At 29.0% G+C, this 63,047-nt stretch overlaps 4 protein-coding genes across 5 annotated transcripts; 3 read left to right on the top strand and 1 right to left on the bottom strand.

Annotated features, from left to right (window-relative positions):
* Nucleotides 1-2,894: 2,894 nt before the first annotated feature.
* On the top strand, nucleotides 2,895-19,925 carry LOC132922833 (glucose dehydrogenase [FAD, quinone]-like). The gene is made up of 7 exons (XM_060986555.1): nucleotides 2,895-3,053; nucleotides 6,777-7,224; nucleotides 7,995-8,250; nucleotides 10,770-10,927; nucleotides 11,963-12,513; nucleotides 12,778-13,043; nucleotides 16,514-19,925. Exons 2-7 carry the CDS (start codon nucleotides 6,841-6,843, stop codon nucleotides 16,900-16,902), a joined length of 2,004 nt encoding a protein of 667 aa, XP_060842538.1. The 5' UTR covers nucleotides 2,895-3,053; nucleotides 6,777-6,840; the 3' UTR covers nucleotides 16,903-19,925.
* Nucleotides 19,926-21,890: 1,965 nt separating this feature from the next.
* Nucleotides 21,891-24,882, bottom strand: LOC132919141 (uncharacterized; the record flags this gene model as incomplete). Its single annotated transcript, XM_060980486.1, is given in 4 exon segments — nucleotides 21,891-22,012; nucleotides 22,015-22,072; nucleotides 22,616-22,712; nucleotides 24,851-24,882. Coding segments are annotated over 4 exon segments (309 nt in total), but the record flags the coding sequence as incomplete, so codon positions are not given.
* A 5,479-nt stretch (nucleotides 24,883-30,361) lies between these two features.
* Nucleotides 30,362-42,313, top strand: LOC132920982 (glucose dehydrogenase [FAD, quinone]). Of its 2 annotated transcripts, XM_060983759.1 has the most exons (7): nucleotides 30,362-30,728; nucleotides 30,763-30,810; nucleotides 35,019-35,710; nucleotides 37,302-37,634; nucleotides 38,434-38,605; nucleotides 39,972-40,498; nucleotides 41,419-42,313. In XM_060983759.1, the coding sequence occupies exons 3-7, from the start codon at nucleotides 35,068-35,070 to the stop codon at nucleotides 41,658-41,660; spliced, it is 1,917 nt and encodes a 638-aa protein (XP_060839742.1). In that variant the 5' UTR covers nucleotides 30,362-30,728; nucleotides 30,763-30,810; nucleotides 35,019-35,067; the 3' UTR covers nucleotides 41,661-42,313. The 2 variants fall into 2 exon arrangements, with proteins under 2 accessions (XP_060839742.1, XP_060839743.1); XM_060983760.1 differs by having other exon boundaries at nucleotides 30,362-30,810.
* Nucleotides 42,314-46,431: 4,118 nt separating this feature from the next.
* On the top strand, nucleotides 46,432-55,280 carry LOC132921704 (glucose dehydrogenase [FAD, quinone]). The gene is made up of 2 exons (XM_060984873.1): nucleotides 46,432-47,193; nucleotides 53,104-55,280. The coding sequence occupies exons 1-2, from the start codon at nucleotides 47,056-47,058 to the stop codon at nucleotides 54,820-54,822; spliced, it is 1,857 nt and encodes a 618-aa protein (XP_060840856.1). The 5' UTR covers nucleotides 46,432-47,055; the 3' UTR covers nucleotides 54,823-55,280.
* Nucleotides 55,281-63,047: the final 7,767 nt, after the last annotated feature.

Raw genomic sequence — 63,047 nt, 5'->3', positions numbered from 1 at the left:
TTTATTTCTAATTGGCTCAGTCCCGAAATGAATACAAACAGTATCAGAATAGTAATCAAATCCATATTAATTAATAAACAATAAATTGTGTTTTTTTTTCATTAATCAACTTGATACCATAAAATTTAATACTGTGAAAAATTCAATTTTTATTCTGCATACATACCTATTATAAGAGTTGACATTTAAAAAATACGAAAATAATAAGTTTATCATTACTATTATTTTTATGAAAGATACGAGCTCAAACTAGATTTATTTAATCTCTATTTATTAATAGCCAATATTTGCACATATTGTATTTGAAGATATATGTATATTTATACATACTATAGATATTAATATTATATTTAGATCAGTATTCAGTAATAGTAATCAGGTATAGTTGTTATTTTGGTTAAAGATTACGTAGTGATTTCTGTTAAAATTTCTTCTGAAGGTCACATATCATAATTCGTTTTGGATAATCCTTCAAGGGATTTTTTCCTTTCTGTCAAGGCTATCTACCACCTACGTAACTTACCAGTCGGCAGTCTGTGTGTGGCTCACCACAATAACCGTTCAACTATATCGACACTTACTATCGATATTTACTGAAGCAAAACTCCTAGGTCAAGTCTGAGTTAAGTGCAACTATTTGATTTTATTTATTTAGATGAGTGTGGTTAATACAAACACACATAGTATATATATATTTATACATGATAAGTTATATAAGTAAAAGAAAATAATTTCTAAATATTTTTTTTTTTTTGAAATCTTCTAATTTTATCAAATTATGAATTATTGATTTTTTAATTTAAAACAAAACATTCAATTAAATTGATTTATTAAAACGGATTTTAATAAAATATTAATAGTACCTATAATAAATACATGTAATTACAATAATTATAAAATATATATTTCTAATATTTTTAGAGATTAGTGTTAAAATTATCTTTATTCGACATATTATTAATCTATACATTTTAATGTTTTAAACTTAATTTATTATAAAATAAACAAACGAATTTAAAATATTATGTTGCTAAATATTTTTTGATGCAATATAAAATATTATGCAATAATTTTTTTTGTATTACTATTTGTGATATTTACCAAATATTTTACAGACAATAGTTTGGTTTACTTTTTGTCCATTTAGTAATACACTTTGAAAAAGAATAAAAAAAAAATTCAAAAATACCTCATTGATTCGTGACTGTTAAATATACAGTGGACACCTAAAGAATTAAAATATAAAATAAATAAGAGCAACATTAAATACATATTATAAGGACTTCTATCATTTATACAATTTGATAATATAGAATTTCATATAATATTGAGTGAGTAATAAAAATTATAATCACGCATTTAATGAACTTAAAAAATATTTTTAACTTATTTTTACGCAAATGAGTATTACTAACATAATATAAATAACCATATGTCATATTGTTATTAAAACATCATTATTTGTGCCAATAAATAATAATACATACAAATAATATAACTATAATTTTGTATAAATAACTGCATTTAATAACATCTTAAAAAGGTATTTTTATAGTGTTACAATAAATATATAATGTTTCCAGTCTTGTAAAAGATTAAAATTGTATTTAAAATACATTTAAAATACTTTTAAGAAAACATATTTAAGAACAAATACAAATACTTGCCATGTATTTAAATTCTTTTCAAATACTTCTTTTTTTTTTTTTTACTTTTCTACTAGTTAGCTTGCCAAATTAATGTTGTAATAACTAATTTAAAATTGTCATGTTAAATTAAACTAGGTATTATTAGAACTTTTAGTACCACTTAGGTACTTAATTGTATACTAAAAATATGAAAATAAATAAAACTTGTTACATTATGGCAATTCTTTAATATTAGGTAGTAGGTACCTAATTAATAATTGAACAGTTGTTAATGAAATATAAATAAGAGGATATAAAAAGCAATTAAAAAAAAATCATTCCCAAAAAATTTTGTTGCATTTAAGTATATTTATATTTTGTAATAGTCACATTCACAAATGAACGAGACATCAGCAATAGGGGACAGGGGTTCTCAACATGTAGGAATGAAAAATATAAATAAAATAGACAAATAGTATGTAAAATAATTTTCAAAAAAAAATAAAATATGTGATGACTGATGAATAATTCGTTTATCAAAAGTATTTGATTTTAAACACAAATACGTCCAAGACAGTATTTAAATACATGAACTCAAATACTGCCATTATCTATGGTTTTTAGTTTGTATAATTCAAAATAAACTTCGTTAAATTGTTTTCTTGATTCATAACATTCATTTTTAGATTTCACATCTTTAAAGTTAAAATCAACTTCTTAGTATTCGGTGAGTGTAAACATGTTGATATATCGTTACTATTGGTAAAATAAATTATACTTGCATTTTATAATATTATAGGTAATACATTATGTATTTAATAAACATTAAACAAAATCTATCAAATTGTGTACCAATATATTAATATTTTTAAACTATGATAAGTTAAAAAATCATTATACCTACTTATATATATATATATATATTAATTTATTATAAAATGTATCTATTATACAATACATATACATGAATTAATAAATTTACATTTTAAAAATTATGCAGCAAAAAATAATGTTGTTTTTCAGGTAAGAAATTTAGAATTTTTTGTTATATCTCTATATATGATAGTTTAATGTTGGTTAAGAAATATTGTGATATACAATTTACTTTTGGTTCAATACTAGAGCACGTAACTATGTGGCTATGAATCATAGCCATACTCAATTATCGTTTGTTGGTTTTATCGTGAATGTTGTTGACACTTGGAGGGAAAAAAATATCACGCTTGGTTCAGCAATACCAAAACGATCAATCTATATCGAGCGGATCACGAGGAATGTTTAATTTTTAATTTTGTAGTTTTTCGTTCATTGCATTTTTAAAAATAATTCTTTTGCTTAGTTTATGTCACGTGTAAAAATTAAATTAGTCTAAGTATTTTAGTGAAACATGTCAATACTATCAACAATAAAAGTCTAATTATTAAGGTAATAATTAAATTTATTATAACATGTCTTTCAGTAGAGTTCAAAACACTTTATTGTTTAGGTCATAATCATACTTAAAATGTTTATATTATTTAAATGGAATAATTATATTTTTACGACTCTTTTGAAAATATACAAAAATGTCTATGGTAAAGGGATGGATTTAGATTTTTTGATATTTAGACCCAGAGTTTTTAGATTTTAAGTGAAATAAGAGAGATTAAATACAATGTATGCTTTTAAATGCGATTAATAATAAATTGGTTTTGAAACAATGTTTTATTAAAAAACAATATTTTGTTTGTTATCACGTTTGAAGAAGAAAAAATGCTTTCGACAATATTTATATATAAATAAATTTGTGTTTTTAAAAAAAAATTTATTTTTATAATATATTGTATGTACAAAATGTAATTTTTAATATATTTAGACTTTTCTTAATTTACTGTTTATAAATATTTTTGAGTTTTTTTTTGATAAATAATGATAAAAAATTTCCTTGATCAAAATCTTGAAAATGTAATATACGAAACGTTTCTTTTAAATTGTACTTATGGCAATTTAAAAATATCTGATATAAGTATAGTATATGCATAGATTTTTTTATGTATTTGATATAACAACTTTGGTGAAATTGAATACTAAAAGAGAAAAATAAAATTTTCGCTAATGATTTCTGTTATTTTGTGGTCAATCAAAAAATGTTTATCGTGGTGACTAAACTGTTCCGAATCGTTTATTATTATTTTCTATCCACAAAGAAAAAATGTCGAGATTAATTTTAAGCTATTTAATTTGCGAAACTATAAAAACGTTCTGTAGTAGGGTGATATTGAGTTATAAGTTATTATAGGTATTGCAATATTATATAATTTACACTAAGATATAAATGATAATTTTATCAAAATGAGTTCAACTATTTATTAAGTTCAACAAACGGTTTTTCTAATGGAAAAATAAATTGTTTATAGTTATTTATATAAATATATCATAAAATATTCTTAATTCTATAGGCTTATATACTAAGCCTCCGCTCAGAATCTCTTTTTTTGTATACAATAATGATTCATAAATCATAATATTAAATTTAAATTTTACAAATCTATTACACTGACTTTATCAATCATAAAGCACGCTCAAAACTTTAAAATAGAGTAAGTTTCCCGGTTTTATTTGATATAGTTAGACTTTTCTTTAAAAATTTAGAATTCCTCTTACACAGTAATACATTTTAAATAGTTTTAAAATATTAACTAAATTTTATTCTATGGACACTTATTTTTACTTATTTATATCCTATATTATCTATATTGTATAAATGTTGTTATTTTTAGGAAATAAATTTAAAAATGATATACTTGAATGAATTAGGTATTTATTAGTTTTTACTTATATATTATAATCTTTTAAATTTAATGTAGATTATTTAGGGCTAATGTGCTAACGAGATAATTTTAATTTTAAATAAACGGTTATAATTTATAAGTTTAAACCGTTAATCGTTAATCGTTATAGAATATAGTTGATTTTTACTATTGATTATACTATAAAGAGTTGCATAAAAAATCCCTAACTATTTAAAATTTGAATATCTAATTTTGTCTAATTAAGTCTTTAAACTCGTTTTCATGATCCCTACTAAAACAACTACTATAACTGTCTATAACATATAAAATAATGAAATAGTTATAAATGTCATGTCTAAATATAAAAAATAAATAAATCAATTGTAAATATTTATTTGGAAAAAAAATATATGCACCTATTATTGAAAAAGTAGGCTACGAAGAAATTAAACTGCTGTAAAATGTGCAATTGAACGTAAAAACGTTGCAGAAATACTGTTAAACGTTGTATTCTGTGTAAACCCTAAGTATTTATGTATAGGTATAATGAATTGTGCAACGAGGAAAATATGTAGAAATTGAATTTGACACGGGTGGCCATTAGATGAATATTGGTCGAAAAGAATACGATCACCATTGGTTTTTTGATGGTTTTTGACGATACATTGTTTGGAGTTTAAACAATAAAATGTGATCGATTGTTTTGGTATAAAATTGTATGTACGTAAAAACGGTAATGGAATATATTATATACATATATATATATATATATTTATATTGAAGTATTCTAATATTTTACAACAAACGATATATCTCATTTAAGTCAGTCGTAAAAATTTAAAGTTTAAGTAATTATGTATCATCTGTGCGGAATGTACGATTTCTAATTTTTAAATACTTACACAGTTATACATCTTAAATACGTTTTAGGTTTATCATTGTTATTACTATTTTAGATTTTCAGCCGAGGTTTTACTGATTTTGATTTTATTATGATGTTTTTTTGTCTATCATCTCTTTTCGAATGAATAAAATACTGCATGATTTGGTTGAATTTCAAAAATGAATAATCACAGGTACTTGAAATTATACCAAATATTGAAATATTGCATTTTCTATGAACGGTTTGATTTTTAAAAAATGTATTTTGAATTTTTTTAAGTTATTTATTGACATTATCAAGTTTTTTCCTCTACAAATATCGATGATCGATGAATGTTTTCGTTCGGTCAAAAACCTTGAAAATGCAATACATTTCACACCTTGTTATAATAGCTATTTTTTTTTATTAATTTTTTTTTTTAGCTTTCAGTAAAATACTATTTAGCTTAATATCTATTTAAACATTTTGAAATTATATATGCACGTTTTTTTTTTATTTGAGTATTTTTGTTCAAATATGAACAAAATTAAATACAAATAAACGAATAAAAATTATTTTAGTTATTTTTTTTGTACTTCAAAAATATTATTTGTGGAGACTTGAAAATGTTACGTATATTATTAGATTTTATACTCACTATAATATCAATATACACCTAAATGAATATTTGTTCCTTTAACCAGCTCTATATACCAGAACTTACTGGACCATATTTACTAAGAGTTATATAAATTGTTTCTTTGAGATTGTAATGATGTCTGTAGCTTATTTTTTCAACCCCTATATGTGGTTCACACGTACTTTTAAATTAGACTGAGAAAAACAGAATATTATATTATTGTTGATTTTAATGGTTATCGGTAGTTGCAGATCATATCATTATTATTACTAGAAATATGGTATAAAAAAATAAAAAAATATAGGACAATAAATATTATGTTATAGCAAAATATTATTAATTGGAAAAATAAGGTTAGGAAACAAATTTTAGAAGCAAACAATATATCTTCAATCATAATAAAAAAACCATATGCAGATTACGGACTGAACACATACAAAGTAATTTAAATAACAAGTAAATAATTATTTTACACCTCATGTGTAAAATAAGTTAAATCAAATAGCTGTAAAAATTTATTTCAAAACTGTACATAAGCGAAAGTGAGTAATATAGTTAGTATATCATCAAATATATTTAGTAATATTTGCTGACAGATCATCTTCGGTCAAAATCATTTTTCATGTGCAATGATTTATCGTTGAAGTCAAATCTAACACATAAATTACCAGTGACTTACTCGACGGGGTACACACTCAACATCTATTATAACTATACTGCAGAGAGATTACCTACTTCCCTCCGTTTTGTTTTTGTTTGATGAGTAACTCGATTGCGCTATTCTATGTATACTCAAACGCTACAAAAATGTTTAAATATAATATTGGAATTCGTACACATACATATTATGTTATATTTGTATTTGTTTCATATAGTGAATTTCATCGTCACATCATTCGTCCGTTATTGCTGACAGACTCGACAAAACTACTGAAAACCATGACGAAACACTACCCCACGCCGTTTACACCTAAAGACTCGTCGGAAATGTGTATGCAGACCAGAAAGCCACTTTCGGCCTGTCATACAGAGAACTTCGTATTTCTACGGTTTCTTATGCATCTCTTTGGATACACCGTTGACGGGCCACCGAAGCCGAATAATAAAAATGTACTAATTGAATCATCCGCCACGACGGACACACAGGCCGAATTGAATTTCTTGGATGGTTATCAACATCTGTTCGATGAAATGTTTATGTCCGTGTTCCAGAATAAGAGGCGAAAAAGAGCGGTGGGCGAACAGTACGATTTCGTGATTGTCGGTGCCGGGTCAGCGGGCTGCGTTGTCGCCAACAGGTTGTCGGAGATTAAAGACTGGAAGGTATCTATATTTTATGTTATGCTACATTAAGTTGTTACAGGAACTAACCCACAATGATTTCGAAGGAACGTGAATTTCATACTTTACTTAAACCTTACCTATTTTGTAAATATTGGTACCTACTTGGTAGGTATCTAAATATTATAATATTATATATTTGTATTATAAAATATCACTAGAACCACAATCAATCACATTGTTCAAACTACCCCTAAAATGTTGGATGACTGTAAAGGTATTTCATAATTTTTCCTGAAAAGTGATTGAATAATGATGAAATGACGAAGAGCAGGGGGGCGTTCTCCTCATTTATTGCCTATTACAATTATAAAATACATTTTTTTTACCATTTAAAGTTTATATCTGTTAATCATGAAGTACTATTACTGAATAGCTCCTTCACTCAAGCCAACCTTGACCTTTATATATCCTTCCATCTATTGTGCTTATTGTAAATATATTTTATACAAATTGTACAAATAAAAAATAAATATGACAAAAAAATGAAAAATATCTTTTATTATAGACTTGTGAATTACTTTTATATTTTGCACGTCTAATCGGTACGGCTGCACACGTAAAAGTGACTTTTATATTTTTTTAACATAGGTGAATTTAATATTAGTTTAAGTATAACATTAAAAACAACATGATACGATATAATAATGACTTCAAAAATATTTAATATTCTTAGTGAATAATATTATAGTTAAATAATAATAATAATATGACATTAATTAATAACTAGTATTGTTTTTACATTTCGATAGGTATTACTACTTGAAGCCGGTATTGAGGAACCAGAATTTTCTTCTGTGCCAGGTCTTGCGCCTTTACAATTGGGAAGCAAGATTGATTGGAATTATACAACACAGCCTGATGAACACATGTGTAGGTCTAGACCAGGAGGTATGTGTGATTGGGCTAGGGGTAAAGTAATGGGCGGGTCAAGCACGATCAACTATATGATTTATACTCGAGGAAATATGGAAGATTATAATGAATGGGAACGTATGGGCAATGACGGTACGTACATTATCAGATAAATATATAAATATAACACCATATACATTCCACATGTACAATTTCACTGGTTTGAAATTAATACGTAACATCTTATTTTCTTTTTTCTTTTCTATTAATATATTTAATATAAACATATGCCATCAGCATTTATATTTATATATATATTTTATAATAAACTCACATAAGTATATTATATAGATAGATAATATTATAACAGTATTACGAAACATTGGTATTAATTATGTATTGTGTAGTTATGTTTTATTTAGTTGGATTTAACATAACGTATTGTAAATAATATAACATTTTACACTATTCTAAAACATTTTTATTAAGATAAATAGTTAATAATCACTTTTTGATGGTAATAACACAATATGGGTTTTAGTTGGTATATCTAAAATACGGAGTATCATTTATCAGTAAGCCATCATATAATTTTACGTATTTAATAAGGTGTATGATAATATGTTATTTATACTGTAATTTATGTTTATATGTTTTTTTTACCATAAACACGATCTTTAAATTATTATGGAACCTGTCATCAGAGTATAATGGTGATGAATGATGATATACACCCACGTTTCTACATAATGTTTATATATGTATACACTATAATGTTTGCGTTCATGAGTTATATAGCTTATTGTTAAAAAAATTGTTATTTTGTGGTTTGTGTTTAACCAACCTGCGTGAGAATAATAATAATACCTAATAAAAAAAAAAAAATCATACTCGTACAATTTTTTGATAATTCGATATTACGAGTATGTACATATTATGTTCAAATCCGTTTGATCGTCATATCTCAGGGCGTGTCAAAAGAAAGTATCATCAAAATTACGTCATTCTTATGGGAATAAGATGCTCCGTGTGTATTTATTTTATACCTATTGATGGCCGTGAACAGTTGATTGCTTCTTTTAACTTGATTCTCAGACGGCTATGTTATATATGGCGGTAATTTATATATTTTGAAGATTTATTGTTTCTTGTATGGTATTGATAATGAACATATTATTTATAATTACTATTCAATATATTATAGTTACCTATCTACATAATAAATTGTTTTATAAAAATATAAAATGAGTTTCTTAGGTACTAACAGCTGACCTGATACAAACTACTGGAACGATTTCAATAAAAGTTAAATATATCAATAGATTCTTCAAGACTTTGAAGTTGTTATACACTTCTTTTTCAACCTATATACTCTATACGATTGTCCAAACACGAATTTAATTTTGGTTCACAAAAATCGAATAATTTTTGTTCATGCAAATTGGTTAAAGAAAAAAAATAATAAAAACTTTTTTTTTTAATGAAAGAAAATAATCCATGTGTTTGTTATTCAAAAGTATAATAGCAAGGCGATGCTCTTATGTTTGTAGTTTATAGACTCCGAAACAAATTTTGATGAAAGTTACAGACATTTCTTTTAGAGATATCAGTAAAGTTTAGAAAGTGGTTTGAACTACGTTTATTAATATACCAAATGCTTTATCCAATCTGTCTCAGATTATAAATTAGTTTATAACGTGTGATTACATCGATGCTGATTTGCTCGTGAATCAAGGTACACTAAAACCGGCATATTACTGATATTGCCATATTTTATGTTTTTTCATTTTATCTCGGAAGAATTCAGGTTATACAGCTAAATATATATAAATATATTAACATGTATAAGTATAATAGATTTATACTAATATATTTTTACCGGTAATAATAGCGGGTAAGCTACTAACTGGTTCATAATTTATAATCTGAAATCTCCCCGGAAACGTAAAAATCAGTTAAATATTTTTTTATTCTGATATATACTTTGAATTTTATACATGATAGCTGTTATTCGTAGCTTCTAATCTAATACACTCTTACGATCCGTCTGGGGTCTAAAATAATATGTACATGTATAAAATTTGGTAAAACTTGGTCAAAAACTGTGAATTTGTATATTATTCGTCATTTAGATGACCAAACATGTATTATAATCTATTTTTATAATTGCTTCTGTTTTGCTAAAATCTTTCTAGTATTTTTTTAGTTTATAAACTTCAAAACACTTAACGACTAATTAGCTGTTACATAATTTTTCATTTAAATAGAATAGCTTTAATAGTTTAAACGATAAAATATATTAAAACACAGATAATTATATCTAATCATGATAAATATTTTATTATTTGTGTTTGATGAAATTGCTATTTATAAAAAAAAAAAATCAATTTTTGTGGACCAAAATACAATTGATTAATGAGCCACTCTATAGCTACATAGACTGTATATTATATAGGTTGTAAAATGAAGCTGAAAATATTCTTTATAAAGTTTTTATTAAAAAATATTCCAGTAGTTTTTGAGTATATAGAGGTCACAAAAAAAAAAGAAAGAAAAATAGAAACTTTTATTTTTATATGTATGTATAGATACAACATATCAGAAACTAATAAATATATCTTTAATTTTTTCGTAACAAAAATTTATATATTATACAAATATTTTTTTTTCAGGATGGGGATATGATGAAGTTCTACACTATTTTAAAAAATCCGAGGATAATGAAGATCCAGAAGTTTATAAAAAAAACCCAAAATTTCATGGTAAAGGTGGATATCTTACGGTGGAATGGTTTCCATATGTAGACCCTACAGCGGTATCTTTAATTAAGGTATAAAAGCTTTAACGTACATTAAATATTAGGTATAAAAAAAAGGGGGAAAGTAGGTAATTGTTCTGCTGTAAAGTAGGTGTCAAGTACCTATGCATCGTCATTGAGCAAGTCATTTCAATATATACATTAAATTTGAATTAAATGATGAGTCATTGTATTCGAAAAACTAAGTATATTTTCTGATATATTTATTTTAATAATGTTAGTAATTTATTTTACTATTAGTAATATGTAGTTTGAATTTATGTTTGCAGAAAATATTGCATTTATTATATTATTATTTAATTGTTTTAGTAGTATTTTCATATTTATATCATAATATTATTCTTATTAATTTTTGAGTCAAATGGGATTTACCATAGACCATTGTAAATAAATTCGTGATATAAATAGGCAATAACATAAAATAAGATAAAATATTTTGAAAATATCACTGTATAGTGTATACCAATATAATAATATACATTAAAGTTTAAATTTCCCCACACATAATATTTTTAAATTACAACAAAACAACTAAAACATTTTATTCTTCTTTTAAATATTTAATTTCATCTAAATTTAAACTTTAAATGTTTATACCAAAAATTATGTTTAAATATTAATTTTAGATTTTTTAGTTTTAGTATGAATAATTAATGTGTTATGAGAAACCTTATATTAAATTTTCAATCTTTTTGATCCAGCGACAATTTTTTTTATTAATAGACAAAAATCCAAAAAATAAAATTTAAATTGTTAAATGACTATAAATAATTTAAAAACAGTCGAAATATTTTTAAAATTATATGGTACGTAGAAAAAATATTAATTTAAATATTTGAATAACATTTCAAAATATCTACGATATCACATAGAATATAATATTATATATTTTTAAATCATTTATAATATTAATTAAATAATTAAATAAATTACCAGTAATTTTTAATTTTATTAAGTAATTAATTTTACAAGTAATATTACAAGAAATAAAATATATCTTCAACATTTAAATTAATTATTTTATTGTAATTTATATTATCGTTTTAGGCATGGCAAGAGAAAGGTTTGCCTTATGTAGATGTAAATGCCGAAAATCAAATAGGTGTAACTCATTTACAATCGACGGCTAGGCACGGCGAACGAATGAGCACCAATAAAGCGTTCATAAGACCGATTAGGAAAAAACGGAAAAACCTAACTGTTCTAACAGACGCACACGTCACTAGGGTATTGATCGAAAAGAAACGTGCTATTGGGGTGGAGTTTTTGTATAAGAATAAAATGAGAACAGTATTCGCGAAAAAAGAAGTGATTCTGAGTGCCGGCAGTCTAAACTCACCAAAAATACTAATGCTTTCCGGGATCGGACCCAAAAGACACTTGGAGAAGATGAACATTAAAGTGGTGAAGAATTTGCCTGTCGGTAAGAATCTACAGGATCATGTCACGAGCGACGGTATTGTAATACGTGTAAAAAAAACCGCCACTGACAAACCACTCGAGGAGAAAAAGGAAGACGCTATTTTGTATAAAAAAAAACGAAAAGGTCCTTTGGCGGCCACTGGCCCATTACAATGTGGTGTATTCCTTCAGACAAAGTACGCTGGTTATTGTAAATTATTATTATACAAAAATACTGTTTTACACTGTCGTTATACGGCGCACTTGAACGCAACACATTATTCGTTTGTGGTTGACATTTTATATTGTTGCATATTAATACAATTATGAATAATACTAATTATATTAATATGATTTTTTTTATTTATTATTAATTATTTTTATTATCTTTTAATATTCCCATAAACGCTTTTAAGAAACACAATCATGTACTAACATACATTCGACAATATTGCTTACAGATATGAAGATACACCGGATCTCCCGGACATAAATTATGCATTTGATAATAGTAACGAGAAAGATTGGATTCTCGACCCCGCAAATGCCACAAAATTCGCTATGTCTCCTGTTTCTTATTACGAAGCGATTAATGTAAGACCGATATTGTTGAAGCCAAAAAGTAGAGGGTATATATTACTCAACCATACTCATCCAATATGGGGTCAACCACTGATTTATCCACGTTTCTTTACTAAAGGGAACGATCTCGAAATACTTGTTGAAGGTAATATAAGTAATAAAACACATCTATTATATACGTAGCTATAATATAAATTAAAATCATCTGCAGATAAACATTTTCCATATTAAATATTATTATCATAAATTATTCACTGATACATTTTAAAAATAAAACCATTAGTCATATTATATTATAATATTATATAACAGTTAGCATGGTTTTTTTCGAATATTCGTTTTCTTATGATATAACAGTATCAAACAACAAACTAGAATTAAGTATTTATTAATTATAATTTAATAGTTAATGGGAACATACACATTATTTTAACCCATTTTACAGTAATAAAGGTATATATTAAATATAATTCTTATGTTATATTTATTTTTAATGACTTTAAGTATACAACATGACGTATTACATTCATTCGTAATACTGTTAAATTATTGATTAGAATAAATAGTTTCATTATATAATAATTTATGAACTGTGATATTTTTGTTCACACTATAATATCTTGTTAGTGCAGTTCAAATTATAATATTAATATAATTCAAATGCAATATTAATCGCTACTATACTACAATAATAGTTTTAATATTTAAATAATAATATTATTGATTGGTCTAAGTCTCAGCTTAATTGCATTGGTATAATACGTCATATAAGCATACAATTTGAGTTTTTTTTCTTTATATCATTATATCTAAAATCATTCTATCATTTACGAGTTAAAATGTCAATATTTTGTTTAATATTATTTATATGTATAAATAAATGTTAAATGAGTTTTTACTAATGATTAATCTCAGAAACTATCTATATTGGACTTCAATAAAGGTTTTATTAATAGATTTATTGAGACTCGCGGGGTGTTTAGCTTAAGCTTCTTTTTCAACCCTCATACTTTACAAGTTGGCTCAAACATGAATTTCGGTTAGGGTCACGAAAACCGAATATAATTGTTAATTTATACTTAACATTGCTATTGGTTACAGAAAAAAAAATTAAAAATAATATTCGGACTAGCCGATATACCATGTGCTTGTACGAATTTGATTTTAAATAAAATAAAACAACTTTAATTTATTGTTTGTTACTCATAATTATAAAATAAAATAACTTTATATTCATATTATTTATTGTTCATAGCTCTTAAACTCAAAAAACTATCCAATCGATTATGACGAAAGTTTTTGCGATTGTTTTTAGAAATATCGGGAAAATGTAAAGAGTAGTTTATAATACGTTTCAAAATTAACTTTTTAATTAACCAATTAACTTAGCCCATCTCGGTTAAATTAGTTCATTAAACGAGGTACATCGATACCGATTTGTCGCGAATTAAGGTAAATTAAAACCAATATATTATATCGATAATATCGATTCGATGTAGCGTTGTATTTTATGTCTAAATTTTTTCTTGACGTAGTCAGATTATGCAGCTAGTACCTATTGCATACAATTATATCAAATATTATTTTGATACCGTAGAAATGAAACTAAGTTTATCAGAAATAACATAAAATAAAAATGAAAACAAAAATGTTGATAATTGTTACCATAATCGATTTTCGCAATCACATAGGTACTTACCTTAAAATATAAAATGTGGCAACTACGATTAAAACAATATCTAGTTCAAGTTAAGATTGCTTTCTTCTTAACCCAGTTTTTCAAAACGTATACCTTTTAACTACTTAATGAAGTCGTTGATGTAAATGTAAAATTTCAAATATAACGCTGTTATTTATTTACATACGCTGTATAATATTATCATAGACGGTGCTTAATCGAAACATTTGCAAAACCGAACATTCACCGAAATAATTACTCATTAGTAATTACGTAACGTTTTAGGTCACCGTCATAGTGTTTTTATACTATGTAATAGTAACCATTTTGTCAAGTAATGTTCATCCTCTTAAACTGTGATTCGTACTAACTTAATGACTGGTTTTCTAGTGCTAAAATCAGGTTAATAGTATCCAGTTGACTATTTTACAATGTACATATCCACACGTGAATGTGCGTGTGTGTAATATTATAATAAAATTCTTTAATTTCAAAAAGGCATTGTCATCTCCCATCAAAACATTATGAATTATAATAAATTACCACAGTCCACCATGTAATTGCGTGTTAATAAATAATGTCTCGTTACACAAGTACACAATGTAGGTAATAGGTACATAAAATTAATATTATTGATGTTATTTTTAATATCTTATCGTTATGAATAGTGTTAATGTATGATTAGGAATTGACCCTGCCGGTAAATTTGAGAAAATGCATTTAAATAGTTAAATTATATCGCTACATGTTATAAACACAGTATAACTCTCATTTTTTTTTTTATGTAAAAATTTCATATTTGGGCTTCAGAACACTTTATTTCCATAATATTAATTTTAGAAATTTTAAAATATTAAATCTTATAAAACATTGAGTTTGAGTACCTAAAATACTTAACAGATGACTTTTTGCTGATTGGTTCTAATTCCGGGTATAAAATACCGCATCCATATAAATTCAATATAGGTTAGGTATAGTTATATATAGAGTTCTCGGAGAGGAAGTTGGCAAATTTTTTTGTTTTTAGATATATTTTATTTTTTAAATTTTAATTAATTTTATTTTCACACTGTCAACAAATAAAACACCTAAAAAAATATCTTATATCAAAAATAAGGTAAAATAAATAGTAAACAATATTTGAATAATACATAATATCTATTATAATAAGCTTATTGAATACTTTTTTATATTTTTGTTTAAGATATCTGATTTTTGATCGGATATTTTCCCCATTGGTAAAACTTTATTTTAAAATCATAATTATTAAATATTACTTATATATTACGAACAACATGTGAAATTTTTCTAGGAATTAGGTTTTTTTATCACTGCCACACTCTATAGTGTATATTTCAATAGCACCAAGACAATCACACATAATTACGATTTATGTAAAAAAAAAACCATTATATTAGATTCATCTAATAAGAAATATAGTAATACACAAAGTAAAAAATGTTCGATAATTGTATATCATAGTTTTCATTAGTAAAATATATTATATCATATGCATGGAAGAGATATCATGTCCATGAGCGTAACTAAAATTTAGTGGTTACAGAGGCTAGAGTCTTGCGCAATATCAAAATGAATAATATTAAAATATGTGTATACAAAGTAGCTTATTACAGCATTATTAAATAAAAATAGCATATATTTAAAATCGTTGATAGGAGATAAGATTTTATTAAGAAAGACATTAGAAGTACCGTTTGAAGGGTTTATAATATCCTCAATGGCCTAAAAATAGGTTTGCTGATGATGTTGTTTGGACGTATTACCTTAACAAACAAACAGAAAGCATACCCTCTATTATATATATATATTTGCGGTGTATTAATATAGTTATTACCTATATTAATTATTAATATTTTATTTTATGTATATCATGTCATCGTCTGCGCATAGTTTTTAATATTAAATAATATGTGTAGGTATGAAAATCGGAGCGAACTTGGTGAACACGGAGTCAATGCGTAAAGCAGGTGCCATGTTAGTCGACGTGCCGGCAAAGGCTTGCAAGAAATATAAGTTCGGCTCGGACGAGTACTGGGCGTGTGTGGCCACCGAGTACACGGCCACCATATACCATCCGGTTGGCACGTGCAAAATGGGACCGGAACAAGACGATGACGCCGTCGTCGACCCGGAACTGCGCGTGCACGGGGTCGCAGGTCTCAGGGTGGTAGACGCTTCCATCATGCCCACTATCGTCCGGGGAAACACAAATGCGCCGACCATAATGATTGCGGAAAAGGCGTCGGACATGATCAAGGATAAATGGCATCAGCATCACGACAACGGAGCTGTAGTCGACGAATAACGAGATGCGTGGTATCTTATTATTATAATAATATCTTATATGGCATTATTGTCTTCGACGGCGAGCCTCATGGCTGTCGACTCCAAAAAGTAGTCATTTTCTATTTTGGATTACTTTTGAGAGGACGATACCCGTGCATGTGTTGACTCTGGTTTACAAACGTTTGTGGAATTGCAAATTTCCGTTCATCAGAATTGGTTGTGCGTAATTAGCTTAAAATATCGAAAGAACTAAAAACGAACATTCGTTCTTATATTAAAACTAACATTTCCGATGAACAAACATGTGCTACGCTATACGTTTGTAAGACCGAGACAACACGTACATGGTTGACGTTATATAGTTAAGAGGACTCCGCACACCCGCCACTTAAAAGGGTTTGATATAGGCAGTTTTTATGCAATTTGAGAAGAATTAAAATATTCTGTTTAATCTTAAATATATTTAGATACTAATTAAAAGTATTTTAAAAGTGGTCCCATGTCAGTTTTAACAACGGCTGTTGATTATTGCGTAATAATATTGTATTATAAAGAAAAACGGTTTCGCACAGGACAAGCTTACGAGTAAGTACATTATTTACAGTAGATATAACCGAATTTTCATACTACTTAGTGTTTTTATTTTATTGATACCAAAACACGATAATTTTTAATAAACATAAAGAAACACTAATTAATCTGTACGAATAAATGAGTACTATTGTTTTTAAGCTAGCCAAAAAAAAAAAAAAAATATTAATAATAACGATTCGACATATTATGTAAATGTCTTCTGTATGTTAAGTAAAAATTTGATTAGACTAATGTAAATACGGACTTTAGATATTAGTCTGTTCCGTGCAAAACCATGTTCATAGGTAAATTACAAGTGATGTGGCATCTTCTTAAGAGTGATCTCTGTCTGACCATTCTGCAAGATTTATCTATCACACAAGCACATTAACGGGAAGGGATATCGATAGGATTTTTTGTTTTTGGTAAAAATTGCATAAATAGGACGACAAATAAATAAAACAAAATACAGAGAAGATGTAACTATATTTAAATGTCTGAAAATACTCATATATTATATTATAGTTTTGGGACTTATGTTGTACAGTGCACTAAATTAAATTTAAGTATGGTAATTATAAAGTTTAGTGAAAATATTTGATAATTAATACGGGTAATAAGTAAAAACGTATGCACTAAATCCGTGTTTTTATATTATCATAGTTTTTATGTTTAAATTGTTTTATTATACATTTATACGTAAAATAATTTATTACTGAATACAATTTAAAACTAACAATACGAAGTTTCTGTAAAAGATTTAAAGATAAAAATGTGCATTTTATCAACATGCAGTTGTTAGTTGAATAATATGATACTATTATTAGGTATACAAGTTACGTAGTTTTTCTTTTTAATTTCATCGTGACCGTAATAATAAGTAGGTATTGCAATATATTATACATGATTCGTGATGAAGCAGAAATCGTTTAATTTAATGCAAACTGCAGAAAATAATAGAAACAGGTCAAAACAGCATGTATTTATTTATACTTTACTGGCTAGTTCGGTTTAAATTAAAAAATAATATAGTAATATGAAAATATTATAGAAATTCATTAGAAATATAGAAAATTCAAAGTCTTAGTAAACTGTACGGAAATACGTATTATGTATACGAGTAATATAATAAATGTTAGATTGATTATAAAATGAAAAAAAAACATAAGGGTTGTTAAAATAATTCGACTATAATATTTTTTATAGTTTATGTAAATTAAATCATGACACGTATTGACTACATTAAAAAAATCTACCCTCTAACTTATTAACATTTAAAGAAATAGTTTTGGCATTAGCTTGCATATTCGGCAGTTGTTTCTAGTATTTCGTAACTAACTTAACCTGCATTTCTTATACTAAATAAATATAAATATTAATAAATACAATATTATAAAATTTTAATTTAAATATTGTATATTTTAAATCAATAAACCGAAATACGTTGATTGCATTTACGCGCTACATTATTTTTAAAACCAATCCAGGTTATGTTAAATTAGGTTACCAATCTGTTAAAATTATTTTTTATTCGTCCTATATCTTCTAAAGTAGGTACTATCTAGTCATTTTAATATTCAACAGACGTATGTTTAACATGATAGCATTATACTTTAAATACCAATTAGAGTCTTACATAATAAAAATACTAGGTATGTCAGTATGTGTTTTATTTATATTATTAATTAAAAATAAGCAATATAGTTATTTCTCATAGCTTTTTCCCCCAATTTTATTTTTCTATTAAATATATGAATATATGATAATTTAATTGAACAGGCAATGAGTATTGAGTATCTTCTAAAGTGCATTTGATGTTTTACAATATATTTTCAATGTGTAATTACAATTCTATATTATATTATGCTAACATAATAAGATTATGGTCATGAATTCGGGATATTAGTATAACCTAAAGAATACAAAATTTAAATTTTTAATTTACAAATATATTTTATCTATTACTCATTAATTATACATCAATATAAATTTAACTTGAACATATACAATTTTCTACTTTTACATTATACAACATTGTGCAAACATAAAATGGCTAAAACCGGATCCTCGTAATAAGGTGCCTAAATATTATGATATTATACATTTTATATAACTATAAGTGTACACGTTATTAGATACCAATTTAATTATTTTAAATTTTAATCTTTTATTTGTATTCATATTATCGTATTCAGTAACCATATTAATATTAATACATATTTTAATTTTTTAATTTTTAATTTGGATTATTTACAATTCTACCTCAGAAAAAAATCATAAAATAGAGTTATTTGTATTACTAGTACGTACCTATGTCTGAAATAGAAAATAGGTAATCTATGTGGTGATAATAATTTAAACTTAGAAAAATATAATTAGTTTAATAATATTGATGAAACAAAATAATATCTATCATTTTAAAATCAGCAGAATACGTCATATTTAATAATAATAAATGTATTATACATTTGCATACTAGTGCATATGTTTTTTTTTTACCAAATTACATTATATAGGAACTAAAAAAAGGTACTTTTATGTACCCATTACTAAGGTAAAAACTTAAATATTTACTCAGTTTTGTTTTGTATAATGTTGATAATTTTGTAAGACATGCATATTGCAATTATACTATAGTAATAAGTAATTTATAATAATATTCTTATAGATCTTTACAATTTTAAACGTAAAATGTATATACAAGTAAGAAGTATTGACTATATAATATAAAATTATATTTATTTTTTATACGTACTTAACTAATTGTGTAATATAGTTTTATATTTTAACTATTTACATTTTAGTACATTAGTTAGTAATTATTTTAATCTAAAGAAATAATAATTATTGCTCAATATATTATAGTACAACAAAACTACTTATGATTTATATTAACATTCTATATTTTAGCTATGATATTTTAAATTTAAATAAAATAAATAATATTATCAACTAATAATTTTTATGACTTATTAGTAGATTATTGCTTATATATTGTATCTCAATAGTGAAATAATTAAAACATCAATGTAAACTTAAATTAAAAGCTCATCATTACAATTAGGTTAGGTATGTATATATTAATTTGTTGATATAAGTTTTTAAGTACATATATTATTATATATTATGTAGGTATGAATTATTTTTGAAAATTATTGATATAATATACAACAATTATTTTAAAATCGTAAATTATAATTATTATAGATAATAAGTTGTTATTAATATTTATTTTGTTTAGTATATACCTATTATGTAAACATATTACATACTTTAATTTAAACTTAAAAAAATAGTATTAATTATAATATATTTGCTGTATTTTTATTCAAAATCGAATAATATTGATTACATGTACCTACTGGCTACTACAGATAAATAAATAAATTTTATGTTTATGTATCATGGTTTCATACTCTCGTCGTGTCTATATTACGAGTAATGGGAGGATTTGGCCATTTTTTTGGATATGAAAGTTAAATGGTATATTTAATTTTTTCTAATGAGTTGCATATTGTTGGCCTTGATTACCTAGGTACATACTTTGTACGTAACGTTTAAGCATATAAAGATAGAGATATATTCTGTATTTAACAACATTTGAAAAATAATAATAATTCATAAACAACTTCAAAATTTGTGGTATGACTTCTTCTTAACTTTAAACTATTTTCAACTGTTTGGATATTAAATTAGTTGTTATTGTTTTTGCTAAAATACATAATAAATAGTTAAATATCTTTTAAAACCATTATCGAGGTTCTTTTATTTTATGTTATATAAATTAAAACTAAAAATAATTCAACAATATTAATAGTCCTGTGAAATTAGTTTCATTTACTATTTGTGGTGTAAAATAATGAATTTTGTTTCATATTTAGGTAGATCTTAACATAGAAGGTATCATAGTAACCAGTTCTTAATGTGTGTGAACAACAATACTGAATACTATAACAATGATAAGAGAACTACTAGTGCAAGTTAAGTACAAAATAGCAACCGTTGATTATTAATTATTTTATAAATAATTGTTACTACCTATGTAGATAGTCGATTATAATTTTGAATATTTCTGACTGGAGATAAATGTATGATTTTCTCCATGGCAGTAAGCAGACACATTTTTGAAAATGATTAGAATACAAACAAAGTGAATAATGAATTATACCATTGTAAAAAATCAACGTACCGATTTTGTTTTTGTTTTTATATAATTTACGAACACTGATATAACTGAGTAATAAATACCAATCGTCTGAAATCAAAAAAAAAAAAAAAATAATAATAATAAATAGCTAAGTCATAAAGTTTATTAAACTTTACACGCAATACTCAAGTTATTATTTTTGTACAGTAATTCTTAAACAATTTTATAAAAATGATGCAATTATGTTTTTTTATGAATAATTATAATATATGACTTTTAATTTATAATTACAACATAACTATAGTACATACTTTATAAAACATTTCTAGGTTGACAATTCTCGTTCTTGTATATTGCATTTTTTTCTGGTGAGCATTATTTAGTTGCATTGTTAATAAAATCAATTTTTACATTTCATATCCATTTCAGTTCAGTTACTACTATACAATGCGAATAGTATAGAGTCTTTCTAAAAAACATATACATATTAAATTTATAAAGTAAAAAAATATTCATTTAATATTAAATACGAATTATCGATTATTGTAATTCATATGGAATACTACTTTCAATTTTTATTTTGGCTTTTGTAAGTAAAATATATTACTCTATGTGTTATTAATTATTAAATAATTTCTATATTTTTATTTCACTTTTAAAATTTTTACATTTAAAATTACTTTTTGATGCAAGATATCAATTAGTCAATTAGATAACACAACAGAAACATTTCAATGATACAGATAATTAATGATAATATAGATTTTACTAAAGAAACTCCAGTAGTTATCTCGAATTTTGTTTCAGCAACACTGGAACAAATTCACAATAATTATATATACATTTAACTTCAGCTACTGCCTATAAGGCTATAAATACAATATGTGTATAACATACTGTACATTAGTGAATAAAATAAATATTGTGTACAAATTAAGTAGGTCAACGCTATGTTAAATAGTTTATTTTTTATTTATTGTTATCAGATGTAAGTATCCAATAATGTTTGTACCGCTAATATAAACCAAAGTATTATGATGGAACTGGATACTACCCAAAATTGTAGTAAAATTGGTTTTTGGAATATTGTTGAAAATTCTTCATATTTCCTATAAATATACAATTATTGGATTGAAGGATAAAAATAATAAATTGTAAATTTTTATATTTAAATAATAGAAAACAAAAATAACTCTTACTTCATAACTTTTTGATGGTTTATTATAGTTGTTATTAAATCGTCGTAAAAAGCTAAATGATGTTCATTTGTATGTAATTTATTATTCATGTTATCAATGAATTCTAAAAAAAAAAAATATCGATATTCTTTTAAAGATATAAGATATATAAAAATAATTAACTGCAGTCTACAATAGAAATAGTTTAAAATTACATTCAAGGTATTAGTCAAAATTAATCATAATAACCGATTGTCGTTATAATTATAATGATATCAAAAATAACGATGGAAAGTACGAGAATTATCAAACAAAATAATTCGATGGTGTAAAATATATTAAAATATGTGTTATATGTTTCTTCCGAGCAAAGAAAATACAAATTTTTAATGTTCAGGTGATATTTGCTGGATGAGCCATTATAATTTTTTATCACTAAAAAAGTGTTATTAAATGCCTTTGGATACGTTCCCCAGCAAATCAGAAAGAAGAAAACCAATACAGTAAATATGTACGTTACCCACATGAAACGATTTCGCCACAAATATAAAATACATCTGTACTGACAGCCGTATTTTATGAAGTTGAATTGCGTGATTGATAAGCAATTCCATATGTCTTTCGAGTAGTGGACAATGATATATATCTTGTAGTTACCGAAGAGTATGTTTATCGCGATTGTGAAATTAAACAAGGCCTCGACCATGTTGTTCACCCAAAAATATAAGCCTCTTATGTACATTATTATCGATATGAGACATTAGTATAACATCAAAAATATAAAAATACTGTTGTAAATAGCGTAGCGACCCTTAATTTTTTACCGGCCTAAATTTTGATAAAACCAAAGAGAAATTGCTAACAACTCGTTGGCAATTAGTTTATTATCATCGCTATTCTCCATAATTTTCAATTGTTAAGTATATCCGTTGGTTGTCTACAAACATACCGATATCGCATAAATTGAATATACATTAATTACATAACATAATAAAATAAACAAACCTTTTCAGAAAATTAGGTTAAAATATGATGTTATATTATGTTATCTTAAACACAATTTTCAGAAGTTGATTTATATTTTTCACTATTGCCTCGTTTTTCTAATGAATATTACATTTATATAATTAGTAAAATAAATACTAAATATTTAATTTTTATCATAAAAATATCGTCTCATAAAAAGAACGAAATTTGATAAAGAAATTGAGTTTTTCACCTTTATACGATTGTGGCTATAAGAATGGGAGACCGACTTATGAAATAACCTTTAAACGTAATTTTTCAAACTAAAGAAATTCAATTTATTTTATTTTTGATTGACCGAGAATATAAAGTAAATTTTTGAAGGGCGTTTAACATCAGTTTATAAATAATTCAGTAAGCAACATATACAAATCTTTTAATTTTTTATTTATATTCAGTATCTGCCTACTGCAGTATTTTTCTTGGAATTTCAAGTGCACTATGCAATTATTGAATTTATGTATTGATATACATGGAACACGAATAATAATTTATATTCTATTTATACATAATTTACTTAGGACGAACTAATATTACAAGGTACGTGACATAAAGGAATTTATAAAATATTTAGGTATTTGCCCAGTATAATATGGATTATTATGCGTAATAAACTATAACGGTCAGAAAAAAATATTGTAATAATATGCCTGATATTGTCTATAGTTTATACCAGTGGTTCTTAACGGGGGCGGTACCGCCCCTTTAGGGGAATTTTGGTCTCTCTGGGGGTAATAGTTTTGAAGGGGGCGGTAAGCTTTTTCAAACGAAACAAAGGAATCGATTGGACATTTGCAACAAAGTTGATCTACGTTTAGCTTTGACCAATATCGAACCAGACATCGCCACATTAGCAGCTACTCATCAGGCTCAGGGCAGTCAATGATAGGTGTAATTTTTATATTTTATAATTTTTTTTTATTCACAATTAAGTAAATCTTTTTGTATAGTAAAGTAAAATTGTTTTGTTAAGTGGTGTAAAATATAACCATTACTATCTAAAAATAAGAGTTTTTACTTTAATTAATAATGTTGTAATATACTGATGAATAAATAAATATATATTTATAAATATTTATAAGAAGAAAATTTGATTTTGCATGAGAGGGGAGGCGTTAGCAGTTAGTTATTACGATAAAGGAGGCGCTGAACTAATAAAGGTTAAGAACCACTGGTCTATTCTCTATAATATAAGTGATAGTTATAAACGAACAATTTGAAACGAATAGGATGAAATTATTTTAAAATTTAACTAATTTGTACCATTATGATATTGAAGGGTAAATATTATAATTATTAATTTGTATTTTAATGTTCCAAAAGAATGAAATTATATTATATTTTTAAATATTATGTATTGTACTAATTTTGAATATTAAATATTTTCAACATTGTTTTAGATGTTTTATTTTTATTTTTTACTAAGAACTTGAGTTGCGTTTGGAGGTCTTCTGTGGTAATTAATAGTGATATATACCTACCCACCTATTTTGTATTATAGGTACAGACTTGTTATCCATTGCGTCTATGTTTTACGAGTTATGTTGTAGTAGAATATATTATAAAAATAAATAATGTTCACTACCTATACGGATAGTCGATTATAATTTTGAAATTTTGAATAGTGTTAAAAACATTTGTGTATATAGTTAGTAGATACCATATAGGAAAGTATACAACGTAGAATATTACAGTTTTATCATGTCAATTACCTCGATTCTTTCTTGTATTTAATGTACCTATATTAATTCCATAAAAATATTTAATTATTTATCGTACATTGAAATGGTAGTTAAGAATAATAAGTTAAATAATATCAATATTAATCTTTAAAAAGCCTAAATAACCTTCATGTACAATTATTTTACTAATTAGATACAAAAGAAAGCAGATTCACGGATCATTTGTATAAACTGCAGGAGTTCTAAATTTATCAAAGATAATTGACTCTTACACTATTGGTCACGCAATTATGGCAGTACCTACTTATAAGGATATTCTTTTCAACATCTTTTGTTTTAAAAATAATAACGAGTTATTATTCTCATAACTATTTATGTTTTGTAACATCTATTTTATTTTGATTTACTAAAAATTACATAATATAATACACATATATATATATAGTTGACAATAGTGCATAGGTAATAATAAACTAGACAAATTGTACATTTTTAACTAAGCTTAATGAAGTTTCAACATTAAAATTAAAAATGGTGTTTGCGATAAATGAAAGATTTTATCTCATGTTTTAATTTATTAAATATAACATGTTATTATGTTACTAATGTTACTATAACTATACTTAGGTACTTAGTAAAAATGAAAGTTATTAATAATATCAATAATAATAATATCTTTACTCACTTGGTCCACAAACTATACGTCCTACACCTTATTTTAAGTATTAAGGATATTATATCTTTTAAAATAAATAAAATATAAGCATAAAATAAATCAATTGTGTTGTGAATAAGTAGATTTAAATGTTATGGAGCGTAGGCAAATAAATAAATAAATAAATGCTATTCTAGAAAATATTTTTAATTTGACTACTTTTTCAATTAAGTTTAGTGTATATTCTCACCAGGTATTTTCTTCTAAGTCGGTTCGTATGTAAATAATTATAGTTTATAGTTTGTACCATTATATTATGGTGCGAATTGGTACCTACTATTCAAAATATAGTTATAAATTTAATCAAAAGATTATAAAAAAATGTATGAATTTTTTTATTTTTAAGTAACCAAGTAATATTTAATTTATCCATTATTAATTTATAATTATAATTTAAATTATAATATTATGTGTATGATATTTTTAAAAATGAACAAAAAATATTAGCAAAAATATGCACGCAAGCTTTATTAAAATAGAAAAACATCCTAAATATTAAAATATGCAAGACAAATATTTTGTAACAATGAAAAAATAAGAATGGACATAATATTTAATCTGTAGTAAAGGTAAAATAATGTATGAAACATTCAAAGATTGTAACCTATTCTTTATAATTATTACGTTGGTGTACAATAATATTATATTTGCCTGTCATGTGTCAGAATATCAAAACTCAGACTTCTCCAACGTCCGATCAACTCTTGATATCTTAATAAGAGCAAACATACTCAAGAAAATATAAAATACCTGCTAATTTTAAAATAATGTAATCTGATGTATTGTAGTCTGTAAATGAGTAATTCACCTATAGTAATAAATGTTGGTAAACTACAAATTGTATTATTTTATGAGTTCAATATTGTGTCGTCCAATGAATTTTGACTCTATCGACTTTACTTAAATAATACGGTAATAATAATATACATATTTTATTTTTTTAACTTTTATTTTAGAATATAAAATCTGTAAGTAATTATTTTTTACAATAAGCATATGTGATATATTATACATTTTGTTTTGGCTTGATACACATATAATAATAGTATAGTTAGGTATATATATATGTATATAGTTAGTTATATACTTAGTTCTCTAAGATTACTAAAATTGTTATTGGTTATAAATGTATATATTATACATATTATAACATTCTCGATGCTAACTGAAACTATTACTATAGCTATTAACGCCTATATGAATTATATAAATGGAATATAGTGAAATCTTTAGCAATATAATATATAGATTGTCTAGATTTATTTAGAATCATTGATTCAAGAATTTTTTAGGGTTATAATGGTTTGAACTGAGAAGTGATAGCTACGAGCTAATGTTTTATATTTTATAATGGGATTTCAATTGAAATTTTAGTGTTTATTGATTATAATTACTAGTATTTTATGAGGTATAATATTATTAATATTTAAATTTAACCACATGTCTAAAAAGTGTTACGAAGCATTGCGTATATCGCATGATGATATAACATATATATAAATACAAAAACGATATTTTTACTTATAATATCAATTATATAATAATATAAAAACCATTGAGAAAATAAATAAAATTTAATTTGTATGTTTTAGTACAGTTTTATTTTTCTTGGTAGTTTATTGATCCGTAAGAAAAATGAAAATGAAATTGTAATTTCGATTTGAACGTTTAACCGTTTTTATTTTATATACCTGCAGTCTGCATAAAAGTTACCAATTATAACGCTATATCATATTGAACTTTCTAATGTAATCCTATCGGTTTGGTTTGTTAACATCATGAATTATTATTATTATTGTCTGCTTTTTTATAATTATTTTTAGTTTTTTTACACATTATCATACCATTATAGGTTAAAGATGAATTTGTATGGTAGTTACGGTATAAAATAAAATTATACGACAAGACATAATATAATAACGAGTCGATAAATAGAAAAATGTGATGTATTAACAATTTAAAACATAGAGCGTACCTGATTATTTCAGTAAAATGATCAAATGCAGAAATTTAATTCATATAATAATATTAAAGTTGGGCACTTAGTCTTGAAGGTAAACAATGAATTATTTGTATTCGATCGGTTTTATAATGACGTTGAATCGCGGTGTAATAATAATTATAATATATATACGTACACGAAGTCGATTAAAATTGCATCATCGATCGTCACGAAGGACCGGAAATTCGACGCTTAAAGTCATTTGGATTTTTGAAATATCGTTGTACCGATGTAGTACTCTATGTATATTTCTTATATGTATATGACACATATTAGGTATAATCATATATAAAATATCTGAAACGTGTCGTGCTCGGTCGTGTTATCGAAGAGAATTGACGTATTTCAGCCCTCGCCTTACAAAGACAAGCTAATTACTTATTGTTTTACAGTATTAAATATCGAACCATTATACCGTATTATACGTGAGGCCAGAGGCTTAATGATTTTTGTTTTTTGTTTAATAAGACTATGTCGTTTCGATTATTCCTATCGTATAATAGTGTTTGTAAAATCACACGAACCATATTGTCTTGCAGCATTTTGGCCAATGTTCATATTACATAATACGAGTATTGTTATCGCCCATTTGTTTTTAGGGTCTAGAATGGTTGTTTTGCAAGTAGAGTTAATGAAATGTTTGTCAGAGGCTTGGGCGTTGAGTTAGATTAGATGATAATTAAATAAAAAGTGACTAAAATCTTCAAAAAAACAATTAATTAGTGTTTAAAATGAAATAATAATTTTTATATACTGTTACAATAATTATTTAAATGAGTGAACTATTTAAATTTTCAACACAAATATTAATTTAATCATAACAAGTCAAATTTAATAAAATTATAAGTAAAAATATAAATTTTTTTTTTTTTATTAGAATTTCTTTAACTCATCATAATATATTGTATGCAAATAAACAAAAAAACTGCATATTAAATGTGATTTATTTGCTTAATTTTTTTAAAATATACTTATTTAATACGTACAAAACGCATTGGCCATTATGATTTAAAAACGATAACATTTTTACAAGTAGCATGTATATACATAAATAACACGTTGCTCAAAATATGTACCTAAACCGCAAATTATTTTGAGCATGTTTTGGCTAGTATAAGAAAAGAATATTTTCGTATAATTATAGGTCTAAAGCGTTTACATTTTTTTTAACGATTATTTTCTTCACAAATATTTCTTCACCGAGGTATTACAGCACACTTTGTGTAACCGAAATGTCCATACCCATTTTAGTGCTGCATAACACGAAATATTCAATATTCATGTGATTAAATGACTAAAAATCTCGTTCCTCAAATATCTTAACGCGCCCGCGGCAATTAATCCTCCTGCAGCAGCCCGCCCATAGAAGCTACGCCATCGGCCGCGTTATCAAACAACCGCACACACGTATCATGTGCCTAATTAATTTACAGACAATATATTATTATGTTTATAGTATTTCGATTTGCCGTCGATTCGCCGCGCTCAGTTAAAAAAGGCGCATTATAATAGTGTTTGTGCACTTCGTCGCAGTCGTCTGTTTACAATTGCAAACGGTCTCGTTGGATAACAACGCACAAGCGCAAATTAATAACACTATACGAGTATAATGACGTGCACAAGGACTGCATAGGTACCGCCGAGTCCATTGTCTGCGAAACACAATCATTCGCAACACATCAACACACAACAATATTATTATTATGATTTGAGAGTAATAGCGACGATTTATTAAGATGCATTATAAGTGCCTATATAACACGGCACATTCTATCTCGATTTTCGGTAATTACTGATATACATAATACCTAATATATAGTCACAGGAGACCAATTATTAAGGTTTATACTTTCGGTTTTTATTTCTTTCAATTCTGTAATATTATAATAATAACGTTAGGTATATATTCTGCCGATTAAATCCAAACACATATATTATGTAGTCGCGTAATAATAATAATAATAATAATAATAAATACATCATCGATGCGTAATGTGCGTACGCACCTATAACAATATTATGACGACGTGGTCGTTGGTCGCGCGCGGTGGTTACTTTCACTACTCGACCGGGCCGGGAGTGGGGAGGGGATCTACGGCGCTGCGACAGCCAAAGGGAAGAGGAAATGATCGCGGACGGACACCGCATCGCCTCGGCCGACCGATAAACGCACGTTCAAACGTCGGCGTGCGTCCACTGAAAAACGGTCAGCCGGTGTTCTTGGCGGCTCTTGTTCGGTGCCCCACGGATCTGTGTTCGGTCGCGTTGTTTTTGGTTTTTAAAATTTTTCAAATCAGTTTGCCGCGTTTTCGATCTCGGACGAGCACACACCACCGCGAGGTAATCTGTGTCGTCGGTTTTCAGCAGTTTTGCAAATTTTTTCCTCGTCCGGTTACTGCTCTGCAGCTGCAGTGCGTCTCACCGTCGTCGGTAAATAATACAAAATCGTCGCAATAATAATATAACAAACCGACCGACGTGACATTTACGAAGTGTACGACAATATAATACATATATACATACATATATATATATATATATATATATATATATATATATATTAGGTAGCTGTTCGCCACCACCGCAACAGGACGTCCGCAGCAGGTAAATCATCAGTATAACATATGTTATAATTTATTATATTATTATGTGTGTACATCTCAATTCACATACGATACACTCGCTTACACACACACACACACACACACACACACACACACACATATACATAAAATATAATATGTGAATCGTGAGTACATAAAGATATCGGACTACGTCTCTATTGTACACCGGTACGCCTATATGATTTTTATTTACGACCGATTGCACGTAGTTGTACGTGTATGTCGGCCCGTCTCTGAGAGATCTATCGATCGATTTATCTTACCCATCTCGTGCGTTTCGAATGCGACGATTTGATTCACCACGCCGGGATGGTCGTCGAGAAAATAATGTTATGTGGTGCGGACCACCGATACTGCCGCCACCACCACCACCACCACCTGCACTGGCACATACGCGTAGTAGGTATATAGCCGCCTATAGGCTATAATATTATAACATAATAATATTGTGATACTGTATATATAATAACTATATACCTTCCGGTCGTAGTGTTGCTATGATATACACTGTACGGGTTTAATGCAGCGTTATGGACGATATAAGATACATACCTATAATATTATAGGTGTATCGTATTGAAATGTAAGAACGAAAGTGGAATATTAACGACCGCAACCGGTTTACATGGTGCTGCACGTGTTCGTGCGATATCACAGTAATTTCAAAAACGCAGGTTTTGGCGTCATCGGAATTACTGACTTCCGGTTACCATCGCAGTTTTCTTCTTTTAGATAAGGTGTTTTCGATAGTTCTGCTAAAACGTGTACTAAAGTTGCGCAATCGCATTATTCTCGTGCATTGAACACACACTGTTTGCGAATACGCATTCAGTCGTCTCGCAATAACGACGAAAAATGTCATTTAGACACGTCATTTCATTTGATCCGGTAAAACAAGAATTATTATAAAATACATATTTTTCGTTTCGATAACTAATTATTATCATTGTTTAAAACAATATCGCGTGTACGCCACCGAGACAGCGCAACAAGACGGCCGCAAAAAAACATCGCGGTGTAGCAATAGCTACAGTTATGTCGTCAGTTTGTACATATGTATCTAAACGCTGTACCCGGTAAAGACAAAATACCAAGTTGTATAAGGCTTTCACCAATAATAATCGGGTTATCATTAAATATTTGCCGTTCGTACGTAACTCCAGTCGTGTGGTATTGTCACGTACGCCAATGTATTGACTTTAATGGAGCCAACCGTTTGAACTTGTGACCATGAAATGTACCTATATACAACATCACCGCAAGAACTTCATTTTACATTACTCATCGAGTTCAAAATTATTCGCTCTTATCGAACGTAAGACATGCAAGTTAAACTGTTTTCGCTTTTTCCGATATATGCACTCAATGTACACTCATTTCAGTACACGGTGTAATAATTTTACATTAGCAATTAATATAATAACAGTAAAAAAAAAAAAAATTAAATACTTATCTCTCTACTAAGACAGTGTCTGGTCCGTAATTATACTTTGTGATAATGACTACGATAAATTAATGAGATTATTATGTCACATTTTTTTAGTTAATTGAAAAGTGTTATGTATGCTTTGTGCTTTGGGGAAATGAGAGAGTGGCCTTGGCCTTACTTAAGGAGAGGGGATGTTTATGTCATGAAATGACACCATTTTGTGTCCACGCTCATTGCAAAATAGTGTAAAAATAAAATAGTCACGTGCGTGTGGTTAATTATTTTTTTCATTATTATTTAACAAATAATAACATTTTTAAAATGTTCTAAAAAATTATTCCAGTTATGCCTCTCGGACTTGTATTCATATGTACAATTAAAAATAATAGGTTCCAGCATTTACTTAATTGTTGTTGTGAAATAAATCTGAATGACACTGAGTCGTAGGTATAATTTATTACAAAAACTTTAATTTAAACAAAACATTTATTCGTTATTTTACACAAGCTTTCTAACGCATAAATGAAAATATAATAGTTTACGTAAAGTTAATATTGATAAAAAAAAAAAAAAAATTACTTAAATAAACATAACTACCTTTCTTGGGCTTAGAATGTATGATTACGCGTACCTAGGCATATATTATACAAACCATATTATAAATGACTGGTTATAGCTCATAATAATTACAAACTGATAGGTGGATACCTATGGTATTATGGTAAAAGGTTGTATATGTTACACCATTATTAAACACGTCAAACATAATGAAAACGCGATGATTTTCGTTGAATAAATACATCTGTCATTCATGAGCAGCGAGCTCGCACATAATATATTAATATAATATATATATTAACAAAAAAAAAAAAATATATAAAAATTCCATTTGATAGTGCGTCGCCGATTGATTTCATGACTGTCACTGTTCGTATCATTATATATATATCATATGTATAAGTTAAATATCAATTGTAAATTATTATCATTAAATTTTAGTAAATATTAATAAAAAATAAAACTGAAAGTATTGACCATGAACTCTAAATAAGCTACCACTTTAAGTAAATATTGTTGCACGAATCGTGTCATTCAGTAAATTTCTCTTTCACTATATTATAATGCATCTATATAAAAGTGTTGATAATTAATTACTTATCGTTTCAAAGCTTTTCAATAGCCAATTTGATTTGTCTCTGGGCGCAGTCATATCGTCCAATATTATGAAAATTCAATCATGCCCTGAATAGTTATAATCGTTATTAATAATATTCACTTGCCGAGAGCTATGCTTCCGATAGCAGGATAATCAAGAAATCCGAATAATCAACCTGTTATTTTTTTTTAACACAACCAAAACGTACTGTAAAAAACCAGACTCCACTTAAAATTATTCCGATCGCATCACGCACCGGAACTACACTATAGAATCTTCTTGTTGGATTCCTACATTCCAACACTTTTATTTTTTATTTTTATTATTTTTTTTTTTGATAATCTAGGCCCACATATCGTTACATCAATGATGTAGAAATATTTTCCTGTATAATATGTATATGTGTGTATACATGACGTGTAATAAAGAAAATACCACATTTGGGTACCACTGCCAAGTGAATTTTCAATCCTCATTCGTTCGTCGATCACTGTAGTTTACATACGTGTTACAACTAGACAAGGCTAAATATATCACGTGTTTTCAATAGTTCCAAGTTCTTACTGGTTCTTAGTTCTTTCTTAGTTTCTTACATAGTTTGTACATAAAGTTAATAAATAAATGTTTTAAATTTGATTGATGTGAAACGAATAATACAAATTTTAATATTAGCATTAATTTAATAAAAAGAATAGTGATATCAACGTAATAAATATCTTGTTTCAATAATTTTTACTTTCAAAAATATAATATAGAAATTAAATTAAATTATTCTTTATTTCTGTTTATTAACGTTATATAATTTTGCTTAAAAACATAATTCATTTATTACAATTAATAAACATTTCAAGATAATAAAAAGATAACAATGAAGTTTAACTCAAGCCCCATAAATTGTTCACTCTGCTTTCTGATCCGGAACATAATTTACACACTCTAAAGTTGAAATAAATATAAAGAGAAGATTTAGATTAAATCTCACTTTAGCTTATTACGTAATAAAAAAAAAAAAACATTTTCTGGGATCTCAAAACATTCCTATTTCTATGTAGGTATCGTATTTGAACATAAATAATGGATTTTAAAAACGTCTCCCAACTGAATTGTTAAATATAAATTAAAGACAATTAGCTTTATAAGTATTCCACTAAAATGTTCTATAGAAAGTAATTATACTTAAGTATATTTTAACTCATATTTTTCAAAATGTAATTATGTACGCGAAAATAAAATCAATAAATATTAACGTTGCATATTTTTAAAGTAATTATGACGAATTAAATATATTTAATATAATTAATTAACAGTTCATAGTTATGAAAACAATTACCCTTTTCGACGAGAAATTGGTTTTAACTGTTAACAATAAAGCTACTTTTACTTTCTACGTAATATCACAACGTATCAATCTACCACAGTAACATGACATTAAAATATAGAATAATTCGAAGTATTTACTGCGCACAAAGTATGAGTAGGTATACAATAATACTTACCTACTCTGTACTTTTTGCTATTTTCAAGTAATCTTCGATGTACTAGCAAGCTTATAGATAAACAATAATATTTCCAATTTTAAATTCATAAAATTTTCTGTTCGCAGGTTTACTTCTCATATTGGTTACGAATAGAATGTGACGTCTAGTCTCAAAATGGTGCACGCAGGCACAGTGCTCATAAGTGCCATAAAGTTCGCAACCAAAGTGGCCGGAGGTGGAAAGCTACTGTTTTTGCCTACGTTCTTGGCCGCTTTAGCCTACTACAATTATGACCTGTACGACCCGGAAAACCGTTTGGTGAACGAGAAAAACCTGAGATCTGAGTATGATTTCATAGTCGTGGGCGGAGGATCGGCGGGCGCTGTGGTCGCCAACCGTCTGTCCGCGAACCCGGAATGGAACGTACTACTGCTGGAGGCTGGCGGACACGAGTCCGAAATCACAGACGTGCCAGCCATATCGTTGTACTTACACGGCAGCAAGTATGACTGGAAGTATAAGACGCAGCCGGACAGTTCGGCGTGCCAGGCGATGAAGGGCAATCGGTGCTGTTGGACCCGAGGTAAGGTGATCGGCGGCTCCAGCGTGTTGAACACCATGTTGTACGTGCGGGGCAACAAGCGAGACTACGACAACTGGGAGAGGATGGGCAACCCCGGCTGGGGGTTCGAGGACGTGCTTCCGTACTTCAAAAAGTCGCAGGACCAACGGAATCCGTACTTGGCAAAAAACACCAGATACCACGCCACCGGGGGTTATCTGACCGTCCAAGACTCGCCGTGGAACACGCCTTTGGGTAAATCAAAATCTCATATTTGATATGCGTATAATATACGTTTTGGCATTACTCGCGATAACTATGTAAAAATATACCATTGTTACGTGTGTGTTGCGCGTTATGTTGAATCGTACACGTCAGTTACTCGGTGAAACAATGTTGGTCAGATAGGCAGGCAGATGAGTAGATGGCAATTTGATATTTACGTGAATGTTGAGAAATTCGAAAAGTGGGCGGTTCTTTTTTATTCGTGATATATTCCTCATCACGATGCTCGTCCTTGGATTAGATGCATCGCCTTATTAAACGAGACGATTTTATGGCCGAGTATAGTGTAAATATTATTATGTCACATTATTGTATCAGTATAATATTGGTTACATGGCCAATGACAGACCGAATATAGTGCAATGACACGCGTAAAGAATTAGTGATTAATTTTTGTATTGTGTTAACTATAATCAATTATTTAAACACGGCAATTAAAAAGAGTTGGTAATATCGAGCTTGTTTTATTTGTATTAAGAACAATAAAGTAATAATCCAACAATCCAACAATATGCTCAATGTAAAGCTATTATAGATCCTACAAACGAACTCTTTTTAAACAAAAAAGTAACTGTTATAAATTATAATTGATTAATATTATATTGAGAAACAAGTCATTTTATAGTAAATAATTAAACTTGGCGAGTTTACTTTTTTTCCACATTTAAAAATGGTTATTATTTCAACTTTATTTTTATCCAACTATGTTACCCTTAGTACATAAATAAATCACCTATAATATTTTCTACTTGAAATTGCTTTCATTTTCATTATAAATATCATTATCAAAATTTTATAGAATAGATAAAAAATATCTACTCATATATAAAAGAAATATATTTTTAAAATATACTATTAACATTTAACAATATTTTATTTTATGTCTATAAAATATAAGTTTGATGATGAAGATATTAAAATACATTAACTGGTATGGATACCGTCATATTGATATTTATGATAAAATCGTAAAATGTGATTATTTTTTGTTAAAATTTACATGCATATAAAAATCTAATAATTATTAAGAATATAATATTTTACACGAAATACAGTCATGTGTTCATATAAATAAAAAAAAAATAGAAAATAAAGATCGGAATTGAAATGTAATCGCCAGAAGTGATTTAATCAAATGACTTGCAGCTCAAACCCGTTTATTATTGTACCTAGTTGTTTGATACAATTATTATGTATCGAGTCCGTTTTGAACGCCGTTTCGTGGAGCCGCGAGACTATTATCAGCACTCCAAAAATGGCGTAAGTGACTTGCAGCTATAATATTGTCAAGACTTCTGCAGTATAATATTTCTGTTGCAATACAAACAAATTTTTACGAACTGAGGTGGTGGAAATGGAAGCTTCACAAATAAATAACTCAGTTTTCTATGTTGGCTTTGGTGGAAAAGCTTAAAGGTATTCGGATATTGCCAAATATCTATTAGCTTTCATAAAAAGTGTATATCAAATTGTTATCTATGCAGTTGAATAAGGTTGCCAATTATATATAATCGTCTTAATATCGCTGCAGTTTAACAATTGGTTCTTTATTTTTTTACAGGTATCGCTTTCTTGCAAGCTGGCGAAGAAATGGGTTACGAGATACGGGACACCAACAGCGACATTCAGACCGGTTACGGGTTGTACCAGTTCACGATGCGCCGGGGTTACCGATGCAGTTCATCGAAAGCGTTTCTGCAACCGGTGAGGCTGCGGAGGAATCTGCACGTGGCGTTGTGGTCACACGTGACAAAAGTACTCATCGACCCGGACAGCAAACGGGCTTATGGGGTGGAGTTTGAACGGGACGGCCGAAAGCGGGTTGCTCTGGCCAAACGAGAGGTCATATTGTCCGCTGGAGCTATCAACAGTCCTCAATTGCTCATGCTCTCGGGTGAGGAGAATTCGTGGTTATATCAGAACTATTATTATATCATCTGCCATTTTTTTTTAAACATAACGTTTTATTTTCCAAAATCTATTGCAATTTTAAGTGTAATCTTCAAGACGCTAAACAAATACCTAACTAACAACTTGGAGTTGGATAAAAAAAAGAAATTAAATATATCATAAAAATATTCGACTATTATGAAACAAATCGAGCCAAAAAACGTATTTTAATTGATTATCGACCATTACACATACTTTTACTTAAAATTTGTAACCGTAAAATAATTTTTTACTTATTTTTATATTAAGAATATTCGATAAAAAAAAAAAATACGGAATATCCTGTTTGCGATAATAATAATAATTATAATATACATTACTATTGATTTTATATTATAAATATATTATACAACGTTATAATAATACAATTATTATATTATGTTAAACGCGATTTATAAATATCATTTAAATTTGTACGAACATTTAACGTGTTTTTTTTTAATCGTATTCTGATTTGATTTTACACACATACTTGAAGTTGCGCAATTTTGCGTGTGCGTCTGCGAACGCTGTAAGATGCATATAATAATATTACACGATAATATGTGGTCGGTTTGTTTTCTGTGTCTACGTGAGGAGATACGCGCACGCAAGGGGATCCGCGTATAGACTTACCACGCGGTGAAAGCAATCGTTTTGTAATCCGGCTTCTGATGACGATTTGCTCGCAGACCGTATAGACCGTATAGGTACTATATACAATTAAAATGATTATGCCACTAGTATTTTTTTTTACATTCCAGGCGTCGGACCGGAAGAACACCTAAGAAGTATCAATATACCGGTAATCCATCATTCGCCGGGCGTCGGTGAAAACCTTATGGACCATGTGGCCGTTGGCGGTCTAGTCTTCCCCATTGACTATCCAGTTAGCTTGGTCATGAACCGTGTAGTTAACATACCGGCAGCATTGAGGTAAATTTCAAATATTTTTTGTACCTAACCGTTTGATTGTTAGACACTGCGGTTGAGCACGCGGTTCCACTAAACGCCTCGTTATACCATTTTTGAAAATGAATCTCATCACTTTGAAAAACAATTTTACAGCCCATACACTGCTATAGTGAAATGACTTTAATAATAGACACGTCTAATGATGATGCAAGTAATAATAATTATTATATTATATAAACGTATATATAAACGTTGTATGTAATATAAAAAGATAAGTACCTATCGAATATAAAACAAAAGTTATCGAAGTCGGGTAGGTGTTGGAATAATCATTCACTCGCATCACTGCCTTATAAATGATTCGTCATAGGTATATTATTAAGATTTTGGAACCAATATTGCAAAACTATTATAAACCAAAAACATTAAATTTTTTTTAAATCCAAAAACTGTTAAAGTTTAAATACAATCATAAAATATTTGAAATATTAAGACAAACTATATTTATAAAGCCCCAAATGTATCTATATATATTTGTATAAAAATGATTAAAAATAATTAAAAAACACATCAAGTTTCTTAGAGACTCCTATAGCAATCATGTTGCCTTCTCGATATTTCTATTTAATTTATTCACGAATTTCGTAATTTTCTAGAAAAAATGAATAATTATCATTTATCACCTGTTACCTGTAATAATATTTTAATTTTGAAATAGTCAAGCTTTACAGAGCTTTTTACGAACTCTTTCTAATACATTTTAATAGGTCCTAAAAGTAAAATTAAATTTATTGATTTTTCGTTGAATCCTTGAATCCAAAATCTAAATGTGTGTAGGTAGGTACTCATACACTAAAAACCTTTATGGCATAATATCACGACTGCTTTGATAAGTTATTACAGTTGAAGTTGCGTCGTATCGACAAATACTTATATAATTACAATGGTAATATTATAGATGGCACATGCGATACCTACAACAGACATTTCAGTCATCAATGAAAATCATTGAGATCTAAATAAATTACAATAACAGCGGTAAAACGCATACTATTGTAATAATGATATATATAACTATGTATCATTATAATACTACACGGCAATTGTAATACGGTTTTAAATAATTAGCTGTCTTCCGACACGTTTGAATAGGCGTTATTAATTATAATTAGACGGCGTTCTGTATCATATCTTACAATCAATAAACCTTAATTATTTTTTTAAGATAGTAATCATATAACAGTTTTGATCAACATCTCGTGATAATAATTCAACTAAATACCAAAAACCGATTTTTCTAATCCATAGAACCTACGTGCCGGGTTACGCGTACGTGTTGTTCTTGTTTATTAATATTTCATTAAGTCCATTGGTTGGGATGCCGCAGGTATGCCGTGCTGGGCGAAGGACCGCTGACGTCGTCCATCGGGCTGGAGACAGTGGCATTCATCACGACCAAATACGGTAACCAGTCGGACGACTGGCCTGACATCGAGTTCATGTTGACGTCCACGTCGACCAATTCGGACGGTGGCACGGCCGCCCGGAAGGCTCACTGTCTGCGCGACGATTTCTACAACGAGCTGTTGGGCGACCTCAACAACAAGGACGTGTTCGGCGTGTTCCCGATGCTGTTGAGGCCCAAGAGCAGGGGACGCATACTGCTCAGGAGCAACAACCCTCACCAGTACCCGCTGATGTACCACAACTATTTCTCGCACCCCGACGACCTGCGGGTGCTGCGGGAGGGCGTCAAGGCGGCGGTGGCGGTGGGTGAGACGACCGCCATGAAACGATTCGGCGCCCGATTCCACGCCAAGCCGGTGCCCGGTTGCAAGACCCTCGAGCTGTTCACCGACGAGTACTGGGAGTGCGTGATACGTCAGTACACCATGACCATATACCACATGTCGGGTGAGTAGTACTTACGACCCGTGGCGGTTACAGTTGTAGTTGGTTCCGATCGGCGCCGCGATATATACGCGTATACCACAAGCAATTGGGTGCGAGATTTTCAAACAATTCGCAACGAGTTTTCGAATATGAACGATATATATATATATAAATTATTATGTACTCCGGTACTCGTAATATCGTTTTATCCGTTACAGTTACATAACTACGATTATGTGACGAATAAGGTTTATAAAATAATATACGTTTAAAAAATATGTACCACACACATTGATTGCATTTGACGATCCTATGGATAAATGATTTAAAAATGAGTTTTATCAATTGTAAAATATATTTGAAAATCATAGAACTATATTATATTGATTTTTGATCCGTAATATCCTATTGTATTTATTAGCAAAGCTGATTAATTCATTTTGATTTACATTTATGAAATTTGAACTATATAAATATAATTCGTATTATATAATCAGTCAGTTAATTTCTTAAATGGTAGCACTTAAGGGTATTTTATAAGATTGTGAAAGTATTGAAGGAAAATATTCAATTTTACCGCAAATGAGTAGCCGGGTGATTTTTAAGCAAATATTTTATGATGGATCGCGTCAAGGCGATAATATAATACCAAATCAATACTAAACACGCATGCCATATAATATTCATTTATATATTTTTTGTTGTTGTTTAAATTGTGAAAAATCATAAATATTATGTGCGATAGTTATTTATATTTCAAGTAATTTACTGTCACTCTCAATGCAAGTTTGCGGTGCTCTAGTTTGGAACCTTTGGATTAATCTTAAAGTTTTTTTTTTCTAATACTGGATTCATAGAACTTATACTTTATTCGATAATAAATCTAATCGATTTAATATCATATTATATATTTGTGTTTCTAATCATTATGCGTTTTTCAGGCACATGTAAAATGGGACCGCCTACCGATCCTTTTGCCGTGGTCGATCCCAAGCTCAGAGTGTACGGGATTCAGGGTTTGAGAGTGATTGACGCCAGCATTATGCCTCAGATCACCAATGGTAACATCAACGCCCCGACAATAATGATTGGTGAGAAAGGTTCCGACATGATAATCAATTATTGGACTGGTATTGACGCGAAAAGAAGAAGACGAAGGAGTGCTAATATTACCATTAGTTAGAACCAAGTCAACTCTTTTGAATTTGTAGACTATTTAGGTTAAGTCCTAGGTCGTCTCAATACTTATGACAAGTTGTGTTGCTCAATTTTTATAAAAATGTATAGGTAGATAATTAATAAGATCAAACGACTATTATGGTTATACTATTTTTATAGATATCTTCTTCTTTACACCTTTAAAGTCACAATTATGGTTTAAACTTTTTTTAAAACATTTTGTAACTTAATGTTGAATTACTTGAAAAACTTATCAAAACTAATTGTATGTTATCATTCACTCTAGTCTAGTTATAAATATTAGTATTATTATCATTACTATTATATTTCTTATTAATTTAATATATTTCATAATAATTGTGAATCACTTTGATATCTTTGTTGTATAATTACGTATTGTATTAAAATGTATTAAATCATTTATACTCCTTTTTATTTGTATAATAATATGTTGTATGTATAACTAGTAATATTATTGTAATCTAACACTGTAAATCAAAATCTTATGAACATGACTTTTGAGTAAATCACATTATAAGACCATTATAATATGTACCTACTTATAACAAAAAATGTATTTATATAGTTATTTGAAATGTATTGGGTATTATGAATTATTTATAGTGAAATTAAAATTATACAATATTGTTATGTTAATTTGTTTACAAGTATACCTAGCTATTTAAAACAATATTTCAAAATGTTGTATTAATGTGTTAAACTAATTCATAATACACAATATCTTGTATGTCCATCATTATCTTTATGTTTAAATATTATATTTGACTGAGAGTTGAATACTGAAATATTGAAATGGAATATAATTTAATTTAGAAATTTTATTTTTAAACACAATATTTATTCCAAATTTAGTTTTTATATTTTATAATACATGAAATTTCTAACGAAAACACAACAACGTGGTATTATAGACCTTACCTTAAACCATTTTAGTATAATTTATAGGTATACATTTTATAAATGACAGATGACAGGTGATAGCTCATAATAATTAAAACTTTATGATGAATGCTGATTACCTATTATAGCATCTACATGTAACTAAAATAATTAAATTATCAGTTAAGTTATGGATATAAATAAAGCTAATATAACTATAATAAATAAATTCAACTATTTAATTAATATTTATTTAATACATTTTTATACGAATAAATATAAAAACTTCTATTTTTGTTTTCGTTAATATGAAAATTAACTTGTATGGGACCAACGCAGATGGTTTGTTTTTAAGGCGTTACAAATAGGCAATTTAAGTATACCTATCATTTCATACTATTTTTAACTTCAAACCGCCGTATGAAATTAACTCTTTAATTGCTATGGCAGAATATTACGAGTAACTTAAATGTTTATTTTAAACAAATCATTTTCAGACTAAAGTAGTATAGTATTGAACGCCATTCTAAAAATGGATTCAACATTTGATTTTAAATCTAAGTTAAATCCATGTATACTTTAAGATACATATGACACAATATTTATTCCAACTTATTATTTATGTTCGTTAGAGGTACAAAATTGATTTTACAATAAAATATGTGTGTATATTATCATATTATTATTGATATATACATGATGAGATGCCACTTTAAGTGTTAAGTGTAAAATTTCAAATATTCAAAATTACTTATGTATTTTACTCAAAATGTTTGAAAATCAAAATATTTTATTATATTCATTAACTTGGATAATAAAAAAAAATTACCACATATATACATGATAATAATATTTCGAAATTAATTATATAAATATAAATAATTGCTTCGTGGATCAGTGGTTTAGACGAATGTCGGTTATCAGTAGCAATATTTGACAATAATAATAGTGTGTAAGAAAAATGTAATTACAATAAAATAAATTTGTACTAGGTTATTTATATTTAGTTATTAATAATTATATTCATTTTCAAAATTTGATACTCTAATAACTTTGATAACTATAGCTTGTTTGTATATTATGTACTGATAGTAGTTCTAAGTCTATAAAATCGTTAAAGAAAAAGTTTTTTTTTCAAATTAATTTTGTTGGGATTAATTAGGTATTGTATATATCGAATTCAAATAGGTTATTATTTTGGAAATTAGTGTAAATTTAGCCTTCATGACTTAACTATTCAAATGTAATATGTCCATCTTTACTTTAAAAACATTAAGCGTCACATGTAACACGTTATTGTAGAGTTACTCACGAAACTGAATCAAGAATGTCCCGAGTGCGTCAAGTTGTTTTTATAGCCAAAGTGCTTCGGTGGTCTCATCAACAAATTATATTGTATAGTCTGAAGGCATCCTCAGTTCACAGTCAAAACTTTTAAACGATACAATCGACGATAACTATAATTAATCATAGTATAAATGTACAATTATTATATTGGTAATACGTATATTTTACGGTTGTGTCAATGGTGGGGAAACTCCATTCTATTTTATCTTTGATAATAATTAAGCAAAAACACGACTCATTTATTGTCAATAAGTGAGTAGTGAACTGATGCGTGAAATAGTGTCATAATAGACAAATAGTTAAACGTATTCTTAATTTCAAAATTTTCAAAAAATGTATAACAGAGTAGTTATGGACACTAAATGTATGAATATTTTAATGATGAGTACACTCACCTAAACTTAAAATATATAAAAATGGTTATACCTAATCAAAAATAATAATAACCAAATACTTTTGGCTGTAAGCTAGTTCACCTCCATGCACTTAGACTAACTAACTTGAACTGTGGCGCATTTAGCCACGTCAAAAATATGATTTTTTACGTACTCGGGTGATACTTTATTCCCAATGATCTCGGGACATTAAAATATAAGATTCGTTTGAGGTACTCTTGGGAAATTCCTATTGATCCAACGTACCTGATTGAAAACACCACCAACAATATTATATAATATATACAAAAACAATACATTTTTTACATATCAATGATTTTAAACATAAGCTTGCAATAACTGTGATGTAGCCGATGTAGGTAACTAATTAAATACAGATAAGTTGATATAAAAATGCTAAAGCTAAGAATACGCTAATAAATAATAATATTTGCACTGGATCATTTACACATAAATCATTATCTACATTTAGGTACACATTCGATATCCATAAATGGCAGAAATCATCTATATTTTGAACAAATCGATACGTTTAACATATTTTGCAGGATGACCTTAACCGTTAGTTATTGGTTTGGTTCAATAATTTGTTTTTGAAGTTTATTAGCGATAAACGTTAAATTAAGTTATGTTCGACAAACGGTTATAGATAAAACGTTATAAATTAAATGGTTCACTGAATATTTTACTAGAAAAACGTTAAAAACTATAAGTTCTTGAATTATATACCTAATAAATGCTATAAAGTTATTCGTTCTTGGACATTTAATCAGAAGAACGTTTTAAAGTTATACATTCTCATTGTTGAATTGCTTTGTGAACGTTTGTAAGACAGAGACAACACATACGGATGTGGCGTCCTCTTAAGTTTTATGTTCTTTAGACGTTTTGAATATTATATTTTTATACCTTATCGGTTTATCGCTATCATGAAATTATTTTATTTTTATTTTCGCTATATTGGAATTTTAAAAATCAATATATTTTATAATAGAGAAATAAAAATTAATGATGTTATTTACTGTAATATTTGATATTAATGTACTTATTATTCTTAATAATTTAAAATCCAAAACGGTTAGAAGTTAGGTAGTTTTGATTTGTAACGTTATTTTTCAAGTTCAAAGAACGGTTTAGTTTGTGATGTTCTCTGTGTTTAAGTTTGAAGAACACATTAGTTAATAACTTCTTCGTGTAATTGTTCAAATAACTTAACATGTTATAAGGTCTCAATTCCTAACGAACTTATTACGTTATAACGTTTTTCGTGAAAAAGTTTACTAAACTTAATAATTTATAATGTTAGTTCATATGATGGACCTATAAACTTAATGAAACAATTGGTTTCGTTCCACTATAATTTTGTTTGTGAACAACATAATAATGTTCATTAAACATTTTTTTACGGAACCGTTCGGTAAGACGGTAACCCTGATATTTTGAAAGTGTATCTTAGCATGGACGACTTGGTGTAGATTAAGTCAAGTGCAAGGATGTTTTGGTGAATAATTTTTTGAATATGTATAGGCTATTTTAAAAAAAATATTCACAATTTTAGGTTAAGTTAGGTTAAACACAATAATACCTACACTTATTGCCCACTATATTTGCTGTATACTTAAAACTAATTTTGTTTTTTCGTAAACGCAATTCGTTAAAAATATAGTTATGACTGTTATGAGTAGTTATATGCCATATACATCGTGTATACACTCTTAATCGCTCATAAACACCAATATTAAACAATAATTAGTACGTATTTTTCGTCTAAGACGCGTAAATTTTAATAAGCACGTAGGTAGTCGACAAATTTGCGAGAGGAGATTGCGATTACGTGCACAGTTTTCAAGGACCGTTATAAAGTGAAACGAAAAGTGTATTAAACTTGTATGTATGCGTGTATATATAATAATATTATACGTAGGTATATTACAGGTATACATACACACGAAACCCGAACCCGCCGGGTCGTGACCACTTTCACGTAGGTATACGCGTATATTTATTTACTCGCGTCGGAAGTGAAGTATAAAAAAAAAAAAAAAAAAAATTTGAACGCACAAATCTTACGGTAATACGCGACGGGAACGTTAATATCGTACGCGGCGGCGGCGGCGGCGGCGGCGGCGGTGGCGGTCTACGTTCAATTCCGCGCGTATAATATAATATAATGTGTAATTTATATATATATAAAAATAAATATCACACCATTATAGAAATGCATTCCCGGTGGTGGGACTCGGGGCCCGGCGAAACTGCCGCAGTCGTCTAGTCTCGTCTCGGAAGAACTCTCACTCGTCCTCGAGCGCGTCGCGTCCCCATATAGTCGTCGCGCTATTATTATTATCATTATTAGTATAGTAGTAGTATTATTATCGTTATTATTTTATTATTTTTAGTTGGCGTTTACGGTTTTAGAAAGCAATAGTCGTAGTTGTCGTGATGGTGGACTCCGGGCACCCGGACGAGTGCAGGTACGGTTATCGGCTTTCGTACCTATCGTGGACCGGAAAATCGTCGTAAAAACATGAAGACCGCCCGGGTCGGTCAGCGTGCCCCGAACGGATATTGCCCACGACAAGACGGAACGACCGCGACCCCCGGCACCGTTCCGATAACTCGGGAGTTTAATACTAAATTCTATACGAAACCGATACTAGTGTCTATCGTTGTTCGGCGCGTAGATCACGTCGGTGCCGAAGATCAATCGGAAGTCCTAAATACATTTAAGGAAAAATAACGAAAGCAGCAGCAGCAATGGCGTCGTTGATATCCGGTGCCATCAACAGCGCCGCTTGGACTGGGGCTGGAATGATACCCGTGTTCGTCGTCGGACTGGCGTACCTCCGGTATTCGATGTACGACCCCGAGTCGCGGGTGATAGACGTTCAGGAGGTAAATATTATGATAGTTAATTTATAAACAAACGTCCTGACCCCGTGAATTGACGATTTGAGCATTCGAAGACGCGAAGTTAATAATATTTCGTATTCTCTAGCTAGAACTGTGGGTGTTGGCGGAAACATCTGCACGGGATTCTCTGCGATTAATATTGCACCCTTTTCTAACCTTATCACTATAAGGATGTGTTTCCGTGTTGGGCACAGGAACTGCATTGTCCCTTTGATTGTAGCTCGTATACTTCTTGACCCACGCGTTCGATTTACTAGAAAATTCGGCGTTTATTTATTTTCACTCGACCGCTGATAAATTATGCATAGTATTATGGTTTATAAATGGTCCGATCGACTCATCTGTCACTTTAAATTTCACTGTCCTTTTTTACTTTGGAGTAATTTGTCATAATGATCTGTGTTTATTCTTTATTATTGTCACCGTCTAGTTATCACAATAATATGCTAATTTGTGTAAACCAAAGACCAGCAGGTGGATACTTCTACGTCCAAAAATTAAATAATTGTTGTTCTCGTTGATAGACGATTTGAGGGCACCTCATTCAGATAATGTACGATAACACGTTGAAATATTGACTACAATAGATTATACCTATAGTATCGTTGTTGTTACTCGTTGTTTTCTCATACCTAGTTTTTCAGATTACAATATATTTTTTTCTATTCTTATATTATTACACACAAAAATAATAAATTTTTTTTTCAAGAGTCTTTATTTTGGTATATGGGAATGAGGTTGACGTTACTATTATTGTTATCATCATCTTTTTTATGATCGCTTAATAACATATTATACGGATAACAATATAACTGTATCAGATTCCTTTCACTGCCGTTAACCCTTTCAATTTACAGGTAGGATTACTTGTTTAATACATTGGATAGCGATAGTATTTAATGTTTACCGATATTAATAACTGTATATGATTAGTCATCATAATACGTTCACAAACTTTTCATATACTATATTATAGTATCAACCCATTGTTTATAAATGCCCGCCTAAAAGTATAATCCTGAAAAACATATTATGTCATTGTTATCATAACCATTCTAAAATTATTCAAGAGACTTAATGTTTTCAGAAAATTTTATTTTTGTTCGTATATTAACAATTTTTTAATTTATTAATTTTAATAAATCCCATAATCAATCGTCTAGAAATCATATTTTAGTTTTTGTTCCGTAATACACACGAAAGTTGTTATTATTACATAATTATTTGCTTTATTATGTATTTATATATGGGTACTAAAGTTAATATAGCCAAGATTATTTAATATTTTCCATTTTAATAGAAACCGCCAACCGGTTACCCATCATAACTTTATGATACTTCAATAAAAATCTTGGTTATATAAGAGGATTTATTTTTATTTCAAAAAGTATACGAAAGATAATAAACCGTGAATAGTGATAAAGAAAACAATATACCATAAGACGAAAAAAATATGATTTTTTTTACGAGAATTATTTCAATCATTTAAAATGTTGACAGTTACAAGCTACTTTTGTTTATTGTTATGATCTACAATATTGTTTAGCTTGTTAACATTGGACTTACATGATAATATTAATATATTTTAATATAATATTGATAGCCAACAGGTGAACAAGGTCGCTGATGATACTTAAAGCTTATAAAAATAAAACACTCCGATGTTAATTTTAGTCATTAAATTTAGTTATGTGCCATAATACTTTTGAAACTTTATTCCTACTAATATTATCAAAATATTAAAATAATATAATAATGAATTAATGAATATGAAAACATCTTATGTTTTGCATTTTCAAAATATTTTTCGGTACCTATTTGAACATTATTGCACCATAATACATTTGAATACTTATTGTAGACGTATATTATTACTATCTATAAATATTGGTTATATTGATATATTTGTTATATGAAATCGACCTAAATCATACATTGGTTTTTTTTTTATTTGTTTATTTTATTTTTTGTAAGTCAACGTTTTCTAATAAAAATAAATCCTCACGTATTAAACCAATAATAATTATAATCTCGATTATCAATTGGAAAAATTCATTTCAATAATAAAAAAAAAAATACAAAACATCACGTATGTATAATAATAAGATATACCACTATGAAATCAGATTTACAATCATTTAGCGTTAAAAATCGATTTATATTAAATATATAATATTACCGAAGTTAAAATAAAAATTATTCTGTAATTAAATCTAGTCTTACAAGAATATGATACTTTTTTTTACCTAATAAAATTATTTGTGAACGTTCTCTATGATATAATATGAAATTTACGCATTTATAAATACAAATATTTACCCACTAAATAAATGAAGACAGACACTTAATACAATTAAAATAACTTAAATAAGTTAAGTCTTATCAACGTTGATCTATAAGTTAATAATTAAAAATCAATATATGTATTTAAATTTGACTAACAAATAAGTATAATAATACATAATAAATATCACTTTTTTAAGTTATTTAGTCTTTGTGCTCTTAGGTAAATAAATTGAGGTAATCAGCTTATCATTAATTTAGGTTTAGAGGTTTTTCACTGATTTAGATGTGAGGATTTTTTTCGGTTTTATTTGTTCTGCCGTGGAAATTTTAAATTGATTTTTTATTTATGATTAATGATTATAGGTAAGGTAATTCTGTATTGTTGTGAAGATATTTATTACGTATAAACTAAGGGAATTATATTTTACTTTTATTATTATTATTTATTTCATACTAGTTTTAAGCGATTTAATCGTACAAGAAATTACACAATTGTTTCCATATTTAATAATCATTAAATCAAATAATTTAATTGTTTATTTTTATTAAAATCATTGAAAGTTAAAACTTTAAGAGTGATTAGACAAACAAAATAATGAATTAATCAGTATAGAAATATTATTGTAGCTCATATCTATGTATAAATATGATTTTAACTGCCGTATTATTTTTTCAATTAACTAGAAAAAAAATCAGTCGTTAGAATGAGCTCTTAAATTAGTTAAGTTAAAAGGTTAATAATTAGAAAATTAATAAACTAGTTATTTTAAAAATGAAATTAATTTACTTTTTAACTTAGCTTTAATATTTTAACCAGTAACTATTTAATTACACAACACAATATATTATTAACCTTAACATTGTTATAATTTATAATATAATAATTATAGATAAAAGATATCGACCATATTCTAGTCATTGTTGTTGGTATTCCATTCAAGAAATCGTTGATTAATATAATATGATGTTTGTAAAAATGTACAAATCACTTTCATTTTCATTCAAACAGTTCATTTTCCAAATATTTAATTAACAATACGATTTAAGTTGATTAGGTAGTTTTAAAAATCAAAAAAAAAAATCAATGATACGAGTAAAATAAAATTGTTCAATTTAAATATTTAAAAAAATAATAAAACATGTTTAATATGGAAAAACTAAAACCATTTACTGTTTGAAATTTAAGTGTAAAACCATAATATTATATTGATTTTATTTGTATTTATTCTGTACAAATTTAAAATAAACACATCAAATAGAATCGAAATGTGGTTAAATCACCATTATTCATTGTAGTAACTACATTATAAAACTATACACTATAATATCAAGTTGTATAATATGATAGGAATTGAATTGATATAACATTCAGGCAATAAAATACTGGTTATTGAGCTAAACACGTACTTGATGATGTATGTAAATCTTTTCACGACTATGTTAGGTTTAATAAATTATGTTTATATTACCTACATAGTATATTGTAGTTCTCTACATAAAGCATATTATGGCGCATAGGTAATAACTAATAATACCGACATACTGTAACTAAAATATTGTTTACTTTCACAGAAAGATCAGTTTATAATTTATAGTCTATTCGAATAGCTGTGTATAAGCTCGTAAAATACGATTATATGTGATGAGCGATACCTCAGTGAAGACTATACCTTAATGCGTTAAATAAAACAATTTCACATGCTGGTAATTCATATGTTAAATTAGGATTAATAATGCAATTAGATTCTTAGTTGAAAAAAAAAGTAAATAGTGAAATTAAAAATGTGGGAAAATTATTTTTACTTAACGAGCTCAAGTATTTTCATGTTAATTGTTATTAAAAATACAGTTTAGTATTATTGTACTCGTAGGCATAAAATTTGAGAACATTGTATTCTAGATTTTAAATAAAGAACACATAATTCCATATTATATTTATTTGGACAGCCGTTATATACCCAAACTCTTTATATGTTTATATTATTTAAATTTTAATCTTTTTCTTTGATTTAAATACGATTTCAATTTCAATATTTATAATGTTATATTTTTTAATCAGCTTACTAAAACTTAGACTATTATATTATTAAGTTTTTATCATTCCAATTTATTTAAACAAGTTATTTTATCCGTGAACCTCATTTATATGTTAGAACATTTACATATAAATTAAATAACAGCTAGCTAGTATTATGATATTAATAGTAAATAACTTGTATGATAACACACGGCTCTTTGAATAATAATGCTCCATTGGCAGATGTTATTGAAAATTCCATTCTGTATTATGTATTATAAATTATAATCATACATATAATAATATTGTGATACTGTTACGAGAAATGTTGTATTGGCAAACAAGTAATATGACATTATAAATTCATTAATTTTAGTATCTATTTAGAAAGTTTTTAACTTAAATAAAAGTAAAAATGGTTTAAGGAATTTAGCAATATAAAATGAAATTTCAATATTTAAATTTATAATTATTACCAGAAATCTAAAAATAATATTTTGTAAATAATTGAATAAATGCGTTCAAAAATCAATATGAACTATATGCGTTATCATTATTTACTGTAAATAGGTATACATAGAATTTATAATATTATACTCTAACCATATGGCATTAAAAAAAAAAAAAACATGTTACGCAATTGTTGTTTGAACGTCTTTTATATTATTTCCAAATATACCTATACTTTCTTTGTAATTTGATTTTAGTTGTTTTTAATGTATGGTGTATTTCGATTGTACCAAGTGACTCTTCAAGTTTCAGATGCCCTTGTCTGTCAAACTTAAACTCTCTACGAACAGATTGCTATTGCATCTGTGTTGTGTATACAGAAATAGAATTCGCCCCCCGGTGGTATAGGTTAATAGTTAACGTTTTAAACGGACGAGTGTAAAATCTAGGACGTACAGTTTGTTATTATCCGGTTATTCGATCATTGTTCCGGTTACATTGATATTTAACTAAACGATTGTCGATACAATTATCGACTGTACAACATAACAATTGGTAAAAAAACGTAAGCCATAGCAGGTATCTAGTACATAAATTATTACGATATAATCAACACACCATGCATACAGCAGAGGCATCTTTTTGTAAATTCTCTACCTCTCACTAATTAATACGAATTTATACTTATACATGTTTTATTTAGAAATCACGTTTTATTTTTTGTTGGTTTTTATTTCGTTTTTTTTTCTTTGTTCCTTGCCATTTCATCTATTAAAAATGGCACGTCGTTATACATCGATACCCTATCCGCTGTTGTACCACCACCACAACTCACACAGCGCTATTTCTAAATAAGGGAGGTTTTTTTGCCGGAACCTGTATATTAATATAATATAATATATATTATCATAATTATTCACAATCCATACAAATATGTAAATCATCAAAAATGTTAGTTATACGTACGTTTTTCATTTCACGAGATTAGTAGTTGTCCGGTTCGGCGTCGATTTTGATTTTTCTAGTCGACTTTTGATAGGGGTTCGAAAAATTGTACTAGACGAATGACGAAAACATATCGATATGAACGGGCGCGAGAACTTAAAATATTAAACTCATGTACGATTATGCCGTTTCAGGTGCTGGACGAATACGATTTCATAGTGGTGGGCGCTGGCTCGGCCGGGGCCGTCGTGGCCAACAGGCTGTCGGAGATGCAAAACTGGACGGTGTTGGTGTTGGAGGCCGGCGGGGACGAGACGGAGATATCGGACGTGCCGTCGTTCGTCGGCTACCTGCAGCTGTCCGACATGGACTGGCAGTACAAGACGGCACCGCCGTCCAGCGACAACCCGTACTGCTTGGCCATGGTGCACGACCGGTGCAACTGGCCCCGCGGCAAAGTGCTGGGCGGCTCGAGCGTCCTGAACGCGATGGTGTACGTGCGCGGCAACCGACGGGACTACGACCAGTGGGCCGCGGCCGGCAATCCCGGGTGGTCGTACGCGGACGTCCTGCCGTACTTCCTCAAGTCCGAGGACAACCGGAACCCGTACCTGGCCCGGACCAAGTACCACAGGCGCGGCGGTTACCTGACCGTGTCGGAGGCGCCGTGGCGGACGCCGCTGGCAACCGCGTTCGTGTCGGCCGGCGAGGAGTTGGGTTACGTGAACCGCGACATCAACGGACAGTACCAGAACGGGTTTATGCTCACGCAGACCACCACCCGCCGGGGCAGCCGGTGCAGTACCGCCAAAGCGTTCCTCCGGCCGATCCGACTGCGGCCCAACATTCACGTGTCGCTCCGCAGTCAGGTGACCCGCGTGCATTTCTCCGGCAGCGGCGGCGGCGCCGGCAAGCTCCGGGCCACCGGCGTCACGTACCTGCGGGACGGCAAGCGGCGCACGGTGACCGCCCGGAAGGAAGTGATCCTGTCGGCAGGAGCCATCGGGTCACCGCAGCTGCTCATGGTGTCCGGCGTGGGGCCGGCCGATCACCTCACCGAACTGGGCGTCAAGCCGCTCGTCGACCTGAAAGTGGGACACAACCTGCAGGACCACGTGGGCTTGGGCGGGTTGACGTTTCTCATCGACGACCCGATCACGTTCAAAAAGTCCAGGTTCACCACCGCGTCCGTCGCGCTCGACTACATAATGAACGAGCGGGGCCCGCTGACGTCCAGCGGAGTCGAGGGCCTGGCGTTCGTCAACACCAAGTACGCGGAACCGTCGGGCGAGTTCCCGGACATACAGTTTCATTTCGCGCCTAGTTCCGTCAACTCGGACGGCGATCAGATCCGGAAGATCACCGGGCTCCGGGACGCCGTGTACAACACGGTGTACAAGCCGCTGGTGAACGCCGAGACTTGGACGCTGTTGCCGCTGCTGCTGCGCCCCAAGAGCTCCGGATGGGTGCGGCTCAAGACCAAAAACCCGCTGGCGCATCCGATCATCGAGCCCAACTATTTCGCGCACCGGGACGACGTCCGGGTGCTGGTGGACGGCATCCGGATCGCGTTCAACGTGTCCAACACGGCGGCGTTCCGCAAGTACAACTCCAGGCCGCTGCTGACGCCCATGCCGGGCTGCAAGAAGTTCGAGCTGTTCAGCGACGATTACTGGGAATGCGCTCTCCGGCACTTCACGTTCACCATTTACCATCCGGCGGGCACGTGCAAGATGGGCCCGGACACGGATCCCGACGCGGTGGTCGACCACCGGTTGCGCGTGCGCGGCGTCGACGGGCTCCGAGTGATCGACGCTTCGATCATGCCGAACATCGTCAGCGGCAACCCCAACGCGCCGGTCATCATGATCGGCGAGAAAGGTGCGGACATGATCAAAGAAGACTGGTTGTAGTAGTCGTCCGACGCAAATGCCGTGGCGGTGACCGTCTTCCGTTGCGTGTTTTCTTCGGCTTTTCCGATTTCGGAATGTGATTTCGATGTTTTTTATTATTAGTATTATTATTGTTGTTATTGTTTTTGTTGTTGTTTTTGTTATTGATGTTGCTCAATCGTTTTTATTATTATTTATAATTTGTATTAAATATTTGGACTATCCATCTGAATGATTTAAATGTATTATGTTTATATTATTCTCTATGCAAATACATATTATACAATACATGTACATAATTATATCAAATAACTCGTGTTTAGAGAAAAATGTCGTTACGTCAGAAGATTCAAACCGACAAATTACTTCACTAAAGTTTTTTTGTCACGTTCTATTAAACAAAAGTGCATTATTATTATTTTATGTAAAATGCATTACGAATAATATTTTGAAGGTGATTTATGTACGGAAACCTTAAAGGGAAAAAAATATTTCCATTGAATAATTAAATCTCTTTCAAATGTATTTATTAATTATTTGATAATTAAAATGTAATAAGATGAATTTCAAACTTCAACAGTGAGATAATAATATATAATATATTTATTATAAAATGTGAATTGTAGTAGAAAACCGATTTTATTTTCTCTTTAGATTACTATGAAATGTATATATAATAAGTATAATATAATATGTAACTATCTGATTAATTTTAAAGTTATAACTAATAGTTATATATATTTAAGAAATGGTGATAATAATGCATAGCAATACTAATTTATTATGTAAAGGAGTATAGAAAGTTATAGGATCAATTGGAATAATAATATTGAGTACTTGTGAATAAACTATATTTTGTAAAAAAATGTGTAATATATTATTTTTATATTCTATTGTAATTACAATTTATTATAACTAAGTGTATAGTTGAATTTGATTAAGTATAGATTAAATATGTGTTTTTAATGGCTGTTTAATATTTAAACTGAAATTGTTTTGCATAATGTTTTGTAAATTATTGACTATCATTTTGTTTATTAATTTAAACATTAATTGTATTAATTGTTCATTATTATTTTGTTTAATTTATTTTTGTAACTAAATATTATAATAAATAAATATAAATTCCATACTCGGTTTACAAAATGTGTTGAGCATACTATTAAATAGGCATTTTAAATTTATAAAAATCCGTTATTTAGATAAATTGCACGTTTTATTATAAATAAATTAGATATAAAGCAAATTAATGTAAGGTTTTTTCTTGGGTTAAATTCGAACTTAATTCATTCGTATGATAATATTTTACAACTAAAATAGAACATTATTTCTGTGTAAAAAATAGTATATAATATTATCTACCTCCATCAGTGGCGGTTCATTACAGAAAGCGCACGAGCTTTACTAAGAAGTTATACTTATAATGTATAAACGAAATTATTTAACTATTTATTGTTATTATAACAAGCGAGAGATTTACTAATAAAGTCGTGTAAACGAATTTTAGGCATCGTCAATTAATGGACATATATAATATAGATTGAAGTAATAAAGTGAACCTGTTGATTTAAGTATAGTGAACTATAGAAATTTTCAGCAACGAATAAAACCTATACTATATATTTTACTATAGTAAATAATTTGCGTTAAAATATTAGATTTTCTTAGTTTGATACAATGGCGTAGTATAATATAATATTCTTATTTATTAGAAATATTTCTACTGGTTTCCAAATAAAATTGTATTAATAATTAACAACAATTTTCGTTTAGCCCGTATAATCTATAGTTATTTCATCATATATATTATATATGGACAAAAGGTGAATACGAAATGTCTATAATAACTATTAAATCTTAATAAATATTTCAAAACAGCGGTGTATTAAGATCGTTAATTAACTATGACATCCAGTGTGTCCGTAACCTACATTATTATAACTTGTAGACAATAGACGAATCGTAAGATCGTTTTATATTGTACGCGAAGTCAATGAGTGGACCAACGTAATAATATTATACAATAAATCATTGAATTTTAAATCGATTGTGGTGTTTCAAAAACCGGACAAATATGATTTCATCGTTGTTGACGTGTGTGTACACGGTAGCGGTTAAAACCTTATCGAAGGACCTAAGCAACAAAAGGAGGAGCTGGTACTAAAGCAAAAGTGCAAGTCATAATGCAACTACTGTCCAGTGACTACCAGTATATGGTTTATAACCAGTGAAACTGAGCCAACGACCAAAGTGTAAACGCGTTGTCATTTTTTTCCAAGTCCAAGAACAACAGGAACTCGGACTGAGCGCGATGCTCATCTTGGTGGTTACCTGACCGTGTCGGAGGACGCGTAACGGGCACCAATGGGCAGAACAGGATCGTGATCGTGAAATCCATTACGCACCACTATGCAGCACGGCAAAAGCGTTCTTGTTGATAGCAATCCGATATTCGCGTGCCGTCCCACAGCCTAGCTATAATGACCTGGATACATGTTTTCCGGTCGTTACAGCTGTTGATGGTATCTAGTGTCGGGCCGGCCGATCTCACTGATCGATCTGGGTGACTAAGACAAATACTGCAGAGCGTAACCCTGACATTACTCGTCGATGATCCGATCACGGTCAAAACGTTCCGGAACACCACCGCAGTCGCTATTTTTTTTTTAATTTTTCTACTACACGCTTTACCATTTTTTTTTTAGCATATTTAAAAAAACTAATCATCAATCTCAAACTATTTTTTATAACTCTAAATTTAAAATGCGGTGGGTGGGCCATTTTATCCTGTGAGTGATATAGAGTGAATTTAATGAAAGGTTATAGGCACTTTTAAAAAATCCTTAAAATAAGTCTTGGTTCGACGTGACTAACACAGTCACTTACCGCAATTAAATCTCAAGGTCGCTATAAGCGTTACAAAATCGGTGGCGAGCAAGAAGTTAGAACCATACTGTAATGGATCTGAAGTACCTGAGCACTATATGTGCCTCACAATAAGGAATGTTTATCTTCGTATTCGTCGGCTGAAATGAGTTTTGTTGATATTTTTTTTATGTTTAATTGTGTTAAATTTAAATTATATTATAAATCAATTTAATTATATAGAACGATGTGAATAAGTGCACGGTATGAATAAGTAATACCTACCTTAAAATCAATCTAAATGTCTTGAAAATGGCATTGTGCTTATAATATACATAAACAATATACATAAAAGTTTCAAGTCCCCATGAACAATATTTTTGAATTACATTATTTAAAAAATAACCATGTCAACTCATTATTGAAAATATGTATAATACACAAGGTTATAACTTATAAGCCATGAAATATAAGTTAAACTTGATATTTATTTATTCATTTAACCTTTTTACCACACCAAAAATATATTCAATTGTTTTATTATAATAATTATGTAGAATAATATAAACACTTGAAAAAACATATTTTTAAATTGTCGGAAATTTGTTACGGTACACACAGACCTTGGTGTATTTTTATCTGTTTATACAAATAATTTATTATAATAGATCTCGTTTGTCTGAAACATGTATCGCTAGAAATTTAAATAATTGTATTATTGAAAACACAAGTACCAAAACAAACGACGACCTTGCACATCCTAACAATACTTAAAAAGCAATACACAGTAAGTTTTGCACATAATACAAAACATTTATAGTGCATCACGTATAGAGAGAGTGCAATGAGTGCATTGTAATTGTGTGATCAAACTATGTAATAAGTACACATAACATGTAAATGCATTATGCATTGTGCATTTTGTATATAACCTAACACTCGTGGTCTTAATAATACAATAGAATATATTGTACACAGTACTACACACACGCATTTCGTAGTAATTCGTACACCCTAATTATGTTTCGTACACGAGTTTAAGTATTGTTGCCGTCGTCGTCGTTGTTGTCATTATTTTCCCCCTTACTGTTTATTGAGATTAAGTGGTTTTTACTCGCAGACCGGCATGTGCGCGGTGCATCGTCCGTCATCGACTTTCTAAAGAAAAAAGTAACTGCTACCGCCTTCGCCTCACTCGAACGGTCGCACACCGCGTGGCGTCGACATATTGTTACACTTCGACGACGAACCGACAATAATAATAATGATAAAAGGTGACAATAATAATAATTGTTCCATTGCGATAAATAGGTACCTACTGGCCACTATAATAGTACGTGCGAGAACACCTACAAGGAGAGATTTTTAAAACAACCTGACTCTAATAAGGAAAATATAGTAAAGTAATTTAACTAACAAGTAAAGGAAAACGAATGATCGAATGTTAAGTTGAAAATTATTTAGCATCCATTCGACATATTATTTTGTGGTTGAATGACCGGCGTTGCTATTCATTGGTATAATATGTTAACGTACAACCTTACTGATGGTATACCTATTAATCTTTTGTCTTCGAGTTATCTCGATGCGATATTAATAAGAGGCACACTCACCGCACTCGTAATATTAAGCGGTGTAGGTTCTCGTAATAGATGTGCTGCAGTAATGTTCGCGCAGAGTCTATGACGTAATGACTATTATAATAAATTATAATTACGATCGAACTATCCAAGATCTGGTCATTAACGAGTTAGTAAAACAAAATTAAATCGATTTTAACTTTCTAACTTATTAACTTACTCTTGGTTTTTATTTACTTTTTTTTTTTTATTGTACGAGTACGACTTATACGAGTATAAATAAAAGGTACATTTTAAAATGAATTTTTCGTTGAGTTAAATAGTTAAGTTATCATGAAATTGTATCTTAAATTTTTATGAAAAAACTGATATTAAAAAAAAAAATATTATAATTGTCTAATACCTTGTTAAAAAGTTCATTTTATTTATTTGTATTGAAACACTCAGTTCTGTTAATTTATTGTTCACTTATTATATTATATTATTCAGTATCTAACCAATGAGCCACTATCAATCTAAGTAATATGAAGTAACCATGCAGACTTAGGTCAACAAGTGAAATAAGTTGTCTAATAAACTCTTATATATCTATATAACCAAAGAATTTTATGTATGAACCAAAGTACTGTTTAAACATACATCTCACTCTTAATTCTTCACATTATTTTTAAGTACCTATTAATTTTTGAGATCATTCGTTTAATTTTGTATATAGTAAGTCAATTATTCTATTACAAGTACAGGGCGCGAGTGCTCGTGTGGTTACGCACATACCTACGTGACCGGGATCAGTATATTGTGACGTAGGTATGTCTGCGTGGCCCACGCCCGACACCATATACATTTATGCGAAGTACAATATATATTACGTTATGTTACCCAACGAAATGGCCGCATAAATTATTATTCTCATTATGATATTATTTTGCCATCCGGTTTTAGAAAGTCGGAAAGTTCGTCACGTGGCAAACGCTTTTGCAACGTTTGCCACTACTATTTACGAGCACATCATCATTTATGGGGTAATATTGTAATTATGTCAATTACCTTCAGCGGTGAACTGGTAAATAACCGATTTTCTGATCGATATTTGTCAGCGTTCGTGTGACATTATGATCGATATTGTAAATTGTAGTTTATGACAGTGTGCACGACCATTTGCGACTTAATAACACGACCGCGCCTCCGCAGCGGGAAAGAACCATTTATGCCAAAATATTAATATTAGTGGAAATTCCCTCGTTATAATCGAACTTGTGATCTGTATGCAAACGATTAATTGAATATCCAAATGACGAAAACCGCCAAAACAAAAACAGTTATTATAGTATCATAATATATTATATTAAATTTAAAAATTATATTGTAATAATTGTACGTACCAACTCTTTAGTTTTTTCTAAAAGTTCTCTTTATAGAATTTTCCCGGTAAAATGTTAGTTCGGTGTATCTATTTTGTACGCTGGAATGCAGATAAATTTTTAAATAATTTAATTTTAAAACTCATAGTTCATAATATATCCGTATAATAATGATAATAATTATTATCATTGATGGTGGTGTGGCCTATATAAGAAGCTTTAATTTTACTTTTTATTCAGACATGGTATTATATTGTTAAAATTTATAAAGAAAAACATATTATCAAATCGTTTAGCTAAATAGCTTATTAGGAGTAATTTCCAAATTTAACAACGGCCTGAGGTTTTCTCACACCTCCTGTAGCTGCAGATATGATCGATAAACATATTATAGTGAGCACATCCCCATAATCATTGTAATTGACTGCAGCTGATTATATTATTTCTTTTTAATTGGTTAAGACCTCGCGGGGGGTTTGAATACCTATATACTTTTTACACTTGTAAATCGCAATTATCCATTTGAACGGTTAAGTATTCGACTGTAATGAATATGTAACTTAAAATACGTGTTTGATAGTTTGTGTGTCTACGCTCGACCCCTTCGACTGTTCGAAACGTTGATAAATATTAATTCTACAATCGTAATAGTTTTTTTTGCGAACCGCTTACTGAATTCTATTCAGTTAATGAGTTCTTTAATTAGATATATTATAATTTATAGCACGTGAATTGATTACAAGGTACCTAAAGACAATATTATGATTGTGCATAATAATAATATTCACACAACGGCATGATCAATTGGATTAACGGAGAAGAGTGAATGACAGTCAGATTAAACGGTTAGCGTCGTCGTGCGTCGTGCTCATAAGCTAACCGAAACAATAATAATACGAATGTAAATAAAATGGCTGGCAGTGGTATATAAAACATGATCAAAACAATTGGATTTCAATGAATAACATCTGATTGTGTGCGCATAACAGGCATATATTATTATACATATCATATTGGACATTTTTAATTGGACAATAATATGAGGTATGATCGTGACTGAAGTCTCATCGTACCGAGCCATATTTTACATACAAACTCGTGAACGTAGAAAACGTGGAACAATATTACTTGAGTTTGGATAACAACATCATTATAATGCATTATTCATCACCATATATTATTATATTGGAGTAATATTTCCATGATATATAGTTATTTCTTTATTTAGATTTAGATTTGTTAATATAACTTATAATATCGTTGATTTTATTTGTAATTTATCTCTTGTAAATAAATAAGTTCACTTGATACTGAGCAGTCCACTCCATCAATAAGAATATGACAAATTGCATATTCATTCAATTTTATTGTCAATATATATTTTATGACTAGTATAATAATACTTTAGCATATATTATGTCTGTAGAAATATGAATGTAATATTCAATATATTATTATGTTTAAGAAAATATACATACATTTCTTTAAAAATAATTTTAAATTATTACTTACTATATAATATTATTGCAGACGTAATAAATTAAAAATAATGATGATTAATTTAATTACTCGCTAGTCATTGTCTTAAAGACTTAAACTAACTACGACCTATGTAGTATGTGGTTATATGTTTAAAAACGTTACGTGGTTAATACTATTATTATTTATTATACAATAACCAAATGTATAAATGAAAAATACGCACGAACTTTTTCACTTGGGCTATTTTTCAATTATTTCAATCACTGCATATTATGACTATTATACGCGTATGACTTATGACAGCTGATTGACGCTTATAAAAACAAAACAAAAACATTGGACCGACTCAAGTTGTAATTCATTTCATCGTATGTTTAGAATCGGAGAAATTCACAACAGTAGAGAATGAATCATGAATAGCATGTAACTGAATATCAAACTAAAACATTCTATTTAGATCTTAGCCTGCATAATTATACACGTATGCAGTCAACTGTTATTTGACTTGAATTTCGCACGAATAGTCTACGTGACGGAAGCCATGCGAGCCATCGCTGGTCTACATCGGGCAACTACACATGCAGTATTCATATCGTGTTCACGTGTTGTTAGGTATTTTTTTTTTTTTTTATAGAATCGCGGTATTTCACGAGAGACCATAACATAAATATTCATGCTTGTACCCTAACAGGCGATCGACTAATGCTCTATTGATCATCTATTCTGTGATTTAAGTGATAGCTTACATAATTACATTATTACGATTAGTTTCACAAAAACGTCTGGCGGACGTGATGATGTCTCCGATAATACGGAGAACGACGGACGTTAAGTAGTACGTGTATCGTAATAACATACGAACTAGTCGGTACTTGGGTTCGGTATCGTGGAATACAGGCCCTTGGGCTGGCCCACCAACGTCCAACGTGCGCGCGCGCGTTCTTTGACTCAACTGTGG

This window comes from Rhopalosiphum padi, chromosome 2 (assembly GCF_020882245.1).
Source record: "Rhopalosiphum padi isolate XX-2018 chromosome 2, ASM2088224v1, whole genome shotgun sequence".
NCBI classification, from domain to species: Eukaryota; Metazoa; Arthropoda; class Insecta; order Hemiptera; family Aphididae; genus Rhopalosiphum; species Rhopalosiphum padi.
This window is presented reverse-complemented; position numbering and strand designations above follow the sequence as displayed.

Bases quoted from the DNA above. Each gene is read 5' to 3' on its own strand.
- LOC132922833 (XM_060986555.1), top strand. From the start codon at position 6,841: ATGACGAAACACTACCCCACGCCGTTTACACCTAAAGACTCGTCGGAA. The intron at 7,225-7,994 runs GTATCTATATTT...ACATTTCGATAG, and splicing joins CGGAGATTAAAGACTGGAAG to GTATTACTACTTGAAGCCGG. The intron at 8,251-10,769 runs GTACGTACATTA...TTTTTTTTTCAG, and splicing joins GGAACGTATGGGCAATGACG to GATGGGGATATGATGAAGTT.
- LOC132920982 (XM_060983759.1), top strand. From the start codon at position 35,068: ATGGTGCACGCAGGCACAGTGCTCATAAGTGCCATAAAGTTCGCAACC. The intron at 35,711-37,301 runs GTAAATCAAAAT...ATTTTTTTACAG, and splicing joins GCCGTGGAACACGCCTTTGG to GTATCGCTTTCTTGCAAGCT. The intron at 38,606-39,971 runs GTAAATTTCAAA...GGGATGCCGCAG, and splicing joins AACATACCGGCAGCATTGAG to GTATGCCGTGCTGGGCGAAG.
- LOC132921704 (XM_060984873.1), top strand. From the start codon at position 47,056: ATGGCGTCGTTGATATCCGGTGCCATCAACAGCGCCGCTTGGACTGGG. The intron at 47,194-53,103 runs GTAAATATTATG...ATGCCGTTTCAG, and splicing joins GGGTGATAGACGTTCAGGAG to GTGCTGGACGAATACGATTT.